Below are 72,089 nucleotides of genomic sequence, written 5' to 3' on the forward strand. Positions count from 1 at the left end.
GAGCTTTGTATCTTGTCCTCCCCGGGTCAAGCTGATTGCGGCGTTGCCTTTTCTTTGACTTGGTCCAGACAAAAACCAAGAGATGTAAAATGGACTATGCAGTGATACTAACTTTCCATTGTATGTTTATTCAGAGTGTTGGACCTTTTCAGCAAGAAGTAGAAATGAAAAACGAGATGCAACATGGTTTTGTACTTTTTACATGTCTTTTTCATTTCTTTTTTTTTTTTTAACACATTTTTATTGAAAGATAAAATAATTCATATTACATCTCATTTTCTATCCCATCCCATACATCCTCCCATTCCTCCCTCCCTCCCACTTTCACCCCAATCCCCCTTCCCTATGACTGTGACCAAGGGGGACCTCCTCCCCCTGAATATGGTGCTAGGGTATCAAGTCTCTTCTTGGTAGTCTGCTATACTTCCTCCGAGTGCCATTGGGCCTCCCCAACAAAGGGACATGGCTCAAATATGGGCACCAGAGATCCTGTGAAAGTCAGTCCCAGTCTCCACTAACTGGTGGAGAATGTTCTGTCCCCTTGGTTAGATCTGGGTAGGGGTTTGATGATGGTTGCATGTTTTTTGTCCTTGGTTGGTACCTTTGATCAAGCAGAACCCCTGGGCTCAGATCCACCCATCATAATGTTCCTCTGTAGGTTTTAGGACCCTCTGGATCCTACTTACTTTTACTTCCATATCCCCTATATTTTATCACCTAGAGTTCTCAATAGGGATGTTCTCACCTCTATCCCACTTTCCTGGTAAGTGCAGATTTTGATGGGACCTGCCCCTTGGGCTAGTGTCCAGTTATAAGTGAGTATATACCATTTGAGTCTTGCATTTCTTTTTTTAAATTTTGCTATATGACAAGCAATTATTTAGCTTAGACAAGTAGACATTCATTAAGGAGGGAAAAACAAAAACAATGAGGCCAAAAAAAAAAAAAAAAAAAAAAAAAAAGGAATTTTTACAAAGAGAGGAACATGGCGTTTTCAGAGCAAGTGAGTAAAATCCATTATTAAACAGAACAATATGAAAACGTTGGTGGATGAGACACTTAAGAAACGATGGAGATCTATCGTTAGCAGAAGCTATCTCATATGCTGCTTTCCCTAGGGCCTGGCATGCACACTAGGCCCTGGAGTATTTCCAGGAGGACACTGTTGCTCACCACCTGGATGTAAGGGACTCATTTATCCATGGCTGAACTTTTTTTTTTTAATTTTTATTATTAATTTATTCTTGTTACATCTCAATGGTTATCCCATCCCTTGTGTCCTCCCATTCTTCCCTCCCTCCCCTTTTCCCCTTATTCCCCTCCCCTATGACTGTTCCTGAGGGGGATTACCTCCCCCTGTATATGCTCATAGGGTATCAAGTCTCTTCTCGGTAACCTGCTGTCCTTCCTCTGAGTGCCACCAGGTCTCCCCCTCCAGGGGACATGGTCAAATATGAGGCACCAGAGTACGTGAGAAAGTCATATCCCACTCTCCACTCAAGTGTGGAGACTGTTCTGACCATTGTCTAGATCTGGGTAGGGGTTTAACGTTTACTGCCTGTATTGTCCTTGGCTGGTGACTTAGTTTGAGTGGGACCCCTGGGCCCAAATCCTACAAGTAGAACATTATGCATGGCTGAACTTTTCACAGACTACACAGACAGATACATAGACCAACGGATAACAAGCATTCATATGAAGACAGGTTCTTACTTTAATGTGGAACAGTTCTTCTCTTAGAAAAGTTGTCAACCAAAGCATACAAATTGAGGCTTGTTTACTTTATTGCAATTAAGTCCTAAGTGGACATTTTCCACACTATTCCTTAAGAAATAAACAGTAAGGTAAGTTACTTTTTACACTATTTATTTTCTCAATATGAAACTAATTAGTGAGCTCATTCTTTTCACATCTGTCCTTGTTCTTCAGCGTTTTTTTTTTTTTTAACTGAAATTAAGGTTGTTGTACAGAAAATAGAACTTAAGAATATTATAATAATAATAATAACAAACCCACAAATCATTTCTGAGGAATTAAGTAAAAGTAATAAATAAGTCGTGTTACAAGAGTGCAGTCATCTTGAACTTCCCACTTATCCACATGGAGGTTGTATTGGTTAGTGTCAGTGGGAAATCTTACCCTAAAATGGAAATATATTAGCAATGAGTCAACCTCAAAGGGGTCACGATGAGTTTGAATAAGTATTCTGAGTTCAAAAGTCTTTTGGGATCTTAGTTAAACCTCCACGATCTACTAGTGCAGACCAAAGTCTCCGGACTGGCTCGTGTCCAGTATTGCATCAGCATTTTTGGTTCCTATCAGGATGTGAGTTTCCAAGTTCCCCATATCACTTAGGTTTAATATCTTTTCCATGCACACTCACTGTGTGTTCCTTCTTCACAGACTCAGTCAAGCTGAAAATAAATTTACATACACAGAAGACATGCAGCAGCTAACAATCTCATGCCAAGAGTCAAAACCACATGAATTTAACCCTGTCCTTGTAAGTGTACATGAAAAACAAACTGGAGCAGAAAAAGATTGATTTTTATGACACCTTACAAAAATAGATGACAAGAAGTAACAACAGCACCCAGTTAGCTTGTTGTATGTACTGAATGACATTTGACAAAGTTCTTAAAAAAAATAACTTATTAGCTTTTTGGTTTGCATTTGCCAAGAAAAATTAATCCATTATTTATTCTTCATTTTATCATAATCCTAAATAATTTTTTAAAAATGACAAGGGAGTTCAGGCTTCTAGACATTGATAATCCTATTACTAATCTTTAAGAATTCCTTATCCTATACCAGACAACTCTGGAAGCAGTTTCTCTTCATTCCAGAGTAATTAATTCTCCGGTCTTGACAACTCCAAATTCCATGCTAGTCTGTTAGCAATTGAACAGATGAGAAAAAATGGAGACTAGAACAGGCTTAAGAAAAACCCTACAATAAACTAATAATGGATGTTATAATTTTTTGTGTGTGAATAAAATAATTGACCAGAGAATAATTATTAGTGGATGATAAAAATTATTTGAAAATTTCCTATAATAGTCACAGGACGTCAAAATAGCACCACCAATGTTATTTACTGAGTACAAAGAGAAGTGTGTGGCTTGGCCAAGAAGGTGTCTGCTTATCACTCTTTGAAGAAAGTTCAATGCTAGTGCCATCTTACTGTAACATAGGATTATTAATTGGGTTGTTTTAACAAGGCCTTTTTGGCATTGTTCAAGATGTGGCATGTATAAAATGGTACAAAGTACTATTAAGTTTGTTGAACGCAAAAATAATACTAAAAATAATACTTTCCTCCTTTCATTTCACAGGTGTCTGACAGGATTGTACTACATAGTTCAGGTTGGTTTGGAACTCACAAGCTTCTTGAGTGCTGGCATCAACACGGGTGTTCTAATATGCGGGAAATATCATTCAGAGATCATAAGTAGGTGGTCAGTGATGAGATATATCTTTACTCTGAATTATGACACTGAAAATAATTTAGTAATTTACAGATTTTGCATGTGTAACACACACACACACAGACATAACCAGACACATAGATACACAGACACAGACACAGACACAGACACACACACACACACACACACACACACACACACCGGGGGGGGGGGGAGAAAAGAACTGGCTTTCATGATTATGGAGGCTGGTAAATTCCAAATTAGGTGGGGGGGGGGCTGAATATAGTGAAAGAGGAAGGAGGGAAGGAGGGGGAATGGGAAGATACAAGTGGGGAATTACAATTGAGATGTAATCTGAATAAATTATTTAATAAAATAAAAAATTTCTGAATTATGCAGACATACAGGTAGAACCATGGGCAGGCCAATGTTGCAGCTACACTCTAACATATCTACAGCCAGTACTCCTAGAATTACCTATGTTTAGCTCAGGTGAGGTTTCTGTTCGTCCACTTAATGATGAGGGCTACTGATACCTTGGAGAGTGATCTGCTTTCTCAAAGTTTTTTTTATTTGTTAATCTCATTCCTAAACCACTTCACAGAAACTTCTAGAACAATGTTTGACTACAATCTGGTTATTGTGGCCCAGATAAATTGACATACAAAGTTAACCAACATGGTGGGCATATTGGAGCTTAGTAAGTTATTTTTCTCCTTTTTTAAAATAGAAGAATCTATTCCTTTTATGAAATAATAGAGAGCTAAAAATATTTTGTTTCACTAGTTGTGTGAGAAACTAAAAGAAAAATTTAGGAGAGAATAAAATGTTAACCATACTTACTTTATCAATCCTAGTAAATGGCACACAAAGCTCTTTACAGCATTGTTCAGAGAACAGGAAGAACAAAAGAAAGAAAGAAAAAAAAAACCAAAAGATTTTGATGCATAAGTAGGAAAAACAGATGTGAACAGTCCACTGGTGTAGGTTTCTGCTACACTGGGTGCTGCATCCACAAAAAAAGAAAAAAGAGTGCTAACCCCATAGAAGCTCTTAGGAGAATCTTTTTTGAAAATTACAATTTTGAATTAATTACTTCATTAGGAAATATTTTATTTGGACCTCTTTAAGCATGGCTGGAAATAGTATCACATGCTTCATAGCTTGTGTTGAGAAAAAATTATTTTAATTATTTGAGTACTCTTCAGTAATCATAAAAAACTTACCCAATCTATTTAGAGTTCTTGGGTGAGAGCTAAGAGATAGTCTGATGGCTCTTGAGATTTCTGACAGAGTTCAAGCTAGAGAGAAAGAAGAAAGCTGTTGCTATTAGCCAAAATACTTAGTAAATAAGTCTGAAAAATAATCATTCTTGGATTGTAGGTCTGGTCAGAAAACCTATCTAGTTGTTGCTGGAGACACTGAGACAAGACAGCTAGCTGAAAAAGAGCATGAGTCTTTTCTTTTGTGCTTTTCCAGGTCCTTCTACTGGCGTTATCCAACAGGGACCAAGCAGGGCGGGGCTCAAATACAGACTTCTAGGCCCATGTCACAAAGAGTAGTAGAAAACTTTTACTATGTAACACGTGTTACTGGCATCAGAGCACTTAATGAAGGGTTAATTTGACCTCAATTGAAATCATGTCCTATAGAAAATAGAAACAACCGTGCATATTGTTAAGAGCTGGCTTTATTTCCTTTATGTTTTCTCCTTAGGTTTCTGTTGCCTTTTATAGTTACTAGTCCTTACCTTGAAATGGAGGAAAACGTAGGTATAACAATACATAGAAGCCACACTGTGGGCCTGATATGGTGATAAATGTTGGCATACTCAACACATTCAAGAGTCAGAGGCAGGAGAAGTAGTGTGAGCTTGAAGCCAGACTGGGCTACACAATGTATATCTGTCTAAGAACAGCTTACAGGATAAACAAAAGCTGAGAGACCAAGCCGAGTGTCAACCGCTATTGGTACTTCTCTGGACAATACAACTGCCTTGATGGTAATTGCTTAGCACACCTTCCTCTCAGTACATTAAACGTAGCTGAAAATCTGACTACATATACTACATTATGACCTAGGACTTCTGCGGTGCCATTATATTGAGACCCAGAAGGTATGCTTCATAGTATCTTGTTCCTTATTTCTGTGCAAATTATCGGGCCTTCCTCATCTATAAAATTCTCTGTTTTGTCTATGATTTTCAGGGACAATAGCACACAACTTCACTCTGTGCTCACATAATTGTATAAGAATGCCCCTAATTTATATATGTATATCTCTCTCTTTCATACACACATAGTTGTAGAAGAATGCTACATATCATTTGTACATATATCTCATATGCACATATATAATGCTGGTGGCTTTGATAAATATGAGCATAATGTTCTTATAGATTATCATGGGCATGCAGGTAGATCAATATATTCTTGTTAAAACTATGTATATTGAATGGAAAAAATAATAAGGCGGTGGGTATAGATGCTCCATGCATACACCTTAATTTTAAAGTCTTTGGCAAATGACTTGTATTTTCTGGGTTGTGTCTTTTAAGCAGCGGCAATGCCCACCTCTGTGGAGGTAAGTAATGCTTGAGTTCTAGCTTTGTGACAGGCATACTATTTTAATAAATATTTAGAACTTCTCTGTGAGATATTGATTTTATACATTAGAAAGGTAAGCTCAACTTTGAACAAAATGGGAAAAGGAACGATGAATGTCATCAAGTAATGAGGTTAATGCAGGAGCCGGTTATCTACTTTTTGATGGAGGATAAAATATGTGATATATACAATTGCATGCCGAGTCAATGTAATTTCTCAATCTTTTTTCATTACTTCAAAACTTGAAAGAGGTTTTATTGTAGCAAATCTTCACATCAAGTCGAAATCTCTCAGAGAAGGAACTGTCCTTTACCTCGCTTAGTTCGGTATGAGTTATCTTATTTTTTCCACTTGGATGACTATCACCTGATTAATCATTCAGTTCTTGCTTTGTAAAAGTTTGTAGGAAAGAAATGATACTCATTAAGACAATGCCAAAGTATGCGCCTCGACCAGACAAATGTTTCTATGGCTGCATCATCTGTAGAGTAGACTCAGTCATGTGCATTATTCTTCAACTCTATTTTGAAAAGCTGTTTTTAACCAGCATGGTGGCGTATGCCTTTAATCCCAGCACTTGGGAGACAGAGGCAGGTGGACCACTGTGAGTTTGAGGGCAGCCTGGTCTATAATGTGAGTCCAGGATAGCCAAGGCTAACACAGAGAAACTCTGTCTCGAAAAACCAAAACCCAAAACCCAAAAAAAAAAAAAAAAAAAAGGAAAAAAAAAGACATTTTAAAACTAAATTTATATACTTTGTGTTTCATGATCCTTTTTTAAAAATTGGAATTCCAGCAGCATTGACTCTTTTCATGTGCATATCAGAAGATTCATTTTGAAGAGATCAATTTTCAAAATAATGGTTAATAATGAATACAAACACTGCTGTATGTTTAGCTTTTGAATTTTCAGTTACATACCAAACCACTTAAAACAGGTTTTGCTTTCATTATTATTGCAATAGAATTGTCTTTATGGTGGTCACTGCACAAATCCAATAACATCACTCCACAAACATTTATTATTGTAATGGTTCTTCAAACATTTCTACTGCTACTGACAGAGACCATTTCATAGACTATGAGTGACTTCCTTTCAAAGAGTACTCATAATATTTCAAAGAGTGAAGCAAAGGATGTATAATAAAGAATGAGTGTGATCTTAATCCATTCTTTTTTTTTTTTTTTTTTTTTACTGAGATTCTACAATCTTTTCAGTGAGAATCCCTAAATGCTGCAAAGTAGTTACCTATAAGAAGGGTTAACTAGGAAAGACAGGACTTCAGAGAGAATGACTCAGATTTCAACTTTACTGTAAAGTAGCCTCAGGAAGCCACTTTTGTCCACATAATAGTGTTTAGAAGAACACAACCTTTAAAAAGATTGCACAATTATCTCTCAGTGGCCAAGAATTATCTATTTCCTGGGTCTTTGTGCCAGCCATAGTGCCATGTGTCTGCAAAAGCAGAAAGTTATCCGTGTCAGTGTAAACTTTCCCAAAGCTTCCTCTAATCTGGCAAAATTTAAGTCAATCAATCTGAACCATAGCTGAGATTGGGCCAATAACACAGTCATTGTTGGGGCCAAATCCAAAACCGCTTTAGCCTTCAGTAAGTTGCTGACCTGAATAAATTCAATCAGAAGGTTTATTCAAGTCCAATTGAAAAAAAAACCAACAACCTCTTAAAATAAAAAAAAAAAATACCCCCTTTATTGTACCTATTCTCACCCTTATTGAGGCTATCAGGAAAAAAGAAATTGTCCGAGCAGATCATGATACTGATACCATGTTTTGAGAATCAGCTTATTCAGGTAGGAGCCAAGGCATCTCACAGGCCAAACTGTAAAAGAAATTGCAGTCATTGCCCTGCTAAACCTTGGAAGGAATGAAGAATTTCAGCCTTTGGTGCTGTCAAACCGATACAATCCATCATCTTAGAATTGGCTTTTGGCTCTAAAAATAAATAAAACAAACCAGTCCTTTCAGACCCTCATAATAAAAGCACCTCTCTACTATAGCTCATCTTGGGTTTGGATTTGAAAGCAAGGAAAGAAAGAAAGAAAGAAAGAAAGAAAGAAAGAAAAGCAAGAAAGAAAAGAAAAAAGAAAAAAAACGAAAAAAGAAGAAAGAAAGAAAGAAAGAAAGAAAGAAAGAAAGAAAGAAAGAAAGAAAGAAAAATTCAAGTGCTCCCCAGATTGCTACTCATACTGGCGTCAGGCAGTATCAAAGATTGACTGAAGCAGGTATTGATTGCAGATCTTGAGACTGTTGGGTATTTGATTTTTCAATTTTCAAGGAATGAGATGAAATTCACATCTCTCTCTCTTAAAGAGAAAACAACAACAACAACAAAAGAAAAGCATACCCTGGCTCCTGAAAACCAGAGTTTACATGCCTTGAGTTCACTTGAAGAGAATAAATTATGTTGGAATGAATAAATGATAGCAGGAACTTCAAGCCATCCAAAGAGGATATATAATACTCTTAGAAAAAATCTGGACAACAATATAATGTCTCCTGTACTTAACATTATGAGCAGTTCTAAGAGCTAAATCATTTCTAAATCACTGCTCCTTCAACTGAGATCCTTATACATTGGACTTTCCAGGCATCAGACTTGCATCATTTATGATGTAGAGACAGTTTATGCTATAATCAACTTTCTTGTCCATAAGCTTGGCTGGAAAACTTGAAAGCAAATGACTGACAATGACTTCCAGGTGATACCTTACCCTTTGATCGAGTCTTCCTTTGTGAGAAAACAATAGCTAAATAGATAAATTGTTTTTAAGAGAAGCACAAACCAACCTATTTGATGTGATAGAGAAAATTTCTGCTGTTTCAACTTAATTTGTAGATCAAAGCCACCCCAGATATTACAATTTTGGCCTTGCTTGCTGCTGGTGGTAGATAAATGTACATGACTACACTGGCAGGAATTGCTATATTTTGTTCATGCTAAGTGTTAGCTGAACCAGTTCCTTTGAATTATCCTCATAGCAAGGAAACATTGAGCACCATATTCCTTGAGTTTCTTCTTGAACAGACAAGATTTTCCTATATTTTAAAAATATTTTTTATTTATTTCTATGTATGTGAGGTTTCTTTGCCTGCATGTATGTCTATATTCCATCATTTGTGTCTGGTGACCAGAGAAGCCAGAAGAGGGTATCAGATTCCCCAGAACTGGAATTACAGATGGTTGTGAGCTGCCATGTGGGTGCTGGGAATCCAACAAGGGTCCTGTGAAAGAGCAATCAGTACTCTAAACAACTGAATCACCTCTCTAACCCACAGACCTTGCTGTCTCAGAGTTCTTTACAATGTATTTAAATCTCAGTCAATATAGTCTTCTTGCAGGGATGGAAGATACCTGGACTGTCAAGTGACTGAACTTCCTATGGTCACTGGGATCTCAGTGACCTAATTTTAAGAAACAGATTCCACATAGTTTTTATATCAAACATAATCTCAGTGTAGTAAATAAGACATCTGGTCCTCTGTTAATAACTCTGAAGAGGATTTACTGCCAAAATGTGTTCACTATTTTCGGTTGACACCAGTCTCAGGGCACCCTGCAAGCAAAAGGGCCATAAGGCTTCATAGTCAACATTACAAAACCCAAACCACCAGGGCATGCTGCTCTCACTACTTCTTGGCTTCTCCATTTATGATCTGCTACTTTCTATCTTTCAGTTTTAGAAGGAGGAAATTGAGGCTGTTCTGGTTTGAATGTTCAAGCGTCTCCTGAAAAAACATGTGTGTTGAAGGCTTCCTGTTCTGTGCCAGATGTGTTCATAGATACAGCTTTGGGGAAGTGAATGGGTCTGAGGGTTTTTACTTCATTAGTGGCTTAATCTATTGATGGACTAAAATTTTTGATAGCAGTATTGAGAGGTGATGGAAGTCTAGAAGGTAGATTCTGGTTGGAGAAAGTAGATCACTGGCGTTATGCCTGTGAAGAGTGCATCTTTCCACCTGGCCCTCTCACCTCATTCTGTCTGTTTCTCTGCTTCCAGGCAACAAAGTGCTAGCTAGGTGCTCTGGCATGTGCTCTTGCCACCATGATGCTTTGCCTCAGCTCTAATCCATCACAACCTGGCAAGATAACCAGAGAATAAACCCTCCAAAGCTTTGAGACAAAACATATCTTCATTACAGAATGCTCCATATTTTAGCAGAGCAATGAAAATCTTATCAAAACAGAGTGATAAATTGTAAGAGCTCTGACTAGAAATTGTACATCATTAGTTATACGCCATGCTGTTTTCTTTGTTGCTAGTTGGTTGTTAGTAATTTCAAAATGATTTCTTATGGGATTCTTAGGTCACTATGTTTATCCCAACATTAACAAATAAATTGCTCTGGCTTTTAGAAGAGGTAGGTACAGAGAAAAAAAAATCTCAGAATCCTGGACAGCAGATTGAGATATTGGGTCTTCTTTTGTGTGTGTGTTGCCTTCTTCTTCTTCTTCTTCTTTTTTTTTAAAACAAGCATCCTGCCCTATCTCTGAAGAAACAGCTCCACTGGGTATACAGAAACAGCCTCCTGGTTTTGTTTGAAGGTGCTTGTCATTTTATCTTCCTGTTTTTAGGTTATCTTGGAGTTAAATCAAGGGCACTGTGTCCTAAATTTTCTCAGACATTACTTGCCACCTACGCTGTTCAATTCCAGAGAGGAAGCATAGTTTGAAGCTATCAGAGAAATCCTCTTGAGACATAGCGCCTTTTTAAAGTGAAGAAATAGCCATCCTTCCATTCACATAAGTACATGTGGCTTTTTCTCAAATATATTTTTTTTATTATGCCCACACTCTGACTAGTTTTATTTGTCCATGAGTTGCTGGGGGAGATTCTATAGCCATTGCTTTGGTTTCGAGAGTAGTTGTTTGAGAAGATGTGCATATGTTCCTTATATACCTTTCCTGTATCTGCTTTCTCTGGTACATCAGTGGCTGAGGCATAAAGGGTTGCATTCTCATGACTACTAACTTGTGCTTATAAATTAGGAATGTGCATAGTACTACACAAGAGTGTTAATGTATAGATTCTTTCTGGACTACAAATCACACTTATGATGTTTCTATAATTAAGAATCCATATTTTTTTAAAGCTCAAGAGACAATTATGAAACGTAAACATTTTTAAATTAGCAGTTAGTACTCTGAGACATGAATGCTTTGGTATCAGGAAATGCATGGATACTTCAAATGATGTTCTTTATTAATCGTGCACATAATAAATTTTACATTTTTTTTTTGGACAAAAGGTCTGTAGTGCAGGATGGCTTCAAATTCACTGTCTTTGTACCTCATGCTGTCAATGGTTGTGAAAAAATGTGTGTGCCACCATACCAAGCTAGAATTGTATTATTTAAACAAATGAATTAACTTCATAACAATATATTTGTAGATAAATTATCAATATGTAAAGCTTTATACCTACAGATGTTTTGGACTTATCTTTTAATTTACCTTTAGCACCAAGACATTTATCAGATAATCAAATGTGTGGCACATATCCATAACTACTTGATATTTGTTATTGCTGAAGGTCGGGATTTTATTGGTCAAACCTTGCAAGCTCCATTTAACTACTTTTAATAAATTATATTCTTTTCCACAAACCAATCACATTGAAACATGTATTATTTACTTCTAAAGTTAGAAAAATTTTAGAAAGTCTACGTGCACATGATTAATATTAAAATGTACATTTGCAATAATATAATTGAATAGCATAATTAAGCACTTCAGGAAACCAAGTAAAACTTATTAGAAAGGAAAGCAGTTGCTCTGCTGTTTAGTTCATGCTATTGTGCACTGGACTAGCACGCAGAAGCCATCTGACATCACTCAGGTGCTCTGGGCAATGACAACACTGAACTTTCAAATCTATCTCAAGGGAGATCCAAGATGGCGGCGCCGATCACATACCACTTCTGATCAGCAGGACAATCAGAACTGCATAGTGACCTACAGACCAAATTGAGAGCTACAAAACACCAGTGCTGCTGATTCCCAGGTGAAAAAGATCCACATTGTATGGAGCACAGGTGGTCACCTAGCTAACCCACAGAAAAATGCCCGGGGACAGCTCACATTAGCCACCATCTTGAGAAAGACTGTGAGACATCTGTGGAGCTTTGGATTCTTACCGCCTGTCTGAGGCTTACCAGATCTGGCACAAAGACCAGACAGGCAGAGCTGAGTCCTGGCACTGGATACAATCCACTTTAGCTGCCACTCTGAGAAAGAGTGTGGGGCACCCAATCAGCTTTCGTCTCTGATCTCTCTCAGCCTCCCAGCTGCTTACGGGCCTAACCCAGCGGAGTCACAGAACAGATAGGCAGAGCCCTGCCATTTCAAAACGGCCTATGGAGCATCCTAGCAGTTTTGGGTTCCAAGCTCTCTCAGTCCCTCAGCCGCTTACCAGCCTGGCCCACCTGTAACACAGAGCATACAGGCAGAGCTAAATCCAGGAGCCAACCACAATCCGCATTAGCTGCCGTCTGCTAGCAGCTTTGGGCTCGGATCTCTCCTTGCCCACCTGAAGCCTACTGGTATGACACAGCTAGGACACAGAGCAGACAGACAGAACACAGACCTCTGTGGGCCACACTCCACATTAGCTGCCATTCTGTGAGCAGCTTTGGGCTCTGCTCCCTCTCCACTGGCCAGCAGCTTGCTGGCCTAGTCCAACTGGGATACAGAGAAGATAGGAAGAGCTGAGTCTGGCGTGGGACAAGACTCACATTTGTTGCCATCTCAAGAAGGTCTGTGGGGCACCCAAGCAGCGTCAGGCTTGAATCTCTAGCATCCCCCAGCTGCTTCCTGGCCTAGCCCATTTGGAACACAAAGCAGATAGGCAGAGCCCTGCCATCTCGAAAAGGACCGTAGGGCACTTGTGCAGCTTTGTGCTTAGAAATATATCAGCCCACTCCTCTCCTGCCTGACCCAACTGGGATAGAGACAGGGAGCCCAGCTGAGCTGAGCTGAATGCAGGTGCTAACACCCATTGTCTACCACCCTGAGGAGGCCTCTGTGGAGCTCTAGCAAACAACCTTCAGCTTGGAGCTCTCTTTTCTTGCTCCCAACCTGCCTGGACCATGAGGGGCAGAGAGAGAGAGACCTCATTGGAGGAACCTCTAGGCCTGCTAACACCAGAAACAACCAGGTGCCTAGAGGACAGCGCCAAAAGGCTGGCAACAAAACTAAGAGCCATATAACACCATTGGAACCAGTGATCTTACCACAGCAATCCCTGGAGATATAAACACCCATGAAGCACAAGGAGAAGACTTTAAATTTGAGGTGATGAAAATGATAGAATCCTTGAAAGAGGAATATAAATCACTCAAAGAAATACAGGAAAATACATTCAAACAGATGAAGCAATTGAATAACTTCTATAAAGAATTAGAGGAAAATACATCCAAAGAGATGAAGGAATTGAATAAACCCTATAAGGAGTTACAGGAGAATTCAATCAAATGGGAGAAATAAATGAATGAGACTATTCAGGACCTAAACAGGATTTAGAAGCATCAACTCCATCTGGTAAGTTAAAGACAAACAGGTATTTCCCTCATGGTCTTGTTTCTATATGGTTTAATCTTTGCTTACCCTCAAGTGTTTTGAAACATAAAATCAAAGCTTGAATAAAAAATTATATTTAAATATTCCAGGGGCATATGACCATTTATGCTAAAGTCACAGATAATGGACTTTATCTATGTGGAGTGACATAAAGGTGTCTGTGGGCATAGTATATTTTCTATGCACAAATATCAAAGAATGTCTCTTTGCTCCCTCTGTTCACATATAAACATTCTCTCCTCTCAGATTAATGCATGTGCTAAAATAATTTTTGAGGAATAACTTTACCATATCTATTTCGTTTTTGAATGGAAGACAGATGACAGATAAAACAATTGAGAATCTGAGAATTCAGAATTGTGAAGGAGGTTGTAGAAACCCAAAGTTACTTTCTATTTTTATTTTGTTTCTGAGATGTTCATACTTTAGTACAATGAAATACGTTTATATCTCAATCTAATTCTTCACTAAGATTCCCTTTGTAGTCATCTCAGCATGACTTCCCCAACTTTATGTCTTTAGCTTTTGTTTAAACAACTCACAAAGTCAAATTAGTGCTGATGCTACGTCCATGGGTATGGGACATTCCACTGGGGTATGGAAGGAAATTCTACCAGAGGCTATATCTTCAAAATAGTGATTCCTCCTTCCCTAGAAAATAGCTTCTAATAATTTCTCAGCCAGGAGTGCAGCCTGGGTTGATCATTTACCCCAACTATGCTGGTCTGTTAGCTGGTTTGGTCACATGTAGGATTTGTGGCAATAAACACAGATGCTGTTCATGAGTGCAATAGCCATGCCATGTACTTAGAGATAGCATTTCACAGCACTTTCCTCCACTCTCTGTCTCTTACAGCCTTTCCTCATCATACAGGATGTTTCCTGAGCCGTGATGGTGGTCGGGCTTTAATAGCAACATCCTTCTCAGCGCTGAGCACTTTTATTCTCAGCACTTTGATGACATATGCATCTCTGCCTACTTATTGACTGCTTCTCTCTTCAAATCAAAGCTTCTATGACTGAGGTTGAGAGCCACTTAGGTCTATGAGTGAAGCTATAAACATTTAGAAGATACTTGACAGCATTATCATTTAGCAAAGTCACAATAGCAGGTTCTATGTTGGGTCTATGCCTTTCCCACCCATGACCTTTAGACCAGGGTTCAGGATCTGGTGTGACATTCACTCCTGCAGAGCGAACTCAAATCTAATTAGAAAATGGTTAGTTATCCCATAACAATCACATTACTATTGAACAAAGGTGTATGTCTTGTCTGGAAGTTTGGTATTGCAGAACACAAGAGTAATTGTTGGGTAAGACCCTTGGTGTCTTTTCTCCTTCATCAGCCTGTATAGGAAATGAAGAAGTTTCCTTGTAGGTTTGAGATTTTTTTTGTGTGCTGTATCAAAAGTATGAGGTGCCTTCAGTAATAGTGTTTTACCATGTTGCCATGAAGGGTAACCAGGGGCAATGAAAATTGTCTGTGTTGTTTTGGAAAACTCTCAGGCTACCCTGATTAAAAACTTGTGTGGAGGTATCCCTTATCTTTTCTTCATTTGGTTGATTTGGCTAAATGTTTATAAACTTTATATTTTCAGAGGACAAAATCTTCATGTCATTAATTCCTTAGCTGAAGACTTGTTACATCACCAGAGATAACTTTGAACTCCTGATCCTTTTGTCTTTACTGCAAATTCTGGGATTACAGGAGTGTGTCGTTATGCCTAACCATTAGGGATCCTTAGACAAAGGGCTTCCTGTCTTTGATGGCTTTAGAGGCTTCCCTAAGATTGAGACATGTGGTATTTTCCCTCATGGGAAGATTGCTTCATCAAAGCTAGCAAAGGCAGGAGTCTACCAGTAAGGTGGAAGTCACAATATTTCTAAACTAATTTAGTAGTATGGATGTTAATGTTCTTCTTCTCCAATTCTATTGTTAATATAGCCATAGCCTAGATATTAGGGTGTAGGGATCTGTGGGAAGTGATTAGATAATAGATGTAGAGGCTTTATCAACAGGATGAGTGCCCTTATAAAGGAAGCTTGGGAAAACCCCTTATCCTTTCCATACTAGGAAGGTACAGATCACACATCTATGAGAAATGTGGCTTTCACCAAGATGAATCTATTATTTGATTTTTGACCTTCAATTTCTCCAGAACTGAGACAAATTATTCATTGTTTATAAACCATGAGGATTTGAGTCTTTCTAAGAGCAGCCTGAATAGATTAAGAGACTGAATTGTGGAAGTGACATCACATCATATTTGCTATTTATTCTTGGTGAGGGGTCTGATCACCCTGCAGAGAAAAGGCTTACAGAAGAATGTGTATCATTACTGATTGGGGCCACCTTGGGAAACCACAATTTAAGAATGTACAAATACTTTTCTCCATGTATTTTTATAATTCTAATCTAGTTCAAGATACCAGTACAAGGATTTTCATGCTTGAAAATTGATGTCATGCTCATCTGGTCTCTATTTTCTCTTACCATCCACACCCAGTTCAACCTTAAGTCAGGTAAGCAGTTGGACCAGAGTTTTATTTGACCAATTATAATATATAGCCCTGACATAGTTCACAATTTCACATCTCTTTGCTAGTTATACTATATACACCTTCAAAATAGCTTGTTTGTGTTTATATTTCAACCTACAACTTCCTGAACATTCTACTTTGCTTGAAATGTTTACTCTCTAGGAAACACAGTTTCTTCACATCTTTGTCCAAGAAATCCCTTGTAGAAATTAGTTTAATCTTTAGGCTTGGCATAGTGGTGCACACCTTTAATTTTGGCAGTGGAGAGGCAGAGACAGGTGACTCTCTGGGAGTTCAAGGACAGTTTGTTCTACATAGAGAGTTCCAGGACAGCCAGTGCTATATTTAAAGACCCCATATTTTTTAAATTAAAGAATGAATTTATTCTTTTATAATTTTTTGTATTATGTAATAAATTCTGGTCAGACTCATTTTCCCACTCACCAACATCCCACCTTCTTCTACCAAGTATCTATCTTAATTTTACACCTTTTAGTTTTATTATTTTTTGTTTTTATCTTCATTTTTGCTTTGTGAATGACTCAGTTTACCTGGGTTACTTGTGGGAACATAGGTAGGATGCTATCCACTGAAATATGAGTAACTCACAAGGGGCTATATTACTGAAGGGTATTACTTTCTCTTTTCTAGGTGCCCTTAACTAAAATAGCTTTCCTAGACTAGGAACCAGGATGTAGGGACTAGAGTGGCTTCCCCATCTATGGCTAAATGTTTAAAGGTTCAGTTTTGTGCAGGACCTGTGCAAGCAACCGGAACTTCCCTGATTTCATGGCCATGCCATGTTCCTATAACAGCATTTCATGGTCCTGCTTCCTCCTTCTGTTCTTTAATTCTTTCCAGCCTCCATCCTATGATGTTCCCTGAACCTTGGATGAGGTGATGTTGTTGTCCTACTTAAGACTTAGTCCTCAACATTTGTGATCAGTTATGAATCTCTTCATTAACTGTCATTTGGTACTAAGTGGAGTTTCTTTAATCAGGACTGAGGACAGCACTCGTGTCTGGGTGTAGGCATAAATATTTATGAGTCAGTTTGACAATATGACCATTTAGCAAAACAAGAGTAATAAATCCCCAACTAGTATCTATAATTTATCCACTCATGGACCTTTGACTAGGTCCACAATACTGGGCATGATCATCCTGTGAAGCAGGGCTCAATTCTCATCAGAAGCCATACCATTTTATCCATAACAGGATCTTGCTATGTAGCACTGTGTACCCTAGACCTTGTGGTTTTTTTGCCTCAGTTTCCCAGGTGCTGAGATTACAATAAGATGCCACCATGCTCAGTCTTATCTCTTAATTTAGCCACAGTGTATCTAACCTGCAACATAAACTTTGCAAGAGTGGCACATTTGAACCATAGCACATATTAAGGATTTTACTTCCCCTGCCTCTTATTAATTAGATTTAGGAAAACATTTTAGTGTGTTATGACTTTTTCTTTTCACAAAATTGCCTACTATATATTTGACAGTGGTAGAAATGTTACTGGTTCTCTGTTCTTGTCTCTTGAAGAAAATAATTTAGTTGAGAAACAGAAATTATAACCAAAATTTTAGTTAGCAAACATATACTCCATGGAGAGCTAGAGTCGCCTCCCCAAACCAGAGGCAGCGATACAGCAGGAAGAGCTCATTTGTAGACTTAAGGAGGTTCGTCCATAAAGGGTCACTCTGAGCATTGAGAGGCCCATGCATATAGTTTTCTTGCTTTTCTCCTATTGAACTCATTCTTAAGACTTCTCAATATCTCTTGATTGCTGTCATAGCTCTTTGTCATTTAAGATATTTGGGAGTTTATCACCAAAGCTAGGGTCAGGACAATGGTTTGTCTGGTTGTACAAATAGGAGCAGGACATAGCCTGTCTGTAAGACCTTGTCTCTCAGCACCATGGTTCATCTATATATTTTGCCTAAAAGAGGTTGTTGTAAGATCAATATGAAAGAGTAGGGAAATATAAAGACATTATCAAAGCATATTTCTACAGACCTTTTTTGGTATGAGTTTTCTTTTCCTTTCAGTACCCTTGTTATCTTAGTCATTTTGGTGATCTATTATAATTTTAGTTGATAGTAGGCATCAAGGTTCTCTATTGGGATTTGATGAGGTGACAAAAGGACATTGTATAAAAGAAAATCTTTTTCATGTAACCAATAAGACATTTATTTGGAAATCAAGAAACACCACTATTTTATATCCTGGATCACTCATAGTTATAATTTATCAAAGGTTTGGATATTTAGTTGCTTTGTGCCATAATTGAAAACATGCTTTTCACATTCACCCTGGTAATTTGATGATAAATATGAATTTTACATGAAGGATCAATACAAGTTTATCAAGGGAGATCAATAACCCTGTGAAGTTATTGCTGTACTATTCTGGCATTTCCAGATTGCTTTACATTCACTTAGTGTATGTATGTATTGACTGCCTATTCAGAAAAAGATTCTAGCAGCAAAGATGCATGCTACACAATTTGTAATAATATTACTCAATGGGTCAAGGGGTGTCCCAATACATAAGTGAAAGGCTCTAAATGAGAAATGATCAGCTATTTTATTGGAAACTTACCTGCCAGCTATCCTGAGAGTCTACAGACAGGATATGAATAGCAAGCTGCAGCTGGATGTACCCTCACAAGGCCCATCTGTCCCAACTTATATCACTCTTTATTAAAGAACGAATGCTTAGAGTCTGAGGTGGGGTTTGAAGCCCTAGAAGAGGGCATTGGCAACAACAGAAACAGACATTTCTATAGATAGAGCCTGAAGAAATATGTCATCATATTACAAATTAAGTAACTTTTGCATGAGGTTATAAATTATTGAGCTAAAATGTATTGATATTGTGAACCAGATGAGAGAATTAATTTTTCCTCAATGAAATGCCTGGGATCTAATTTAAACTTTGTGGCAGTGATGGAACACTTCCTGGAAGTTTCACATACTCTAGGGATTGTCACTGTGATAGATAGGTTTTTTTTTTTTGGTCTGCTTGCCATAAACTAGAGTCACCTACGGAAGGTGAACCATAATTGAAGAATAGCTCTATTGGTTGACCTTTGAGCAAGTCTATGAGCATTTTTGCCTGGTGTGAGAGTGTGTGAGTGCCCTTGTGGTCTTAACATCTGCTGTGTTTCTACCTGAAAGTGTTTTTAATGTACTACATTAAGTGGTTGTTATAAATGAGGCTTATCCTACCCTCCTGTTTAAACTAATGTACAGATGAAAGCTAAATGAGGACTTTCAAATCAGATGGCAAGTATATTTCAGCAACATTATTATCTAGGATAATATTATATTAATTACTCAAATTCTATTAGCATTCAAAGAAAGCTGGTGATTAAGTAGTTCTGAAAAGTTTAATTCCCACAATTTTATTTTATTTTAATTTTTACACGCACACACACATATTTATATTGTTACACATGTATACAATAAGCTACCTCCAGCAAGAAGAACCACAAAACAATCAGGAATTATATAAATGTTACATCCGTAGTGTTTTTGGCTATTTGTATTTGGCAACCTTGAAGAAGATATCTTTCCTATCTTGGTGCATCTAAAATTCAGAATGTAAATCAATAATTCACACAACTTAAAACTCTTTAATTTGAGGTGATCTAAGATGGCAGCACCATTCTCACTGCAGAACAGCAGTGAATGCAGAGTGACTTACAGACCAAACTGTGGGCCCAGAAACACTAGCATCTGTGTTTTTCAGGTTAGGGGAAAGGCCATGGTGTGGAAAATTAGCAAGTTCAACATCAGGACAATTGACTAATCCCCAGAAAGTATCCTGGGTTCCTGCAGACATGAGCTCTCAGCATTTAGCTACCCATTTATGTGCTGTTCTTACCCTCTGGCTTAAATACTTCCTGGGTACCAGAGGTACACAGCTCCAACCTTGGGCTTCTTGAAGTCCAGGAGTCATGGGAAGGGACCCAGATGTCACTCTAAAGTTCAACTTATCTCCCTAGGGAGACCGACCAGTCCTCTGGGATAGCAGGTTCTTCAAGATGGCTAAGACAAGCACAGTGTCTGAGCATAGTGTCTGGGCTGTGGGCAGCTCATTAACCTCAGATCAAGAAAACCAGTGGAGGGGCAGCTGCTGTCTTGCAGACTTGCCCTGGTGAAAGAAAGCCCATGGGGCTTCTGAGAAGAGCAGCACTGTTCCAAAGCTCAGTCTCCTCAGTGAAACTGACCAGAGCTCTGGGCTCTCAGGCTCTCCAAGAAGGTTGCACCCAGCAGACACAGTGTCTGAGCAGCTGTAGCTCATTTACTTCAGAGCAAGAAAGGCAATGGCAGGGCACCTGTACCCAGGACTTCCTCTGGTGAGAGGAGAGCCTCTGGGCTCCTGATAGGTCCAGTTAGCCCACAGGGTCATAAATAAAATGAAAGTCACAGACATTTCCCTGAGAAACACCAGTCAGTTTGAGACCATACCCAGCAATCTGAGGAAAGCTCCTGCAGGAACATCTAGCTTCCTGTCCAGGGGACTTTCCCCTTTTCTCCCAGAACTCAGGTGGGCATCAGAAACTACCAGCCAATCCCAGAGACAACCAGATGGCTAAAGGCCAGTGTAAAAACACAATCAACAAAATCCAGAGCAACATGGTACCTCCAGAACCCAGTTATCCCATAGAAAGCAGTCCTGGATACTCTAATACAACTTAAACACAATAAAATGACCTTAAATCTATGCTTGTGAAGATAATGGGGGAAACAAATAAAATTCTTAAAGAAATACAAGAAGACACATTCAACCATATTGAGGTTTTTAGAGAGGAAATTAACAAATCATTCAAAAAAAATACAGGAAAACAGAAACAGGTGAAAGAATTTAAAGAAATGCAGGAAAACACAAGCAACAGGTAAAGGAAATCAATAAATCTGATGATGGAAATAGAAACAATAAAGAAAGCACAAACTGAGGAAATTCTGGATGGAGAACTTAGGAACAAAACAGGAACTACAGAGGTAAGCATCACCAACAAAATACAAGAGACGAAGGAAATAATTTCAGGTGTAGAAGATACAATTAAAAATTGGTGCATCTGTCAAAGAAACTATTACATTTAAAAATTAATGACACAAAATATCCAAGAAATCAGGACACCACAAAAAGATGAAATCTAGGAATAATAGGACTAAAAGAAAGAGAAGATTCACAGCTCCAGTGCCTAGAAAATATTTTCAACAAAATCATTGAAGAAAATTTCCCTGATCTAATGAAAGAGAGGCCTATAAACATAAAAGAGGCCCACAACATCAAATAGACAGATAAGAAAAGAAAATCCTCCCATCACATAATAATCAAAACACTAAATGTACAGAACAAAGAAAAATATTAAAAACCGCAAGAGGAAAAGGCCATGTAATGTATAAAATAATAAACCTATGAGAATCATACTTGCCCTTTCAGCAGAGAAAATAAAAGCCAGAATGGTTGGAGCAGACATCTTATAAACCCTAAGAGAGCACAGATTCAATTCCAGACTACTATACCCAGCAAAAATTTCAATCACCATAGATGGAGAAAATAATATGTTCTATTACAGAACCAAATTTAAATAATATCTATGTACAAACTGAGATCTACAGAAGATACTAGAAGGAAAATCCTACCTGAAGAAGTTAATTAAGCCCACCCCCACAAAAAACACCACAGGATGTAATTTTACTACAGCACAACCAAAAGCAGACAAGCACACAAACACACTACCACAACCAATATCAAAATAAAAGGAATTAATAGTTACCAGTCTTTAATCTCCCTCAATATTAGTGCGGTTCAACTTTCCAATAAAAAGACACAGACTAACAGAGTGGATGCTCAAACAGGATCATCATTCTGCTGCACAAGAAACATGCTTCAGTCACAAAGATAGACATTACCCAAGAAGAAAGAGCTTGAAAAAGATTTCCAAACAAATGGAGGCAAGAAGCAAGCTGGAGTAGTCATTCTAATATCTAACAAAATAGACTTTCAACCAAAATTAGCCAAAAGAGATGAAGAATGACCCTTCATACTGATCAAAGGAAAAATACACCAAGATAACATCTCAATTCTGAACATCTATGCCCCAAATCAAAACCACCCACATTTGTAAAAGAAACATTAATAAAGCTTAAACCACACATCAATCCCCACACACTAAAAGTGGGAGACTTCAACATCTCACTCTTGCCAAAGGACAGGTCAACAAAACAGAAACTAAACCTATAAATAATGACACTAACAGATATCACGAATCAAATGGGAATAACAGACATCTACAGAACTTTTCACCCAAGCAAAAAGGAATATACCTTCTTCTCAATACCTTACAGAACCTTCTTCAAAATTGATCATATAGTCAGTAGGTCACAAAAACATAACCCCACACTCTTTTAAAAGACCCCCATGTGCTGTGCCCAAAGTTTCTGTTTTTGATCCCAAGTGTGGGATGTGAAACTGCCTCATGTGAGGGCGTATGATATTTATCTGCTGGAAACAGACTCATGAAAGGGCATGTGATCTTTGTCAGTTGGAAAACATCCTGGTATGGACTCTGAGAGGAGAGACATAGGAGTCCAGAAAACAGAGAGGAGTTGGTTCGCATACTTTGCATCACTTCACATCGCTTGGCTATGCATAGCTTGGCTGTATATTGCTTCACTTCCAGGTACTCCTAGAGAAAAACACTCTAGAAAAAACTTTGAACAGGCTGCTTTTTGTCGCTGCTGTTGCTCCTGCTGCCGCTTGTTCCTGCTGCTATGTTTGCTGTTGAAATACTAATGATACAGAGTAGAATCACCCCAAGGAACTGAGTCTAAAAAGTTCTATTTCCACTGTCCTACTAACTTTCTTTCTCTCCTATCTAGGGTTGGTGGAGGGAGGGAGGTAGATGCATAAAGAACCCCAAATAAAGTACATTAAAAAAAATCAGAGCCTATGAGATTGGGTTAACTGAGGAGGATAGACCTCTCCTAAATGTTTTTGGTACTATCTTATAGACTGTGTACTAGACCAAATAATCTCTTTCTGCTTATTGTATGTAGATGCAATGTGGGCAGCCATCTCAGACCCCTGTTCACTTTACTTTCCCCTCCTCGATGGACTCTACCTTCAAAGTGTAAGGTAAAAGAAACATTTCCTTCCTTAATTTGCCTTTGTCAGAAATTTCTGTAGCTACAATACAACTAAGCAATATACATAACATTGGCAGTCTTTTTGCCGGTCAGATCTATATATCCAAATTTATCCAACTGTCCTTGCTTCTGGCTATACAGCTAATGCTTTTTTATGTGCTTACCCTTTGGTTGGCCTGTGTTGAGTGACATGCTGTGCTGAGAATATGCTTCACACTTATCTGATTTCTAAGGGTGTTTACATAGTCTCTTCAAAATGATTTTCTCTTGAAGTGCTTTAAATCCACTTCACTTAAAATGATGTCTTCTTTTTGTTCTAGAAGTCTTTTTAGATACTACAAGCAGATACACCTCAATCCTACTTTTCATATGTTCCCATTATTACTCTGCCCTTAAGATATTGAGTCTTTAGAAGAAGAAAAAAATGCTTGAACAGGTACTACTTGTGCCCCTTCCCTTTTCTGGAGGCTTTCTTTGTAAATGGTTTCAGAAATAGATGAGTCTGCTTTCTTTTGTCCATATAATCTTTGCAGAAAATTTTTGGTTAATATGGATTATTAAAATTAGTATCTCTGTGTCTGCCCTTTTATTTTGCTATTGCTTTCACCTTTTCTTCAGTTCATGCTCTGAATTTGTACATTAGTATCTGACCTCTGGTAGCTAAGGCCATTTAGAGGATACCAGTTTCCCTGCTTATTCCAAATAAAGACTAAATTTCTCCTAACTCTTATAATCAATAACGGAAGGATTTCTGTGCTTGACTGAGCATGGGCCTATTCTGAGACCCATTTCTAATACCTAAAGCATAACTACATAGTTCTAATAACAGTATGCGACATTCCAAATTTATTGATGACAGAACTTTTTATCTTTGGCTTTGCATCTATTTTGCTGACTACAAGCACAACTCTTGAGATGACACATTTCCAGTATAATTTTATTTCTAATTATTTTTCCTACTGTGCATATATAATTAACTATTTTTCTTTGATGTCTCACACTTTGTATCTGACATCTGCTGGATTGTTTGATGGAGGTTCGGTGTCACAATTACATAACAGTATAATCCAAGCAGTCTAGTGTGTTCCAATGTGATACCCTTTTATAGTACTATGAGTGACATTAGAGTTACAGAAATATTTCACATCATGCACCCCAGTCTCACTCATCTTCCAATTCCTTTGTATCTACCTTCTGCCCTTGAAGTTGCCCCCTCCAAATAAAATAAAATAAGATAGAGTAAAAAATATATTGTCATAGAAGTTGTAGTGTATCTCACAGTATACCCTTTTGTCTACACATATTTACTTGCAAATGCTAGTTACAATGAGTCATTGGTCTGTTTCAAGGCCCATGGCATCTGCTACATTATCAATACTGGATCTTCACGGGGAATACTCTTGGATATCCTCTTGTTGCCCCATGTCATAGAGATCCTGCAACTTTGGATCTGTATGACTGGCCCTTTCATATGCTCCATCAGATCATAGATGGAGTAGATATTGGGGTGGGCCAAGTCCAAGCCCTATACCTAGGCTTGGTAGGTAGCTGAGTTGGTCATTCTACCAGCTTTCCTGAGCCTACCACCAGGGTGAGCTCTCCAGTGATGCCCCAGATTCCTTATCCAAAGCTTCAGCCTGCAATGGGCAGGATCTGATTTCTTGCTTTCACTTTCTTGGATCAGCTCTACTGTGCTGCCCAGGGTAGGGGCAGGGCCTGCTCTCCTGAGTGCTGCAGCCAGCCAGTGAGGGACAGGGATAGATCTCTGTTCTCATGATATGGGTCCTAGATCTCCTGCCTGCCACAGATGGTGAGGGCAGGGACACATCTTTCTTTCACCTTTGCCATCCCATGGCAGATGAGAGGCTGGGCCTGCTAGAGATTGAGCTGTCTACCAGCCAGGAAGAGGATATACCACTCATGAAACCAGAGGAGGTAGAATATCTGCGATATAAACAAAATCTAAGGGAGATTCCATGGAAGATGAGGAGACGGCAGCAGCTTTTATATTTCAGGTCCCTCATCTGCCATTGGATCCTGACTCTGTCATGGTAAAGGATGAAAGGACATCCTGGGAAGCAGTAAATATGGATGCTGCCATGCCTGTCATCCATGGTTTGGAAAGAAGATACATACTTATGATAGAGACCTTCATAGTCCTCATACAACTCCCCCACTTCCCAAGGAGAGGCCTCATTTATGGACAGCATAGAAGAAGAATGCCTATCCTGTAGAACCAGTCAGTCATCTGACTGGCCAAAACCAAAGGGCTAGACTCAGTTTGGGTGAAGTGAACGCAAGAAGAGTTTTCTTTATAAATCTCAGTTTATCATCCACCAGAGGTCACATATGTGAGAGACCGTTTAAATGCAGTTTATAAAACAAGAGGTATATGTATTCCTCAAACCTGAGAATCCGCCATTCTATTCACATGAGCAGAAGCCTTAATAGCACAGTCTGAAGCAGTGTTTACCAATGAGTCTACCCTGATGGGTCACAGGAGGGGCCACACAAAGTTGAAGCCACATGAGTATGAGTAATTCTTTCTTTTTTTCTTTACTTTTTTTTTTGTTGTTGTTGTTGATGTTGCTATTTCCAGTTTCTAACATTGAATAACAAAATGGTAGTGATATTATTCTTGTAACTCCATAACTTTGTTATAAAATGGAATTATCCTTGCAATAAATTACATGGTCAAAAACAACAACAACAACAAAAATATATTGAAAACCAATAAGAAAAATAGAAATCTTCAGTTTTTCACAAACCCTGTTACCAAGACTAAGTTTATATTTCATACATTAGTTCCCAGTGTCTAACATAGGCAATAAAACAAAAAACTAGAAATACTCCTCTTGCCTAAAAGACTGCAACACATTCCCACATTTTGAGAGCCAAAAGAGCTGTTCATTTAGGCTCTTCAGAAATGGAGCAGAACACACTTCCTACTTGGCGTGACAGCTTGGATCTGCTTATAATGATTATTTCCTCCTTTACATAAACCAAGCAGTACAAAGTGGAGTACTTTAAAATTTGTTTATTGGAACATATGAACAAAAAGTAATAAGTGACCCAGAATGCAGTATGGGTTCATATGAAGTACTTGTAATAAATATTTGTCAGATTAAAATGACCTTGGGGGCAATAACGAGAACTCTTCAGATAGTGATGATGGCTGCTGACCTTTTATCGTCATTGCTTCCCAGTCAGGCAGAGAGCCTGTGCACAGCTGGGAGAAGCTATTATCCTTACAGGCTTTGTTTGCAAAATACATTATCTGTAAAAACAAGAAACTCTGTCAGAAAGACACCGAGGGCTTACCAGCACTTATTAAACTGTTTTATACTGCTGTGAAAAGTGAAACCATGCATGCCTCATCTTCCCACATAACATACTGCAAGGCAACACACATTTTTTAGATATTAAAAATGCTAATAAATAAGCTTGGGGAATGCTACCATCTTTAAAAATTCATATGTGTATTCTCAGCAGAAAATTCTGCATTTGAGCCTTGTGGTAAAAAACAATGAGTCTTAGTTATATTAGTAAAGAACAAATTTTGCATATTTTATCTGATAGATTCAAGGTTTCATATATATATATATATATGTATATATATATATACACACACACACACACACACACACACACACACACACACACACATACACACACATATACACATACACTTTTTTCCAACATATTTTTACTGATTCGTAGAGAATTTCACATCATGAACTTCCATCACGCTCACTTTCCAGTCCTTTCATGTCAATCCCCCTACTCTTGTGACCTTTCTCCTTCAAAAACAACAACAACAACAACAGAACCCCAAACCCCAACCCCAAACCTAACAAAATAAAAAATAAAAACCAATTGCAGTTTGTGTTATCTATATACTCCCTGGAGCATGGTCAGACTCAGTGGCCTGCCCCCTAAAGAGAACTGAGTCCTTACCCTAGAACACCTACACTAGAAGCCATCACTTGTGGAGAGCTACCCTCCAGCATCCTTACTACACTTTTTTAAGAGTTCTCTTCAATGGCTTCCTGCTTAGGTTGTTATTATTTTTTTGTTAGTGGGCAGGGGTTGGAGAGGTAGAGCTTGTCACAGAAACCTTCCATGTCCCTCGTTCTCTGTGTTGGAAGGGCCCTGATGTTTGAAGTTGCAGTCCTCCCAGCCCAGATAGCAATTCTCAGCTATTCTTCAGGATTCCCTCTAACCAGGAGGGCCTCATACTCTCTGCTGATCTCATCTAGAAAGCATCTTTAGACACAAATGCCCCTAGCCACAATTTGTTATATGGTCTTTGATACAGTTTTCTGCTAGCTCTCCCTTCTCTGCACCTATAGGATAATTCAGTAGTGTGTTCCAGTTTGTATGATAGGAGCATACTACAAAATGCAAATCAAACATCCTGGGAGCCCCCACCCACTCCCTTAGAAGTATATAGCCTTTGTTCTCCCCGAATATTGAAATATCTCCCTGAAATGGTTCCCAAAGTGTCATTCTCTGTTGTGTTCATGGCCTTCAGAGCCCTGCACCTTGCCTTCTGCCTTCATGGACTGGTGGCCAACAGCCCCCCCCCCCCCCGGGAAGAGGAGGTCCACATTCTGTGCATATGCAATCATCGAGATCAATGCTAAAGTTGCTTCCTTGCTCTTTACAGTAAGCAGGAACACAATCATGGGCTTCTACATGGTTTCTAATGACAGACTAAGAGTACTTCTGGCCACAGTAGGACCTTAGACCCAGAAAAGGCCCTCAGAGGCATCTGGGACCATAGACATGGCCTTGTGTGACAGCAGGGCACTCACCACAATATATACCCTGGTGGCAGCACACCCATGAACATCAGACACACCCATGGCTGCAGCATAGACCATGGAGATCCTCATGAACTTTAGTGGTAACACAGGCCACTGGACATCAACACAGACCCTGGCTGCGGTAAGACTTCAGTCGGAGACATGTCCCTTGGCAGCAGCATGGCCCCTGGTATCAACATAGCCTCTGGTAGCAGTGGAGGCCACTCACATTAATTAACTCACAGTGTCAACACAGCTTTACAAAACAGTATAAACAGTAGCTATCCACATGGCTTTAGGTAGTATTACTGACGATGAACATCAACGCCCTCCCTTTTTTGTTATCCTGCTTAGTATGTGATTTGTATATACTTTCCCTTAAGTTTATGAGCACTGCATGTGTACATTCCACCTGTGACTTGAATTTCAGAAAGTAGGTAAGTCCTCTGGACTTTTTGCAGACTGGGTTTTAGTAACTATGAACTGTTATAGTGGGAATATCATTCAGCTTGAAGGGACAGGAGACTACACCATTATTTTTTGTTTGTTTGTTTAAGTTAGGACAGTTTGGTTTGGCTCAGAGTATTGGAGGTTTTACTCCATTATTTACTAGACCCCTTGCTTTTAGAGTTCAAATGTTGGAAAGCAGATGAAAGAATGAAAAGCAGAGCAAAGACATTCATATCATGGCCAAAGGAGGAAGAACAGTAACACCCCATCTTAAGCATTATTTCTTAAACCTTCTCCCTTATCCCAATAGCCCCAAGATGGGGATGAAGTCTTACACCTCTGAGCCTTTGCAGAAGCTTCTAGATTGAAATTATAGCACTCCATTTGGACAAGTGTGTTGGAGGTTGCCTGATGTATTCTCATGCTAATTACTGCTTGCTGCCTCTGTGCCCCAAATTGTATCCTGCCTAAGATCCTAATCTGTTTGACCAATGAAAGGCCATCACTCCTGGGCAGGGCAAATGAGATAGGTGTGGCTAAGGTTCCAGGGCTTTGGTAGACAGAGAGAATCTGGAGAGGAGAAGAGACCAAGGGAGAAGACCAGGAAGGAAGGAGGCCAGCACTATAGCTTATGTGGAGAAGTACGTGGTCAGTGTGCATGGAAATTTGGCCCAGATGATGATAATTAGAAAGTATTTGGTATTATGGACAGGATGTAGCTTGATAAAAATTATTAGAAGCAGATGACATGGGACCATGGCAGAGAGATATGGGAGGCAGTTTAGGGGGTTAATATCTGCCTTGCCCCAGGTTAACTAAGGCTATTTTAAAATATAACAGGTGTCTGTGTGTTGATAGGTTGCTAGCAGGTTAGAAAATACCACTGTAATACTAATTATAGGCCTGATAATAAACATTATTAGGCCATACTGATAAAATAACCACAACACACATGTCTGCAGCGTAGTAGACATGAGTACAGTAGCACTTATGTCTGACTCACTTACGAGATGTGGCCTCCGGTATTACATGGGGGAAAGCACAGTTTGCCTTATGAAAGTTTTCTGTCAAGATCTCTCCCATCAAGGCAAGTTAGTTGACACTTCATTATAGTGGTTTTGTCTGAGAGAATCAAACCTTTTTAGTTCTTACAGTATAAAAATGGCAGTGAACACCAGTCTGTCTGCTGGAGAGAGAACAAATAGCCTCATGCATGTACCCTGACTTGTGCAGGAAAACCTTCTGAACAGAAAGAGAATTAGTTAAAATATCAGGTCTTTCTATATTGGTTATTCTTTTCCTTAAGGGAAGGAAACGGATGTAAGGACATCTGGAAAGCTCTCAGAAAGTGAGATTTTACTTATCTACCTCTGGGCAGATAGTTTTAATTCACAACTTTTTAACTGTAGGGGGAATACATTTGTTTCTTGCTCTATGCAACATTGTAGGAGAGAGGGCGGACAAGACCTGTTACACATACTATCCTTAAATGACTGAGTAATCCACATGCTGAAATGTCCTAAACTGGAGAATGCAATGGTACCTGAGAGACTTATTTATGAAATAGAGGATATTAAACTTGAGCCCTTTTGTCCACTCTGCAGTGTGAACTGGAGAACAATTTCCCTTTGTTCTCTCTGGGTCTGTTGTGATAGATCATCAATATGGTTTTACTATGACACAAGAACAGATTTTATATGCAGCAAGACAAAATAGATGATTTCAGTGGGACCTGCAGTTATGACATGAGGAGAAAGCCTTCCTTCACATTGCAACTCTTGCCCTTACTGCAGATATGAAGGCTTTATTTTTGTGCAGATTTGTGTGTTTGTCTTGCTTCCCTGTGACCATTCTTTGAGTTGGTGTAAGTTGTAGAGTTTTAAAAAAGGGAATTAAAGGCTCAGATGCAGAGATTTGGATAATGAGAACTATGTGGCTCAGAGCAGAGACTATTTCAAAACACAGCTGAAGAAGTTGAAAAGCAGAACGTATGAGGAAAAGGGTGTCTTTTCTGAACCAACCTGATTGGCACCACCCAATTTCCAAGGCAGGAGGTCAGTTGTTGAGATCCATACATTTTGTATTGGTCTTTTGTTCAGGCAATGGGTTTTTTTTTTTTTTTTGGCAATTCTTTAGGAAAACTTAAAATATGTACACACATGCACACAAGTGTTAGGTGACAGATATATATGTATATATATATCATGCTTAAATTATATGTACAAATTATGTTTTTTAAACAATATGTATAATTTTAGTACAATATATTTTTAAATACTTTTAAATGATTAAATCAAGTATTTTTATTTTGATGACTGCCCTGAATATAACCTTAGTGGATAATTTAGATGATTTTTAATAATCTGTTCAAAGACTTAAATTTACTTTAAGCATGTTTTATTGCTTATTATTAATTCATCTTTTCTTTTAGCTGCTAACATTTTTATAATTAGGACTCAAGATAATGTTAAATGTGCTTTCTGAATATGAGCTAGATTTAGAAAGATCATAGCAAAAAATTAACAGATAAATCTGTTTTCTAGAAATGTACATATATGAGGGCTGAAGTGACAGCTCAGAAGTTAAATGTGCCTACTACTATAGCGGAGAATATGGGTTCAGTTTCCAGCACATAAAATATATAACCATAAAATAAATAAATAGATATGTAAGAAAATAAATCTCTAAGAGCAAAAACAAACATCACACATTCCATCTTGACTTAACACTGCAAATCCAGGTTATTTTATTACACGAGGAAGATTAGGATAGGAGTTCCAAACTGAAAAGCTCTGTAGATTCTTACTACCATGTTGTATTGTTTGAGTAGAATACTCAAAGAAACAGAGGCTTTAACTTTTGAACAGATTCCTCTATTCATCAAGAAAACATCTCTGTCCCTTCTCAGTTTTCTTTGGCTGTCATACTTTTCAGTTGTGGAGAAGATATAGAAGATTCAGGTACAAAAATGAAATCACTAAATTCTCAGGTAAGCTGATGGAACTAGAAAAAAAATCATCTTGAGTGAGGTCACACAGAACGACAAATATGGTATATATTCACTTATAAATGGATATTAGCTGTTAAGTTCTTTGTAATCAAGCTAGAATCCATAGAACCACAGAGGTTAGATATAGAATGAGGGAGATCTCCCTAAGAAAGGGAAATAGAATAGTTAGTTATGGGTGGATGTGAGGGTCAGGAACAGGAGGATCAAGAGAAGAGAAGGAGGGGAAAGGAGGATGAGGAAGGGAACAGGATAAGAGACAGCTAAAACTAAGGGCCATTTAGGAATAGTACAGAAACCTGATACAGTGGATACTTCCTAAAATATATACATACACGAAGGCAATCTAAATAAAATCACACACACACACACCAAAACAAAACAACAACAACAAAAAACCCACCACCACCACCACCACCACCACCACCACCACCACCAACAAAACCGGAGGAGAAAGAATTCCCCACAACTACCTTTTGTAACCAAATGATTCTTCCAGGACTGTAATTGGGTTACATCTAGTATTGTGGACCTGTTTAGATGTAGTTCTTTGGGCCAATTCCACTCTGCATTGTCAGGATACCATCAGTCCAGTCCAATATCCAACACCAAACAGCAAGAGGAATCCGTAGTGGAAGCACGATCCAGCAAAAACAGTAAAGCTCTGCCAAATCGGCACTAGTCAGTGGAAGCAGCCAGAACCAGCCGAGTACCACAAGACATTCTCTGTAACATTTCTCTCTGCAAAGCGAAGACCAGCGAAGACCAACAAAGACCTGCTGAGAGTTGCACGGCATAGCAGCGTAGCAATGGAGAAAGCGACATCTCCTGTCAGTGGGCTTCTATTTAAACTCCTTCCAAACATCATGCGTCCTCTCACGTGTCTGCTCCCAGCAAAAAACGTCACATGCATGGCCTCTGACAAGATACCTTTTAGCAAAACACCACGTGATACAACTTGAGTGTTCATAGAAACCAGAAACTTCTACTTGAGAATCTCAATGGGGGTAAACTACTTTTTAAAAAAAATATTTTATTAATGTATTCATATTACATCTCAATTCTTTAAATTAATTTATTCTTGTTACATCTCAATGTTTATCCCATCTCTTGTATCCTCCCATTCTTCCTTCCCCCCATTTTCCCATTATTTCCCTCCCCTATGACTGTTCCTGAGGGGGATTACCCCTCCCCCCCGTATATGCTCATAGGGTAGCTGTCCCAAAGAAAAAATGCAACTGGAGGGTAAACTACTCTTAAGGGTAAGCTGCATGCCCAGTAGGAAATGACCAACAGAAAATGAGCTTAGCATCATCTTTGGATGTTTATTGTTTCATAATGTGTCAGAGATTTTCATTTAAAAATGATCTTATTTAAAGATTTTTCTTCTCTCTTTTTACTCTATAGGTCCACTGTATATCTATATTATTATGGCTTCCACTTCATGGGATTCCTGAGTGTGTAAATGGGTTCATTCCTCTTTCTTGTGTCTTCTATTGGGCTATTTTTCTTCTTTTTGCTTTGTCCTATTCTCATGTTTTAGCTTTTGTTTTATCTAGTTATATTTTATTATTAGGCTTGTTTGTTTTCTAATGAGAGAAAGAAATGGAGTGGATATGGATGGGAAGGAGGGTATGAAGGAATTTGGAAGGTGAAACAGTAAGCAGGATATATAATGTGAGAAAATAACTTATTTTAAATAAAGGAAAATAAAAACAGAAAACATTCAGGTACATTTCTCTGTTGGAGCAGCGACAGCTTTTAGAAGTTATTCAGCTCTATCTCAGAATCTCAGACTCACCAAGATAGGAAAATGTTTTCTTCAAGGTTACCAAATACAAAAAGCCAAAACACTATGAATGTAACATTAATATAATTCCTGATTGTTTTGTGATTCTTTTCACTGTATGTAGTTTATTTTATATGTATAATAATATAAATGTATGAATAAAAAATAAAATTTAATAAATAAAAAAGTCATTATTCATTAAGGACTGGCTTTTAGAAATTGAAATTCATAGAGCTCTTTCAGGACAGGTCTTGGAATCTAGGATGGACATACTTATATCATTGCCATTTTTTGAGTTAATTATCATTGGTATGAATTTTATACCCTTTACTATTGACAGAGCCTTCAGTGAGGGGGTACATGAAGATGAATTTTCTGCATATGTTATGATGAGGTTATTTTGTATTTTCCTGTTCATGTGAATGGGGAAATAACCACTTTAAAAATAGATGGGAGCACTCAAGGATGATTTCTCAGCATGACTGTGTTGAGAGACCATGGTTTCCTCACAAGGGATTATTATACTTCTCTACTAGAAGGGAAAAGAAGGTGGAAGATGCAAATAATTCTCTTCCACAAACAAAGAGGTAAAGGATATGTAACATGCAATAATGTTTTCAATTTCCTCCCAGGAAGTCAAGAAAAAAATATAAAAAGCTAACATCTGGCAAAAAGTAAAAGGTCACACGAAACCCCTCACTTGGACATTGTGGGTGACTTTTGTTTTCCAACTCCTAGATTATATCTTTTATGGTAAGTATTAGCACAGGAGGATAGACCATTTGTCTCTGTTTGTCTATGTTTGAAACTATTATTTTTCTGAGTTTCATGTTTCTTTCACCATAAATGTGATTTTAACTTTGGCATGAAGTTGCTATATCATTATAAAAAGATCACACTGTATATGATATAATACATATTATTATTATACATATTATTCATTTTATCTGGCTTTCTCAATTTATTTTGAATTGTTATTTAGTCACCATGGCAATAGTCTAACTTTTTTACATTTTATTGGTAAGAATCTTAAAAATTACTTGTATACAGTCTCTCAAAATCAATGACCAGATTACTTTGTAGCTTGCCAAATTTATTGAAATAAAAATTGAAAATGGAAAAAATATGCTGGAAACAAATGTGAAGACATAAATTACTAAACCATGTATAAAGATTTTAAAAAATATATTTTTAGAGATTCACAGACTGGTAACAACAATAGTAGCATCATAGGATATTATGTCTCTGGTCCTTTAATGGAGAACATCTCATTGGCTGTAGATTTTCTCCTTGTTAATTGCTTATAATTCACTATAAGTTCACTAGGCTGTGTTTGTAGTGGATTTTAGAGAAAAATGTATTTCATCTAGAAGGCCTTTGTTTACAAAAACATTTGACATTGCAGTTTGAAGAAAGTAATTACTTAGCCAAAAGCAGTCTCCTGACTGTTGTCCTTTCAACAACTAGTTTATACCACTAGGGGTCAGTTTACATGAACAAATGTCCATGCACATCATTTATATGTCCAGTTTTCAGGGCAATATTGTTTCATTGTGTGCATTGGTTTTTCTCCCCAAACAGAGGACAGGAGAATACCTCTAGGCACTTATATTGACACATATGGCACCCCATAGCTCAAAAGTTCAAACTACACTCTTGACAGGGCATTTCTCTGAGGATTCTGTGTGTCACTAAAGTGTTCTATTCTCATTGTTGCCTTGTTTTTCTCTGTCTGATGTGACCTCTGAGCCTCCATTGAGAACAAGAGAATAACTGACAACAACAACAACATAACAGTGGATCAAGCTATTCCAAACATTTTAAGTATATTCAGAGAATGACAATTACTTTGGGATGTCTGAATTTGGGCTATGCCTGACAGATGGGAAAGCTTTATGAGGGTGCTATTATAAGTAGGACAACTTACTTTCTGTCTCCCCTGGTTCTTGGGAGACATTGAAGTTTGTCTTCGCCACTTCACGCTAACTTCTTAGAAGGTGTTGCATATTAACTACTTACTTTTCCAATACTTAGAATAACATTTTCCATACAGACAACATTAATCATATTTTCTTGATTTAGCTGAATTCAATTCAGTGAATGCTGCCACACTAAAATGACCTATATCATAACTACTTTTACTGGTAGAGAAAAATTACACGTTTATGGAAATACAATGGACAAAGGCCAATGACCTCCACTACTCATTTATGTAAAAGGAAGATACTGTAAATGACATATAAGTAAATCTAGTAGTTTTGAACTCTTATTAATCACACAGTTGTTTCAGTGCCTTCTAATTGTCTAGAAAAACCCAGAGAAATAAAGGAAAGGTAGATTTAGAAATCATGCATAGTTTCCCAAATAAACATATTAGGATTCACCTTTCTCCATGTTAAGCTTAATGCCATATTTTTATAATGAACCTAAAAAATGAACATTAATTCCTATGTTCATTTATATGCGTCACTGTGTTTTAAAGACATATTGTTTAGTAGAACTATCACTGGGGTTTGTTGAAAGGTGATAGATTTAATTATTATACCAAATGATATATTATATATGTGAATTGCTTTATATGTGTATATATACATAAACTATATATATATATATATATAATTTGTATATATTTGCTATTCTAACTACACATTGTAGTATGCCGAGATCAAAGGTGAGGTTCATTGTTTTAACACTAGGAGGCACTGCATAGCCATGTCATCACCGATTTGCTGGGCTATTGAAAAAATAACACACTCATCTCTTTCTCCCAGTAACTGGCATTGATCTATTTTCCACTAGCAGTTATTAAGTGACCGTGGAGACCACAGAGATACTGGTGCTGTGTTAAGTTAAGAAAAACGGTGAAAAATTGGTTGCTTATGTAGTGAGCCACATACTTCTTCTCCCAAGTATTTCGGATGTCCTTTATGATCTATCAGTTTTAACAATCTGATAAATTGACCACCAAAACTTTTCTCTCCTCCTAGATAAGTTTAAGACAGACATCTAACCTTTTACCTAATAATGTTTATTGCACTGGTTTGGATACAGTACATCCTTGCTACATGTTTGTTGAATGTGTGTGCTATTTTAGTTTTCCTCTTGTCCTGCTGTTTGTTATTATTTCATCTTCACTGAGCTGTTTTCTAGGCATTGTCCCTATCCTGAATCATTGTCCACCCACTGTCCTCTAACCCTTGCACAATAGTGAAGTGGTTGTCACTAAGAACTTTTATTTCCTCTTCTCTGGCATGATAGTGTAAAGGTCATATTTACATCACATCAAAATGAGTGAGGCCAGCTATCAACTGCAGCATCAACAGAAGCTATGAACTTCACTGTCTTGATGGTACACATGAAAAGCATACAGTGTTTAAACAGATCAGGTCCTGAGGAAAGCATCTCACTTATAAGAGGTAAATTTGAAGTTCCACATTTTTTTTTTGCCAAAAAACAATTTCATTATCAAGAAGAGTGTATTTCCCATAGTCTGATTTTCTCCACTAACTTAACTTCTACTCACTTCCAAGTAGACCCTAAAGTGGGGATTAGGTGTTGAAAGAGCACAAAGATTTGAAATTAGTAAAGCTGTGTAGTGGGGAAAATTTGAAATATCTTAAGAGGTTGAATGCCTGAAGAGGCTGTCAGTGGTAGAAACTTGAAACCTATTAACACGATGAATTTTTAAGGCAGCACTTACAAGTCACATATATGGGCAAAGCCATGAAAAGTTAAGATATGTGACTGATTCATTGAGCTTGTATGCATCAGAAAGGCATTTTTGGGTTTGACTTTGTAATGTCAATGTCCTCCCTTCCCTGGATTGGAGAGCAGAGGGGAAGAATGCTCGATATATCTTGCCAATATTAAGGCAATCTTACACCCAAAGATGAGAACATCCACAAAGGAAAATAGCAAAACTATTAAGGATATAGTTGACTTAATAAAAACATGTGTTCGTATTTGTATTATTCAATTCAGGGATATGAAATGATTCTGTGCAGAACTGAGCACCGAGGGTTAATCTGCATTCTGTGTCTCTGTTGCGGCAGCGTTCACAGTTACTGTATCCAGCAGTTCTTCCTGACCATGCTGATGCTATGGCACAAGTCTACATTCTGCCAGCGGCTCTCAGACTCACTGCAGCAGCTTCTCATCTCATCCGAAGAATCTCTTCTTTCTCTAATGGCAACGGCTGTCTCATAAGAAGCCTCAGGGCGATCGAATTTCCATCCTTGATTATTACAAAGAGAGAAAGGAGCTCCAAGGCTTATTCTGACTTCTGTTTTTTCTTTTGAAATGTCTTCCAGAAAAAAATTTTCTTCCAGGACAGTAGCCCTAAATGCTGACTTTGTGTGATAAACTTAAGGCCTGTGAGCATGAATTAATGATGGGAAAAGCTGCCTTTGAATTAATTAAAACAAATTCATATATTTACATTTTCTAATCATTTGGGTAAGCAGAAATGTGCGCTCTGGTAAAAGCTCACTCTGCTCCTGTTCCCGTTGCTCTTTCCCACCTTCCTTTCTCCACACCGTGTTTAGGGACTGCTGCTAATTCAGGGAGCTACTCTATTCCCATAACTGAGAATCAGCCCTTATTCCCATAACCACATAAAGACTTCTGTTACTGTTAATGGCAATAGATTTTTAGTCCCATTAAGGGAATCGGATCACCTCCACCCCCTCCCTACCACAACTGTTGTAGAGTGAAAGGCTGCAGATGTCACAGGTAAAAAAGACCATGTTAAATGGCTAAAAGAAGAAAAACAGTTGATTTATGATAGAAATTAATTTTCCCCAACAATTAATGTCTTAATTTTTTTCTTCTGTGGAAGCAATACCAGAAGAAAATGTGATGCTTGATTTTAGACTTTGGGTTTTATTCTTTTTTTTTTAAATGAATATGGAATTTATTTTTTTAATTTTATTAATTTATTCATATTACATCTCGATTGCTAGCCCTTCCCTTGTTTCCTCCCATTCTTCCCTCCCTCCCACTTCCCCCCTTCTCCCCTCCCCTATGTCTGTGATTGAGGGAGACCTCCTCCCCCTATATATGCTCTTAGAATATCGAGTCTCTTCTTGGTAACTTGCTATCCTTCCTCTGAGTGCTGCCAGGCCTCCGCATACAGGGGACTTGGTCTGAAAAGGGGCACCAGAGTTCGTGTGAGAGTCAGATCTCACTCTCCACTCAACGGTGGAGAATATCATGTTCGTTGGCTAGGTCTTGGTAGGGGTTCGAAGCTTACTGCCTATATTCTCCTTGGCTGGTGCCTTAGTTTGAGGAGGACCCCAGGATCCAGATCTGCCTGTCATAAAGTTCTTCTTGTAGGTTTCCAGGACCCTGTGGGTCCTACTACATCCCCATTCTTCCATGCTACTCTCACCTAAAGTCTCAACAGGATGTCCTCTCCTCTGACCCACTTTTTTGGTAAGTAAAGTTTTTCATGGTACGTATCCCTTGGACTAGTGTTTTGATATAAGTGAGTATATACCGTTTGTCTCTTTTTGCTTCTGGGTGAACTCACTCATTATGATAATTTCTAGATCAATCCATTTGTCCACAAATTTCGGGTTTTATTCTACAGGGCTGCCTTGGATATCCCGAATGATTGCTTTTTAGGTAAGGACAATGCTAAGCTGACAAAATGATATCAGCTACAGTCTCTAAGTCAACATCTTGGAAAGGTCAACACCATGCACTCAAATATCTCTTTCCATGAGTAGTAAGAGGCTGTTAATCCCTCTTATTCCATAGAATTGTGGTATAATTCGGGGGGGGGGGAGGAATTCAATAGTTATATAAACTAATGTTTCATTGATATTCATATAGATTTTGAAATAATCTCCTCATTTCAGATAAAAATACTATAATCATAAGTTGGTTCACAGGTAATTGCGTAAAATTTGTTTTTTTAAAATTAATCCTTATCTAAGTATACAAAATATTAAAATTTTCTATTTAAAGTGGTAGCACTTTGTTACCAACCTTTTCAATATTGCACGTAACCTTAACACATATAAAATGTAACTGTTTTTTTAAGTCTACATTTCTCATGAATCAGAGTTTATTAAACTTGGATAAATCCACAACTTCCTTCTCTTTAGAATAAATAAGAGAGAGACCTATAGTCTTTGCAGCGGTTTGAGTAAGAATGGCCCCCAGAGGCTCACATATTTGAATGCTTGTTCTGTAGCTAGTGGAACTGATTGGGAGGACTAGGAGTTGTGGCCTTGTTGTAGAAGGTATGCCACTGATGGTGGCATTTGAGGTTTAAAATGTCCACACTAATGTCACGTTAACTCTCTCTCTCTGACTGACACTAGAGGAGCATAATGTAAGCTCTCAGCTACTGGTCCAGTGCTATGCCTGCCTGCTTGCTTCCAAGGTCCCTGCCGTGATAGCCGTGGATTCTACTACCTTTAAACATGAGCCCTGATGAAAGATTTTCTTTTATAAGTTGTCTTGCTCATGGTGTTTTGTCACGGCTTTAGAAAAGTAACTAAGGCATCTTTCTGCCAAGTGACTCCAGGACTACACATTTGATAAGAATCACCAATGGAAACAAGAGAAAAGAGTGGTACTACAGGCTTGTCAAACAATGAAGTTCAAGGAAATAGCTTGGCTGGTCAGAGTGCTGGATAACAAAAGTGTAAACACTCAGCACTTTCACAGGATTTAATTTCCAGTGGTGTATAGCTGAAACTTTATGAAACACAAACATTCCCAATGTAAAACGTGGAGGCATACAAAATGACTCAGAACATGAAAAGTCAAAAGGACCACTGTGAAAAACCCAGTCAGCTACTGGGCTACATTTCAGAAAAAGTGATGGTAATAGCATTTAAGGGATTTTAATTTCTATTTTTTCAAAACCTCTTGTTTCGACATGGTGGTGATTTATATTTGTGCTATTTACCTCTGTCACAAGCCTGTCCCTTGACACTGGAGATTAGATGGTGAGTATTATATGAAAGAAAAAAGGAATGTATAAGATGTTGGCAAGTGCAGACTGATATGATGGATTGCCATTTGATCTTAGAGCAGAAGAAAATGTATTTTATAGCACGTTTATTTGTACCTAGTCTCGAGATATAGAATGACACTTTCCAGGTTCTGTCTCCTAGAACCCATGAAGAATTGCTTTCAAAAATATGTACATTGTTTTTTTTTTTTTTATGGAACAGCAAAATATCTACAATTTTATTGATTTGAAAAAGAAACTAGGATGTAGGGAATTAAAAATCATTTAAAGACCTGTACATCCTTCTTTTCCATCAAATATATGGGGAAATAGTCAAAAAGAGAATCAATCTTTGCCAGCTTTTCCTTATTTTATTCTGGAAGGCATTTTTAGCACACATCAAAACAGTGTACAGCAGAGGCCCCTAGTTCCAGCACCACCAGTGACTAACAGGTTCAGGTCACCTTAAATGTGCCTAGTGGCATTTTGAAATGATAATATCTTGCATCTATCAAGTTAAGTGAACAAAAAGAACAGGTTTTATTTTACTTTAAAAACTATTGCTGCTAGAATATTTGAAGTTACATAAATATCCCACTTGGATTTTACATAGTGTTGGCATGAAACCCATATAAAGGCCTGTCTTGGCTTTAACAGTCATCAGCTCATAGTCCATCTTGTTTCATTTATACCTCAGGCACTCTAGAACTGCCTTGACACATAGATAATCGGTCCCAGAATTGGCACGAACACCTGCTTGTCAATTATCTGGCTTTTTCTACTACCAGACTTTAAAAACTGAAGTCTCTCTCTCTCTCTCTCTCTCTCTCTCTCTCTCTCTCTCTCTCTCTCTCTCTCTCTCTCTCTCTCTCTCTCTCTCCATGTACATGTGTTTGTACGTGTGTGCATGTGTAAGCTTTATTCAGCACTACATTTCTAAACTATGCTGAATTTGAGAGGTTAATAATGCATTTGTTTATTTCCTTGTTGGATTACTATTTTTATTTAGCTAAGATTCTTGTACCAAGTTCTCCATTTAGTTTAGTAAGTACAGTGGATTTATTTGTAAATTATTGTTCATACTTGCACCTAAACTTACTTCGCTACTATATAAGAATCATGTTATCTATTTTTTTTGCTGGAAGTTATAAATTATAATTAATATAATTATGGGTTTCAAAAATGTTTATATTTATTTTATTTTATGTATATGAGTGTTTCGCCCTCATGTACATATGTGAACCATATATATATGATGTGAGCACAGAGGTCGGAAAAAGGCTTCAGACTCTCCCCAACGGCTGTTATGGATGGTCGAAGTCACCATGTGGGTGTTGAGAACTGAACTTGAGTCTTCTGCAAAAGCGAAAAGGCTCTTAAGCACTGAACCGTTCTCCAGCTCCATTTTTCTTCTTTCATACAGTACACTAGCATCATTGTATAATTGTCAGAATTTTTAATGGCTTAAAAAATAAGTGTTTGTCCTAGCCAATCATCCACTCCTTGAACAAGTGAGTAAAAAAGGGACTGCTCTATATAACAGAGGGCTTTAATAAAGAAGCATACACAATCATAAATTTGGAAGAATATTTTTATGTAATAAAATACAGATTATTAATAGTAAAATTTTAGCTTTCAATTTGAGATTGTTTCTGATTCATTAGCCCATACACATGGGGAGAATTTATAGTTTATGGCTTAAACCAATCTCAATGCTCTATTGTCATTGGACCAAAAATCAGCTCATGCAATCACTCTTTCTTATGTCTTTAAATGTCCATAATGCAGATCAGGAATCTTCAGTCAAAAAAATCCATTCTGAAAATAATCTCTTGATCGTCCCTCCAGGCTTGGCACTTGGCCCTTCTTAATCAGCGCCCATAAATCTGGTCTTTGACACCACGGACAAGTACAACTTTATTAGTTGCAAATCTATTTGGCAGCCACGAAATGGCTTTCTCAAATTGCACAGCTCTCACAAAGCAACATGTTCTTTCATGTTGATTAAAATATCTGAGGGATACAAACAACAACAAAAGAGTAACAGGAAACCCACTTGTCCCTTTCATCTTCTCAGAGGGTTGCTGGTCAGCACAACCCGCTTGACTTTCTTCAAACGAAACTTCTCCTTTTGTGGCTGAAGAAAGGCTTTGGCAAACACTTATCCTTTGATATGATACGCACTTGACGAAAATCACAGGCCAAATCAAGCCACTGCTTTGAAGAAAATTCTTATTAAAAACCCGAAGCTCTTAAGTGCACTGGGACTTAGTGTGTAGCTAGCGACATGAGGCTGGGGTGTCTGTGGTGTAGATTTAAAGTCAAGTCCAAATCGGTGGACTTCAAGGCCACAGCTGCTGCCTTGTTCCTTTGTTTGATTACAAATATACCTTGAAAAATTGTTTGGTCTTAGAGTATAGTATGGAATGTTACATCTATATTTTATTCCCACAAAGCAAGCATTGTGTTATATAGGTAGAAAAGAATATGAGAAAATCCTTCTTCTATAGACTTTGTCTCATGTCCCCAATCTCTTTCAACATGCCAAACTGCTTTTGAAGAAAGAATATGCTGATATACCCAAGGTCAAATTAGATTTCTAGCATGAGGAGCCAAGTTTGAAATCCTCAAACACTTTCACAATCCCACGGGAAATAAATGACACATTCAAATTAGTATTGCCTGAGAGGAATTGAATAGAAAGATTGGACAGAGCTGGGAAACCACTGGGGATCAGGCAATGCTTCGGGCATTTTAATGGGTGGAGCATTAGCAGGCTCCCTCAGCAACCCTGATGGAAGGAGACAAGACAAAGGATTCAGAAACTCAGGTTTTCCTTTCCATCTCCCCCTGGCACTCACTCGTGTTCTCGCCTAACCAAGGGACATAGGAAAGAGAGCCATTTGGCATAGTCCTTATAACTCAGCCTACCAGCACCAGAGAAAGATAGATGTGGCTTGGTAGATCTAATGGCCAACCCCACTTGCGCATAAATATCAGTAGACGATTAAACTTATTGACTTGATGTGATTTAGAGTCTCATAGGAAACAAACCTCTGAGATTCTCTGAGGACGTTTCCAAAGGCATTATGTGAGGTAGGAAGAACCATTGTGAATGTGGGCAGTGTCATTTCAAAGGTGACTTCACGTTGCAGCTTGTAACGGAAGAGAGTGACAAGAGCACCCGCAGTCATCTTTTGTGTTTAAGACTCAGTGTGACCAACTGCCTCACATTCCTACAACCATGGGAGTAGATCCCCAAACCCTGAGCCAAAACAAATCCTTCATTCCTCAGTTGCCTTTGCCAAATCTTTTGTTAGAGCAATGAGAAAAGTATCTAAAACCACTACCCCTAAAGTTAAATGCCATGTGTCCAGAAACCAGCCTCACAGTAGATTGCTGCTCTCAACATCCATTTCAGGTCCAAGAAAAACCACAGAAGTTTCAGGTTTTCTAAGAAAGGTCTTCTAGTCTCCAAGATGGAAATATGGAGGCTGAGCCATGTGTATAGTTGAGTTAAAAATATTAAATGCATGCTGTTCATTACATATGGCTTGCAAATGAACAGCTCTGTTATCATTTAGACAATTATAACTAGGGTACCTGGTAACACTTGTGGAGGTTTACTTGGGAATGCTACCTGTCTTAGCATATGCTATAGCAGTTTAAAAAAATCTCAGATTCAAGAAGTCTTCGTGGAAGGTAAACTGCTGGGAGTAAATATTTCCACATGAAGCTTACTTCCTCCTAATCTCTAAACTTTTCTGCTATGTTCATTCCACAAATCTTTTTTTTTTATTAATTTATTCTTGTTACATCTCAATGTTTATCCCATCCCTTGTATCCTCCCATTCCTCCCCCCCCCCATTTTCCCATTATTCCCCTCCCCTATGACTGTTCCTGAGGGGGATTATGTCCCCCTATATATTCTCATAGGGTATCAAGTCTCTTCTTGGCTACTTGCTGTCCTTCCTCTGAGTGCCACCAGGTCTCCCCCTCCAGGGGACATGGTCAAATGTGAGGCACCAGAGTACGTGAGAAAGTCGTATCACACTCTCCACTCAACTGTGGAGAATATTCTGACCATTGGCTAGATCTGGGAAGGGGTTTAAAGTTTACCTCCTGTATTGTCCTTGGCTGGTGCCTTAGTTTGAGCGGGACCCCTGGGCCCAAATCTGCCTATCATATTGTTCTACTTGTAGATTTCTAGGACCCTCTGGATCCTTTTATTTTGCTGTTCTCCCATGCGTCTCTCATTTAGAGTCCCAATAGGATGCCTTCCCCTCTGTCCCAGTTTCCTGGTAAGTGAAGGCTTTTGTGGGACATGCCCCTTGGGCTAGTATGCAGATATAAGTGAGTATATACCATTTGATTCTTTCTGCTTCTGGGTTAACTCACTCATTATGATCATTTCTAGCTCAATCCATTTATCCACAAATTTCGGGAATTCCTTGTTTTTAATAGCTGAGTAGTATTCCATAGTGTATATGTACCACAGTTTCTTTATCCATTCTTCTACTGAGGGACACTTAGGCTGTTTCCATGTTCTGGCTATTATGAATAAGGCTGCTATGAACATGGTTGAGCAAATTTTCTTGTTGTGTGCTGGAGCATCTTCTGGGTATATTCCAAGGAGCATTCCACAAATCTTAATATTCTCTCTTTGCCTCCTCCAAAAATCATAACTTCCTCAATGGTGTGTGTGTGTATGTGTGTGTGTGTGTGTGTGTGTGTGTGTGTGTAATACAAGGAGTTTTCTATATAATATATATTCAATGGATATGGTTGTTTATTAGTGGGTGATTATATATTCTAAACATTTATTTCAAATAATTAATGAAATTTTGTGTAGACACTGTAAATAAGCAGTAAAACCAGGAAGGTTTGGATTCATTTACTATCCTTAAATGATTGACCTTTGCAAGTGGGAGTCCGTGTGTGAGGTAGATATAATTATGGCATCACTCTGACATCAGAGACAGAACCCTGAATATCTTTCTGAGAGCAACCATGTAGAGAATGTCACTTATATTCTGAAATTTTTGGTTTATTATCATTTTCCATGTTACTTAACTTTTTTTTTTCTGCCTGCACATCTGATAGGCAGGGTAAATTTTGGGTTAAAGTTTTTGTGGGTGGGTGGCTATTCTTCTTCCTCCACTGGGAGTCCTGTCTAGTTAGAGGATGTCTTCTTCATTCTCCATAAACCCTGCTACTAGGAGTCTCAGCTAGAGTCACCCCCAATATCCTCTCAGAATCCTACCCTGTTTTATGTCTATAGCTTGTCATAGAGATACCTTCCTCGAAGGTTTCTCTTCTCTTCTCTTCTCTTCTCTTCTCTTCTCTTCTCTTCTCTTCTCTTCTCGTCTTCTCTTCCCAGTTACCTCTCAAACCTTGTTCCTTCTCTTCAACCACTTCTGCTGTATATTCTATTTCCCCTTCTGAGAGAGATTTAATAATCCACCCTTGGGTTCTCCATGCTACTTATATCTTCTTTGGGTTTGTGCATTGTATTATATTTATCCTGTACTATATGTCTAAAATTTGCTTATAAGTGAATACATATCATATGTGTCTTTCTGGATCTGGCTTACCTCACTCAGGATGATCTTTTCTAGTTCCATCAATTTGTCTGTAAATTTCAAGATTTTCTTGATTTTAATAGCCGAGTAGTATTCCATTGCATAAATGTACTACAATTTCTTTATCGATTCTTTGGTTGAGGGACATCTGAGTTGTTTCCAATTTCTGGTTATTAAGAATAAAGCTGCTATGTACTAGGATAAAGATAGAGCTGAGATTGAGGAAATGTCTAACCAATGCCTGTCCCAACCAGAGATCCACCCCATGGGAGAAACTATGAATGATATTCCACTATGCTTGTGGACAGGAGCCTAGCATAGCTGTTCTCTTTAGGCTATACTCAGCAGCATATCCAAACAGATGCTGAGACTAATGGGCAAACATTGGGTGAAGTGTAGGGAGTCTTGCGGAAAAGTGGGGAGATAGATAGAAAGACTCAAAGTGGACAGGAGCTCAACAAGAAGATGAACAGAGCCAGAGTCAGGGTCCAGAGAGGCTTGCAGAGACTGAAGCACTAACCAAAGGCCATGCATAGATGACCTATGCCCCCTACACAGATGCAGTTGATGGGGAGATCAGGCTTCATGTGGGTCCTCTAGTAAGGGAAGTGACAGCTGTCCCTGACATAGATTCAGATCACTGCCCCCTATTAGGGATGCCTCAGGAGGCCACAGGGGAAGAGTATGAATTGCTGTGAGTTGAGTGGTGGGTGGGTAGGGGGTGCTCCTTTTATCTGAGGAATAGGGGAGGGGGGAAAGGGAGAGATAGTGGGACTTGGAGGAAAGGAGGGAGGGAGCTTAGATCAGGATGTAAAGTCAATAAGTCAATAAGTAAATAAGTAAATAAAAAATATTTTCTCCCATAAATTCTTTTCTTGTTATATTTTTTAGATAAAAGTTTCGATAACATCCTCATCTGGTGGTATATAACTATAATCCCAATGCCAGTTTCATATACATAGCAAGTTCCAGGCCAGTCGAAGCTGTGTAATGAAACCCTGTTTACACAAGCAAGCAAACAAGCAAATACCCGCCGAGAAAACAAATACATCAAATATATCAATCATATTTCTCATTTACCAGCCCCAACAGTTTTGACCTAGATAATTCTGGTGTAATTTTTATTGACCTGTTTATACATTGATCACCCTTCTTCTGCACAGAAGACACCCTAATAGAGATCCTTCTGTTCCTGTGCTCTGATGAAATGTGTATAATTAATTCACAAAGTGAATCAGTCTTTAATTCATGGAAACGGCATTGTGATGCATTTTATCAATACCATTTTGACTCATAAAAATGTTTTCAGTACTTTTTCCTCTGCTTACAAGGTTTAACACTCATTAATTCTAGCTAATGCTTAATACATTGTGGTGCACCTGGCTCTTGTGCTATCTATCCACTTCCCCGAGGGTCACTCCGATGTCTACAGCTTCATGTCCCATATCAATGCTACCCGATCACCAAGAAGCACTGTGAAGATGTCTTTGTGGTATATAAAAGGAGAGTTGTTTAGGTTCTCCTGGCTCATTGCGGTTGATGATGAATTTTTCCCAGTCTGTAGGTTGTCCTTTTGTTCTGTTGACAGTGTCTTTTGCCTTACGAGATCTTGTCCATTTCACGAGGTCCCAATTAATTAACTGTTGATCTTAGAGTCCAAGCGATTGGTGTTCTGCACAGGAAGTTGTCTTCTGTGCCAATTAGCTCAAGGCTCTTCCCCATTTTTTTCTTGAACACATTTAGTGTGTCTGGTTTTATATAGAGGTCTTTAATCTACTTAGACTTTAGTTTTGTGCAGGTGATAAATATGAATCTATTTGCATTTTTCTACATGTAGACATACAGTTAGACTAGCACCATTTGTTGAAGATGCTGTCTTTTTTCCATTGTATGGATTTGGCTTCTTTGTCAAAAATCAAGTATCCATAGGTGTGTGCATTTATTTCTGGGTCTTTGATTTGATTCCATTGATCAACCAGCCTATCTCTACGCAAGTACCATGCTGTTTTTATTATTGTTTCTCTATAGTACAGTTTGAGATCAGGGATGGAGACTCCTCCAGAAGATCTTTTATTGTACAGGATCATTTTAGCTTTTCTGCTTTTTTTTTTCATATTAAGTTGAGAATTGATCTTTCAAGGACTAAAGAATTGTGTAGGTATTTTCATAGGGATTGCATTGAATCTGTAGATTGCTTTGGTAAGGTGGACATTTTTACTATGTTGATCCTCCCAATCCACAAGGATGTGAGATCTTTCCATCTTCTGATATCTTATTCAGTTTATTTCTTCAGAGACCTGAAGTTTTCTTTCATATAAGGATTTAACTTTCTTTGTTAGAGTTACATCAGGATATCACAACATGAGGAACTGTATTAAAGGGTCACAGTGTTAGGAAGGTTGAGAACCACTGCTTTAACGTTTTGGAGGGAAGAAGCTTCCATAAGTCAAAATGAAACAGCTGCTAAGAAATCCCAGTGGTCTTCCAGTAAAAGAAGCCCATAATTTCTTTTTTATTTTTTTTCCTGATTCCGTTGTTATTAAGTAGAGAGTTGCTCAGTTTCTATGTGGTTGTAGGCTTTTTGATGTTTCTGTTGTTGGTGAGGTCCTGTTTTAGTCCGTGGTGGTCTGATAGGATACAAGGTATTACTTCAACCTTCTTATATTTCTTGAGGCTTCCTTTGTGATCCATTGTATGGTCAACTTTGGAGAAGGTTCCATGACATGCCAAGAAGAAGGTATACTCTTTTGTGTTTGGGTGCAAAATTCCATTTGAGTTGTGACATCTGTTAGTGTCATTATTTCTTGGATTAGCTTCTGTTTCATTGACCTATCTTTTGGTGACAGGGGGGTGTTCAAGTCTCCCACTATTAATGTGTGGGACTATATGTATGGTTTAAGCTTTACTAATGTTCATTTTACAAATGTACGTGCCCTTGTACTTGAGGCATAGATGTTCAGAACTGTGATGTTATCTTGGTTGAGTTTTCCTTTGATGAGTATAAAGTGTCCTTCCTCATCTCTTTTGATTAATTTTGGCTGAAATTCTATTTTATTAGATATTGCAATGGCTACTCCAGCTTGCTTCTTATGTCCATTTGTGTGGAAGGCCTTCTTTCAGCCCATTGACTCTCAGGTAATGTGTATCTTTGTGGTTGAGGTTCTTCTCATATGCAGCAGAATGTTTATGCATCTATTCTGTTAGTCTCTGTGTCTTTATTGGAGAATTGAGCCCACTAATGTTGAGAGATATTAATGACCAGTGACTGTTAGGTCCTCTAATTTTGATGTTGGCTGTGGTAATGTGTTTGTGTGCTTGTCTAATTTTTGTTTTGCTAAGTAAAGGTATATATTCCCTGTGTTTTCCTGGGTATAGTTAGCCTCCTTGGGCAAGGCTGGATTTGTGGCTAGATATTGTTTAAATTTGTTTTTATCATGGAATATCTTATTTTCTCCATCTATGGTGATTGAAAGTTTTGCTGGGTATAGTGGTCTAGACTGGCATCTGTGGTCTCTTAAGGTTTTCAAGAAATCACCATTCTGGCTTATATAGTCTCTGCCGAAAAGTTGGGTGTGATTCTGATAGATATGTTACTTGGCCTTTTTCTCTTGCCTCCTTTAATATTTTCTCTTTGTTCTTTGCGTTTAGTGTTTTGATTACTATGTGGTGGGAAATTATTCTTTTCTGATCTACCTATTTGGTGTTCTGTAGGCCTCTTTTATGTTTATAGGCATCTTTTTCTTTAAATTGGAGAATTTTTTTATGATTTTGTTTAAACTATTTTCTGGGCTTTGGAGCCCTGCAGTCTCTCTTTCCTCAGTTCTTATTATCCTTAGGTTTTGCCTTTTAGTGGTGTCCTTGATTTCTTGGATGTTTTATGCCAGGAATTTTTAGATTTAACATTTTCTTTGATGGTTACATCAATTTCTTCCATTTAATCTTCACCCGAGATTCTTTCCTCCGTTTCTTATATTCTGTTGGTGATGCTTACCTCTGTAGTTCCTGTTTTCTTCTCTAAGTTCTCTCTTTCCAGGACTTCCTCAATATGTGCTTTTATTATTATTTCAATTTTCATATTCAGATCTTCAACTACTTTATTGATTTCATTCACCTGATTATTTGCATTTTATTGGAAAATTTCCAGTAATTTCTTCATGTCCTCTCTATAGGTCTGTCATGGCCTCTTTAAGGGCCTCAATCTGTTTGGCTGTATATTCCTGAATTAGTTTACAGATTTTATTTGTTTCTTCCAATATAATTTTCTTTAAGAAGGATTTGAGGTCGTGTGTGTGTGTGTGTGTGTGTGTGTGTGTGTGTGTGTGTGTGTGTGTGTGTGTTTCAGTTGTGGTAGGGTTTCCAGAGCTGATTCCTTTACCATAACTTGGTTCTGGAGATGCTATATCATTTTGGCTTTTGTTGTTCGTGTTTTTATGCTGGCCCTTAGCTATCTTGCTGTATCTGGCATTGTGTAGTAGTTTCTAGTGTCCTTCACTTGCCCTTGAGAGCAGCTTGTAGTGGAGCGGCTATAGATTGAGACCCCTCACCCCTCAGAACTGGGAACTTTCTGTGAACCAGCTGGGTGACCTGAGGCCAGATCTACCTGCATCCCACACTGTAGTATCTCCTTTCACCAGGGAGACTCATACACTGGAGCTTTGTAGCCCACAGTTCTTCTGAGATACAGAGTGCATGTACTTCACACCCTTCCTGGCTTGTGGCTAGACCTTGGAGCCCATGCCCATGACTGCATGGACCTGGGAACTTTCAGTGGATTGCCTGGGTGACCTGAAGTCAGATCCACCTATGTTCCAGACTATGTGATGTCATCTATAAAACCCAGACACTGGGGTTTTGTAGTCTCCAGTTCAGTCTGATACCCAGAGCACAGGTGTCTCAAACATGCAGGTGAATGGCTAGACTTTGGAGACTGAGCACATGCCTGCGGGGATGCGATGACTTTTCTGTGGATTTGCTGGGTGGCTTGAGGCCTGACCCAGTTGTTCCCCACACAGTGTGGACCTCTCTTACATGGGAATCACCAGCACTGGTGCTTTGTAGTTCTCAAAGTTAGGTCCTTAAGTTGCTATATAGTCATTACTGCCCTTCTGATCAGAGTGTTTGTTCTGTGCCATCATCTTGGATCTCTTTTCAAACAGCAAGTGCACTATAAAGTCTGGTTCTTCTCAAATGTAGAATATCCTGCCAGATCTTCTACCTCTAGTTGGGAAACCTCCACTCTCACAGCTGTCACCTCTTTTTACCTTCCTTCCATTTCAGAGTCTTTTAAATATTTATTTTCATTTATTTACATGAGGTGCCCAGGGGATTGATTTTAAAGCTTTCCTTATGCATGCTAGGCAAGAACTCTAAACTACATCCACATCCTTACAAGTCTTATGTGAAAATCACTTATTTTAAATACATAGACAGTTTATTGGAGAAATTCTAAGATCATTGATTCCTATTGTTTTGAAAATGATTGCCTTGTCTTTTCTCTCAGTAAATATTTAGACCTTTATTATTTGTTTTAAGATAAGAAGTCCTTGTTTAGGAAGACTGTCTTCTGACTTGCGTTAAAATATGTGAGTACTTGTTGAATTTACCTTTGATGAGTATGAAATGTCCTTCCTCTTCTCTTTTGATTAAATTTTGTAGAAAGTCTATTTTATTAGATGTTAAAATGGCTACACCAGCTTGATTCATGTGTCCATTTGCTTGGAATACCTTTTTCCAGCCTTTTACCCTGAGATAATGTCTATGCTTGTGGCTGAGATGTGTTTCTTGAATGCAGAAGACTGGTGCTTTCTCAGAAAATTGGGAATAGCACTATCTCAAGATCCAGCTCTTCCACTCCTCGGAATATACCCAAAAGATACCCCACCACATAACAAGGACATATGCTCAACCATGTTCATAGCAGACTTATTCATAATAGCCAGAACCTGGAAACAGCCTAAATGTCTCTCAGTTGAAGAATGGGCAAATAAACAGTGGTACATTTACACTATGGAATACTACTCAGCTATTAAAAAGATGGAAACCTTGAAATTTGCAGACAAATGGATAGAACTAGAAATGATCATCTTGAGTGAGTTAATCCAGACCCAGAAAGATATACATGGTATATACTCACTTATAATTGGACCCTAGCCCAACAGAGATGTCCCCTGAAAGTTTTCACTTAGCTGGAGATTGGAATAGATACTGGGACTTCCTATTGGGACTTTAGGTGAAAGAGGTAAAGAAGAATGGGGAAATAGAAGGATCCAGAGGGTCCTAGAAACCTATAAGAAGACCATTAAGGCTGGTGGATCTGGATCCAGGCAAGTCAGCTCAAACTACTACATGAACCAAGGACAATGCACACAGTAAAAATAGAACCCCTATCCAGATCTAGCCAATGGACATCACATTCTCCACAACTGTAGAGAGAGCAGGAACTGACTTGGACAAGAACTCTGGTGCTCCCTATTTGACCAATTCCCCTTGGTGGGGAGACCTGTTGACACTCAAAGGAAGAATAAGCAGGCTTGATAGTCTCTTGATCTTATAGTGGGGGACAAAGTTCCCTTCTGTCACAGACCTAGGAGAGGGGATGAAAGAGCAAGGGAGGGAGAATGGGAAGATACAAGCAAGGGAATAACAATTGAGATGTAATCTGAATAAATTACTTAAATAAATTTTTTTAAAAAGAAGAAGAATATGTGAGTGCTGACATTATAGGTGTGGGTGTTTATGCCTAGCTTATTGCTTTTGTCTTCTCAAATATCACAATAATGTTTCTGGAAATAAAGATATTTTGTTATTATCTCATTTCCTCGACACCTAATCCTTCATTTCATTTTGCCTGCCTCCCTTCCTCCCTCCTTCTCTATCTCCCTCCCATTCTTCTTCCTTCCTCCTGCCTGCCTTTCCTCTTCTTCTACTATTTCAGATATTTCTAATCTTTGTCTATTGTCTCCAGAATGCTCCATGTCTCTCTCTATTTGCATTGTATTAAATACAGCTTTCGTTTTCTTTCTGTCTTATGCAATATGGCTAAATATGATTTCCTGCTCTATAATTTTATTTCCAGCTGGGTTCATCATGTGGTTTATCAATATCTTTTTTTCTTTCTTTTAGATATTATCCTTTTTATACCTAATAATTGTTATTTAAACTCTTATACCTATTTGGTACTATTATCAATTTCTTCACACATTTAAATATATACTCCGTGTATATTATGTGCTATAATTAACATCTGCTCAATTCATTGTCTTTTAGTGACTATTAGACTGTTTTGGTTTTTTTTTGTCCTGTGACCACAACCCCTTTTGTCTTATCAGTTATCTGCCCTGTATCATGCATTGGAAAACCCTAAGTTCCCAGTGTTAATTTTGTCTCTTTTGGTAAAGTCTGGAAAATTGAAAAGTGATAAGTGTCGAGTACTTTAGTAACAAATGTGTTTGAATTTTTCCTCTCATGAGGACCATGGCTGATAGAAACACCTATGAATTATCAAACCAAACCTTTGGTCAGCGAATCAATTTTAAATTATTGGAAACACAGAGTCTATTCCACTAGATTATAATACACTAACTATTGGAGAAAGGCATTAGGAGAGCTCAAGCGTTGAAAGTCAATAATTATGAATCTATTTCTTGCCATATTGATCTTTTCAACTGAGAATATTTTGTTAATATTTGTGGCTAAGTTTCAATCAGCTCTAGAAGAATTTTAATCCAGCAACATGGCTGCTTTAACAAGGGATCGCATACAAAGGACTTCTAGGTCTATGTGATCTGGCAGGATTGCAGACATGCTCTGAATTATAGTATGATCTGGCTGGAATACAGACATACCCTTAATTTATGCCCTTAATCCCACCAAAATGAAGGTAAGTTAGTTTATAGAAAGAAGCAGCCATGTTTGAATGTAATCTTTAGTAGAGGGCCAGACAAAGCGACAAATCAGAGAAATATTTGACAGAATGAGTCAGAGATAGGATATACCCAACTTACACAAGAGCTGGACAGGAAAGAGAGTCTACTTAAGAACAGTGAAGGGAAAATGGAGGTGTTCTTTTTAACTAAGAGGTTAAAAAAAAAAAAAAACCAGGACAGTTTTACAGAGACAGTTTGCAGAGAGAACAAGCTAGACACAGTGAAGACAGAATGATTCAGGGAATGAGAATGAGAAAAAAAGATTAAAACATAATGCCAGAATTAGTTTGAGGCCAGGCAGAGCAATTCAATCAGAAGCTAAAAGAAGCCAGTTTGAATCACTCAGCTTGGAGTGGAGTTTTATCCAAAACAGCTGAGTTGAACCACTGAGGGAGAGTTCAGAAAGAGCTAGAAAGGCTCTGGAGTGGCTCTTATCTCATTCCCTCATCTGAGGAAATAAAAACAACATTTACAATCAGCATATACTTTTTTTTTTTTTACTGTCAAGTGGTAAATGATCATGTTTTGAAAAATGAAAGGGCATAATATGAAAATTCTTTCACAATAAATAGGTGAGGACAATCTATGTGTCTCTAGTGTTACTGTTCATTTTGAGTTTTATTTCTGTAGGTTTTCATTGTAGGTATTTTTCTGATCATTGGTATAATATTTCTTTCCCTACAATGTAGATTTGGCTTAGGAGTGATCCAATGTTTTCTTTCTGATCATTTATTGGTCCACTGTGGATTTATCTACTCTACTCATCACATGGACTTCTTTCCTCTTTGTTCTTTAGTTTTAATCACATACACTACTGTTTCTTTTTTTCTCTCTTACAAAAACCCTCATCTAGGGAAACTGTGGAGTGAGAGTTAAAGACCAGAGTTAGCAACAGCAAACTTTTCCTGCCCTTCACTCACTCCATTACATCCCTATTCTACAGTTTTCTAAGCTATGAAATATCTTGGATCAAGATTTGAAATGTGTCCAAGCAAATATCGTTTTCTTCTTCTTAAGGCATTATTCAAAAAACTTATTTGAAAATTCACTTTTAAATTCCTTCTTGTAAGTCTCTGAGTCTTCTTATATTTTGTTGTTACTGTACTGTCACCTTCTTAACCATTCCCTTGGTTTAATTATTCCTGTAACCCATGGTACTCATAGGCCGACAGACCTCTCAGACTCCTAGCATTCTTTAAAATTGTAGTTGGTTAGAGTAAAATTATTTAAAGAAGTGTCCAAGAATTGAGAGAAATTCAGTCTTGTCTGTTTTTTTTCCATAAAAATCCAGAATTATACAGGAGAAGTTGGTATTCATTATGTTTCTGTGACAACTTACATCCTTTTCATAAAAGCAAACTGCTTATTTCTGGAAGGAAGTGGAGATAAACTTTCTCCCAGTTCTATTGATTTTCTGTATTTTAAAAAATCCCCAGTGAGCTAGTGTAATAATAAAACATACAGAAAAAGGTGTTTAAATGAGTAAGGATTAAAGAGTAATAATAATACAATATAAAGGGAAATACCTAAAGATTTAGGACTCTTGAGCCATCATTCTGTATTTCTGCACATTCACCAGGATGAGCATGTGGACATCTGGAAGTAAAATCTCTTTTTAAGTGATTCCATAGATAAAATATATATGAATTTATCTCTAAGATTTCACACCTTACAGAACTTATATTAAATCCTCTTAAGTTATAAAGCAGATATTGTTATAATATCTGAATATTGGGACAGTTCTAATTGCACTGAGGTAATGGCAGAGCTCTTGATTCTCTACATTTACATAAACATGTAGTTTTGTACCATCATTTGTCCAATCCCAGGTAGTTTTCCTCAAATAAAGTAACTGAAGTAAATAAGAAGATATTTTCCATAGACCTTACATTGAGAAGGAGGATAATATTCCCCTAAGACCTACAGAGTCAGCTTTGCTATGTGAGGTACTAAGGATTTAATCTGTTGAGAATAGTTTTGTGCTTTGGTTTTGGTTTTGGGTTTTCATTTTGTTGGCTAATACAAAAGTTAACTCTTGAGTTCTCAAACTAAATGGAGTAAGCCTTCTTCATAGAACCCAGATGACTCTGTGATTAGGAAAAGAAACAGCAACTATTTAAAGCACATGCTTGCTTTGGTATAGACACGTATAACATTAATTTGCACATACATTGCTACTGTTTTACCCTGAAACCTTGTATTTCTTCACACATTTGCTTAACCATATGCCTTTGATGACAGTCCAATCTCAAAGCAAATCTTCTTATAGAAAACGAGAAGTATAATTAAGCTAAAAATTTAGACTAAGTCTGCAATGCATTTTGATTTCTCATGAGGGTCTAATCCAGTTTATGAAATAGTTCCAGATGTGCAATCTAGTTCCAGATCTGTTTTTATGTATGTATAGAAATTCTAATGTGAAATTAAAAATATAATATTTATATTCTTTGTTATAGAAGTTCCATTTGGAACATCATCTTGAAATTATTAAGTTCATGGGCAATTTTACAGAGAAATTTCAGTTTTTAGTTTTCTATTAGTGTTCAAATGAGTAACAATGATTTTTAAAACTTTAGGATGCATATATCAATCTCAGAAATGCAATTCAGATTTACTTTATTTTTTTAATTTACAGAGAGGTATAACAATATTAGGGGCAGCATATAGTTGTTTTAATTATCAGAATGTTAATGTTTTCTAAATCCATTTGTTCATTTATTTAACATTGTGCCATATATAATGATGGAGATTAACAGACATAAAGATGAATAGGGGTGTGTCCTGAAAGAGCTTACAGTAAAGCAGAGTAGTTGAAAATATGAATCTATATTAAGAGTTGAGTAAAATGCAGCAAGATGAATATCCATGACTATCCAGGGAAATGGCCCCCTAAGATAATGATTTCTGTTAGCCAGAATATAAGTTTGATGATGACAGAGGGAGTTTCAAACACTTCATATCTCCAGAGGGGGAAATATTAGTAGGGGCAATAGATTAAGCTGGAAAAATCATTAGCAGAAAACACAGTAAAAGCTTTTCTGAAGTTTTTGTTAGGGATTTGTAACTTTCTGGAAACTGGAATGAAATCAAATGGTTTTAAAAACACAATGATTTGGATCAAACAAAATTACTTACACTATAAAGAAACTTGTTTCAAAAAAACCTAAGCATATCTTTATGTCTCCTAGAAAATAGAATGTGTCTGGTCATCAATATGAGTATCTATCAAACAGTGCTTGTTACTCCTATGCCCACAAATACTTCAAATGGAAACAAGTTAATATCTACAAATGGACAGATGCATAAATGTATTTTGACACATTCACACAGTGGAACACATTGTAGAAAAGACAGACAGAATCGTGTAGCTGTAGTTACCTGGATTAACCTCAGAGATAGAACTTTGTGAGATGAGCCAGATATAAGAGACAACATGTAATTAATACCATCCCTACAAGGTTCATAGTCAAAATGGTCATATTTTTGTTCATCATTACTATTGCATATATATTTTTTTTCCATGAATTGGGCTAAGGTCAGAGGATAACTTTTTTCTCTCCACTAATATCTGCATGGGTCCCATGGAACAAACACAAGTTGCCACATTTCATTGCAAGCACCTTTACCTTCTGAACCATCCTGCCAGCCCCAAACTGGATGTCTTTTAAAATAAATGTTAAAGATATGTACATTTAGTTTATAGAAGTGGTGCAATAGAGGTGCAGAGTTTAGAAGCTCCCACAAAAGTTGTTGGAAGAAATAGGATTAAATCACAACAAAGGCTGGTACTTAGAGTACCAGAGAGCAAGTTTCTTTGGATTTGAGTGCCTGAGCTCACCAATAATGCATTTATTATAAACCCCTATCACACTCAGAATCAAGTTTGAGATGCTCCATGATATATAAATATTTTACTTTCCTTGACCTTGGAACCCCAACTGCCTAGAAAAAGAAGCTCACTTGCTAACAACTTTATCTAAAGAGCTTGAAGTAGTTTTTGTCCATTGTTATCAATTTTTAGGGCCAATAATAAACTGTGTTTCTTCAATGAGTGCATTTTGATATTAGAGAAAGGCCAAAATGTGATGTATCAAGAAAGATACATGCTTAGTTAAAAATCATTACATTTCTAAGTTTAACTTTGTGTTTTTCTATTTTTGTTTTCAATCTGTTATCTATTATTTTATTCTTTTATAATTCCATTTCATTAGTGTGACTAAAATAGGAATATGATGTATTTCACTTGAAGAGGATTACCAAGGATTCAAGAAAAATGAACAAAGGGATTAAACAAGTCTTCACTAAGGAAGGAAAAAGGTAAATTTCCAGAGAGAATGTCTGAAAAAATAATAAGGAATCATCCATTAACTGCCTATTTAAAATACTCATAAAATGTATGAGTCATTCTGTAAATATACATATAAATTTTAAATGAAAAATTTCCATCTAGAGTAACATTTCCCCCAAGAGCCAAAATCATCTAACATTAACCCTAATACCATATATCAGAATCCCTCTTTGGAATTGTTTGTCGGCGTTGTTTAAGAGACTCCCAAAATATTATAGACAAATGCTAGTATCCTTGCTGGCTGCTCCCCACACACCCAGGGTAGAATGTGTTCCTATTGCTGAAGACACCATGTTCTTTAGACATAGAGCCCAGAGATCTCTAAGCCCTTGAAAAGAAGCAGCTTCTTTTCTAAGCAGTTGGGGCTCCAGGGTGAAGGAAAGCAAAATATTTATATCAGACACACGCGCGTGCGCGCGCACACACACACACACACACACACACACACACACACATACATGAGGGAGAGACATGCAAGCTTCCAAAGGAGGGAACGTACCAAAAGTTCTAAGCATCTGTAATGACTCTGAACAACAATGACCAACATGGCACCACAACCCTAAGCGTGCAGTTATGCACAAGCATTTCTTGGTGGTAACCAACAGCTATCTAATCAGAATTAAGGTTTGCTTAACAAGAAGGAAACATGCTTGGTACTCGAAATCTAGCCAACACAGGAGAATGAAATTATGATTTTGGAGAAAAACATACAACTTGTACTTTGCTAAATCAGTATCATCCCTAAGCATGTTCTACACATTTGTCCCTATGCCCAGTAATAAGTGTCATTCTTACCCCTCATCCAGGAAACTTTTCCTTGCAACTGAGAGAGACCACTGAGGAAACCACACCCATTCAAAATGTAAAGTCATGGAGTCCATTACCAAAAGAGACACCTACAATACAACTTCTGCACATAAGGCTCAGGGAGGTCACTGGGGAAGAGGGGTCAGGAAGACTGTGAGAGCCAGAAAGACAGAATTTTCTGTGAGATTGTGTCTCCTCGGAGTGTCAGAAGCTATACCTATGAATCTTACCACCATGTCTGTGTATCATGGCCCTAAAAACAATAGACATGGTAAGATAGACTGAGTAAAGTCCAAAAGGCATCCACCCATTGTAATGAAGTTTAGGCAGCTAAGGAATGCTGAGAGAGGGAGTGTTGTTAAAAAAAAGTCTACCTATATTATTAAACCACATAATTATTTCAGCAGTTATTATTAAACCACTACCATATCAATGAAAGACTCAGATACCTGATAGAGTTTTAATAAACCTTATTTTACCCGGGGCTGGGCAGATATTAAGCCTCTAATCTATCTCATTACCTCCCACCCCTACATCCCATGGCAATGCTGTAATCATTCCTATCTGAACTACACTCACCCCAAATCATATACTTGCTCATGCTTTCCATCTGGGCTCACCGATCCTCAGATCACATGGCTCTTCTTTGCTAACCCATTGCAGTCTCCCCTTCCTTCTTCTGTCTCTCGTCCCTGTCTCTCCCTGTCCTGGGATAATTCTGTCCTCCAAGTCCATGGACCTTAGCTCCGCCCACCTCACTTCTGCCCTGCGCATGTATGTAGGCCTTTTATTTAGCCAATCAGGGATAATTTTAGAGGAAAGGTCACACAGCATTATTTAGGGGACATGATAGTCTGTTTATAAAAGACAGAAAGCAGACCTCAGGGAGCAAAAGAATTAACAATTAATATGAAGTACCAGACCATGTGACAAGGGAGAAATGGTCTTCTCTAGGGATGAGCACAGCATTCAGTGAACATATCTATCTATCTATCTATCTATCTATCTATCTATCTATCTATCTATCTGTCTATCTATCTAGATTTTTGTATAAACACAACAATTAATGAGAAAGAAGGATTTGGAGTGAGGAAATGGAGGGAGGAAATAATTTAACTTTATATCATAATTTCAAAAAATAAAATAATAATTAAAAACAAGAACAAAAATCTTTCACTGATCCATTTGGAGTTTGTATTGGCTATCAAACTAGAGGTTTTCTGTTTTGTTTTGTTGTTAAGCAAAAAAACAAAAACAAAAACAAAACAAAACAAAACAAAAAAAACCCTCACTTTGCATTATTTCCTCTCCTCCAGGTTCCCATCCTTGCAGTGTGCTGTATACTTTCTTTGGTCTTATCTATGTAAATTGACCACCTGGCCTCTCATGCAAATAGCCATGCTTTTAAAAAAGGATAAGAATAGACAGAATGTAATGTTGTCCTAATGCCAAACCCAACTGACTTTTTAGAGCATTTTAAAATAACTAACAATTCCCATGGTTTATTTTTAAATGTTGCCTCAGTAAGGCCCACATCATAATCTAATATTGTTAAGTAGGAATAGAAAACTGTGAGACAAGCAGCCCAGGCTGCAGACCCATAGGTCTCTGTACCAAAGGATGGTGTGAGAAGTAAATGAGACAGGATATTTGAAAGGCCTTTGTTAAAGGAAAAAAAAAAAAATGCCACAAATGTGATGTGCTATTGTCACTGTTGTGTTTATGAATTTTAACTTCCATTAAATCCATTTCCTGCCCTGGCTGGAATTTTCATGCTTACATATGTAGTTACTTTCATTTAATACATTTCTTTCCTAAAAAGGAGGCTAATCATTGATTCTTATTAAAATCATATAAATGTCAACATAAGATTCAGAAGAGGAAATTAGTCCTAATATCTGGAGGTTTCAGCACTCAATCAATTTACATATATTGAGTTAATTTCTCTAAAATATACTGTCCTTACAAGTTCCATATGCACCTGAGTGATGTATTTTACAATTATACTAATTCTGTAGAGCTATTTATTCCTTGAATAAATCATAAGCCAGTCTCTCAGTTCTTCAAGCCTGAAAATTTTCTGCTTTTTTTAAAAAAAACTGTGAATGCTTGAGAATGAAAATCTAGCCAGCTTGTAGAGTATAATATGATGCCCTTCTTTATCAGCAGAACGGTCCGAACTTTTGTGTGTGTGCATGAGTGTATGTGTCTGTATGTGTTCACTAAAGGTCAAAATACAAGAACAAATATAAATAACTCCATGTAAAACCCTACCATGTTGTAGGTGTCATATGAATTTATTCTGCCTGGAGTTTTAATTAATCATATCAAGTAGATTGGGCTTTCAAGCTTGTTTCTGGTAGGGAAACATGCTTCCTTTCAAATTATAAACTATTTCCAGTCCCCAAACCACTGCTAGTTAAATTACTAGAGTAAGATACATTAAAAAAATTGTGATAATTTTTTATTTTTTAATAAATAGAGATAGTGGCTACCAACTATGATTTTTTTCTTTAGGTGTGGCTGAAAGAATACAGGGCCTGAAAAGTTCTTAAGGGAAACTTTGGAGTTGTATGTTCACTTTTAGAAAATGTGGACAGGAAAAGTCTGCTTAAAAAGAAGGAAACAGAATATCCTATAGTCTATATGCCTTAGTGTGTATGTGATTGTGTGTGTGTGTGTGTGTTTGTGTGTGTGTGTGTGTGTGCACGCATATGTGTGTGTGATTATCAAGTATATTCTTTAGACAGTTTCTCTTCTTCATTTAGTGGAGAGAAGTCAATGAGTGCTTCACAGATTTGTGTGCTTGATACTGAAATTACAAAATAATGATGATGACAATGTTTGCCCAACTTTTCATGTTTTAGACAATGATGGTAAAAGCAAAAGATAGAAACTGGTTGGCAGTTTAGGAACATAGGCCTTGAAAATTAGCAATTCAAATTTTTAAAATTTATTTTATTTTTTTATACATTTATACATACATTTATATTATTACACATGTGTAAAATAAACTACATATAGCAGGAAGAACCTATCTTGTTGGATCGAAATTTCTGAATGAATATCTATCATATCTCATCTCTATTAACTTAAAACATCTATAGTTATTTAAAAACATCTTAACCCCTAACCAACTAAGCTTAATTGTAAGACTAAACTATGTGGTCTTCAACCCCATCAGAGACTTGAGAAGTGATAAAACTTAATTACCTGAGTGAACTGGAAGTGCAGTTTAGCAGCTTCCAAAATGAAAAAATGACAGAGACAGTTTGCTGCCTGAACAGTCACCCAACACTCTCTATAATTTTGGAGCATCATCTTCAACCTTCTAGCCCAATATCTATGACAGACATATTTGCAAGACAGGAACTATTGAGGACTTGCTTACCCTGTCTTGGCAGAGTTTGGCTGTCGACTCTGCCTGCATCTAAGCTTGCCCATATTAGGCAGATTTCTGTCTGTGGCAGAAATGAGGACATTTTGCCCAGTGGCTTGTTTGCCATACTTGAAGCCAACTCCATAAGGAGGTTCTTTGATGTTGATCATCTTCTTTGAGGTAGGCTGGGTGTTTCCATGTGTTAACTTGTCTTGTTGTCAAAGAATCTTTAGAATAATAAAGACATCTTTAAATGGCATATTCTGTAGTTCTCTGAGGTTTTTGAAGATGTTATTTAACTACTTTACCTTATATATCTATACAATCATATATATCTGTTCGATCTAGAATATATGTTCTTGTGGCAAAATTAGACTACTTTTTGACATGACCACGATTTGCATCAATATGCAAAATTCTATACCAATGATTTAAAAAAATAACCTTATTTGTGAGTAACAATTAAGGCCTTGAGTTGAGGAGTAGAATCAATAATCTACATTTTGTTCTATCCTCTCTTAATATTTCTATATCCCTCTTTCTTTCTTTTCAGCCCCTATCTTATTACCTATGAAAGTAAGATAAAGGAAAAGAGAGACGTCCCTGTGTCCAACATAGTTTTCTCTTTGTCTAAGACCAATAATAAATTATAACCACCTCCTGATGAAAATAAGTGTCTGTAGCCCAAGACAGCAAACAGAAACCAACCCAACCCCCCCTTAGAGGAACTGGGATATCATTCTCTTAAGGTTTCTTCAGGCTGATTAAGGGAGAATAATACCTTTGAAGCCACCCTGCCCCCAGTAAGGGAAAATGGTTAAGTAAGACAGGGATAGCATTGTGGTTCATTCTCAACATTTTCTAAGTGTTGAGAAATTCCAGGCTTAATAGGAGTCCTGTGTGGGGCAGTCTGAAATGCTGGACCAATTGGGATCAGATGCTTTCTACAACACTGTCCTAGGAGCTGTCCAATTGTGATGGGTGACAGCAACTGAGGCGACTGGGGCTGGAACCTGGAAAATGCAGGACATTATCATGCATCATGCTGAGAGAAATGAATCCTGACAGGTCTGATCCAGAGTCAGTGTTCGATTCTTTTGTTTTGAAACGATTTCTCACAAGCATTATACAGCTCTAACATTATAATTGTATGAGGTGTGTGGGATGCACAGAGAAATTAAGGCTGGTTCTCTGCTCATTGTATGAGCAGAAGTAAGACATCTGCAAATCTTCCTTCATGCCATGTGAAGAATGGCCTCTAATGATAAGTCATAGAGAATAGGTGACCAACATGAGGCCTTGTATATGCATAGACGTTCATGTCTCAGCCATTCTCAGAGCTGTTTCCATGTAGTGGGATTAGCAATATAAATTGCCTGCTTGTTCTGTAGTTTGAATTCTTTACATCCCAATTGCAGCCCCCTTACTCATCATCCCCTGGTCCCATCCCCTCCTTCATCACTTCCTGATCCTATCCCCTCTCTCATCTCTTTTCCTTCCATCCCCTAGTCCTTAGAAAGGGGAGCCCTCCTCCCCTAACCTGACCTCAGTTTATTTAGTATTACATGCAACCCCTTCCTCTGCAAGGCCACCCTACAACTCTCAGCACTGTGCCCAGTATCCAGCTTCGAGTCTCAGTAACTGTCCCTATCCTGAAAACAACCTAGATGTTTTCCTCAACCAAAGAATGGATAAAGAAACTGTGGTACATCTATACAATGGACTACTACTCAGCTATTAAAAACTAGGAAATCTTGAAATTTGCAGGCAAATGGATGGAACTAGAAATGATCATCCTAAGTGAGATATCCCAGACCCAAAAATCAGCTCAAAATTTTGCTGTTGGTCAGAAGTAGGATATATTTTTTATTCTGTCCTAGCTGGAGGCAAGAAATATCAGCAGCATTTGGGGGCTTTGGTTCACAATCTGGATTCTTGTTATCTTTCTCCTTTTATCCCTTTATGTAGCATAGAGCAGTTACCTTGAAATTGCATGTGGCTGAGACCTTAACTTGCAGAAACTTTATTAACATGGACATGGGGCCCCTCAATGTCAACCTTTTCCTTGGGACCTTGCATAGGGACATTGCTTATTTACTAACTCCTTAGCTCTCACCAGTGAGCCCCTTTCTAAAACTCTACTTTCTCTGTTTTCTATGCAATCCATTCTCTTTATTTATTGTCACAGTTTTTGCTAAAATATGTTACTGTAGCAGTTTTAACCAAAGGACCAGCGAATTACTGGCTGGGATGGCTTTAGTGTCCATGAAATTTCTGGAACCCTCATCTCACATTTATGGCCCGCATAAAGTATTAGGGCCTCAATTGCTCTAAAGAAGCCCATTTTTTCCTTTATCTACAGCCCAAATGTCTTATGTACATTAGCTCTTTGAAATCTCAGAATTTGAGGGTGAGTCCAAGATGTTGGCACTGATCACACTCTGATCAGCAGGATAGCAGTGAGTGCACAGAGACAGAAGGACCAAACTGGGTTCCAAAACAGCAGTGCTGGTGTTTCCCAGGTCAGGGGGAAACACAAAGTGTGGAACACAGGTGGACCTGGGCTTGGGTCACTAGCTAATCCACAGAAAAGTCCCTGGGTCCCTGCAGGTGTGCAGATGATCTCCAGAGTCTATCTACAAGCCAGTGCACAATGCACTACACTCAGTGTTTCATTCAGACTGAATTGTGGGACACAAAATGCCGGTGTCTGGGTTTTGCCCAAAGCAGACCTAATTGTTTGGAAAACAAGTAGATCTGTTCTCAGGTTGCCTAGCCAATGTACAAAAAGTTCCTGGGTCCATGCAGGCACAGTTGTGGTCTCCAGTATCTAGCCATACACCTGCCTATGCACAACACACAGTACTCAGTCTCTCAGACTGAGCTGCAGACGACAAAACAATAGTGGCCGAGTCCTCCTGTCGAGAGGAGATGCCACAGTGTGGAACACAGGTAGATCTGACATCAGATCACCAACTTGTTCATTGAAAGTTTCTGGGCCTGATCACTGGTCATTCAGCTGATCTACAGAAGGGTTCCCTGGTCTCCACAGGCACTGGGTTTCAGCCTATAACCACTCACCTACAAGCTGCTCTCAATGGCCAGTGAAGGGCACCAGAAGCTAACACCCAACACCAGAGACAGGCAGCTAGCTAAAGGCTAGCATATAAACACAAACAACAAAAGCCAAAGGAATATGGCAACTCTGGATCTCAATTATCCAAAAGCAATCAGCCATGGACAGTCTAATGCAACTGAAACACAAGAAAATGACCTCAAGTCTATCCTTATGAAGGTGATAATGGAGGACATTAATAAAATACATAAAGAAACACAGCTGAATGACCTGTGAGGTGGGCAGGGCTCCATTCCTAAAATGCCTGCCACATAAACATGATAACTTAAGTATGATCCTCAGAGCCCATGAAAAATAGCTATGTGTGGTTAAACTTGTAATTCCTGCATCCATGAAGCCAAGGCAGGGCCAATGGGATCCCCCAGGGTTACTGGAGAGTCATCCTTCATTACTAGATGAGCTTAAGGACAATGAAAGACTCTTGTCTTGAGAGAGAGAGAGAGAGAGAGAGAGAGAGAGAGAGAGAGAGAGAGAGAGAGAGAGAGAGAGAACACCCAAGACTGATTTCCAGCTTCCAAATGTGCAAGCTTGCAGAGAATAACTGAATCACATTGATGTTGTCATAAGTACTAATTAACCATGTGAAATTGAGTTTTATTTTACAAGCCTATTTTAGTCTATACACTAATACTTATGGATATATATATATATATATATATATATATATATATATATATATATCAAGGTTTATGAATCATATTGAAAGCATTGATATGTAAGTGCTGTTATGGCAAAGTAGTATTTCAGAAACATAACTGATACCACACCTAATAATCCTTAATTTAAATGTTATCCATTGTGATAACATATATATGCGTGTATTTGGCAGGCAAATAAGAAATAAAATATTCTTACAGTGTTGAAGTTAAATTAACATGAGCATTTTCATGGGAATATATGTAAGGATACTTACTTTTGTCATCATACTATTTCAAATTTATAAAGCATTTCAATCATAACCATAAAATTAGTATTATAAAAGTTGCCTGATATAAAACAAAAGTCAGCTGAATAGTCTTATGTGGATGCTTGTCCACAGCAACACTGGAAGTTGGAATTCTTATGCTTATGATTTTCCCACTATAAACTTTAAATAACTCCATATAAGTTAATCATACAATATTTAAAAAATATATCACCATTAGTTTTATGCTTATATGCAATTTGCTGTAACTTGAAAAATAGATTTTATGCTTATGAGATTAGTCCTCCAAACAACAGTTCCTAAGTCTATTGTTCTTTTGGAGATTCACACTAAAAAGTTGTTAAACTCAAAAAGGACAGTGAACATCTAAACAGGCTACTATCGTGGGAAGAATTAAAAATATCGTGTATTATAAATGATTTATGGCTTATGTTAAAGCATACTGGGATTTAATTACTCATTTTATATTACTTCATATCTTTAACATAGGTATATAGAGAGAACAATTTAAATGATCATATATTTGTGGAACCATATCCTGCCTGTAAATACAACCCCTTGTACTTTTGAAGATTTACAGATGATTTGTTATAGACACATATTTTGCACAGCTCATTTGGCAAACTGACAAATACCAAGAGTGACAATATTAGCTCTGCAAATATTTTCCTAAACAATTGATACTGTTATTTTGTATTCTCATATTTTAATTGAAAATATTTATATCCCAAATAACAGTCATGAAATGAGGGCATGCCTATTTCAATCAAGTTACAAATTAACTAAATATGCATATAATTTTTTTCTCAGCTGAAGGGTAGATAATGAGAGCCATGCCCTTGAATATTGTTTCTGTTTAGTCAAGAGGAAATTTGTTTCTTGGAAAATAAATACATAAATGAGCAATAAAAACCAGAAGTCACTTTAATGACTTTTTTTCTATTCTGGATTTACCCTTAACCCCAAGCTTGTTATCTGAAATATCTTTAGTTAAAAAATTCTGAGAACCACTTCTCATAACTGGATATGGGGGAGGGAGGAAAGGTGGGCCTGGGAGTTGAGGTGGGATGGGGCTAAGACCAGGGTGTAAAGTGAATAAATAAATAAATGAAAATGTTGACACCTACCAAGTATCACCAAATGCCCTAAGACTTTGATTATATTTGTAAGTTAATATTTACCCTGACACCATTTTATAAATTCTATTAGAAAAAAATATTAGTACTATTCCAGGCACAGGAGATATTTCAGTCATACCATAGTGAGTAACACGTGTTTTGTGTGATTGTATTGGCCTCCATTATCTTTATGTATTCTTGTATAGAGATGAACTAAGGTTTAAGGAGGCACTTATCAGGTAACAGGTTCATGGTTGTCAAAGCAGAGGACGTAGCTGAAGATTCCCAAGCTTAGGGAAACCTAGCATATTACATGGATCTGATTTTTATCCGGTAGAAAATATTATATTATATAGAGGGTTCGTTTATGTCAGGGAAGACTCAGTATTGATGTTTACCCAGGCTGCTCACACATATCCTTGAATAGTACCTCAAACAAAATGTGAGGTGTCCATGGACAGTTACCTCTGAAAAATTTAATATTTTCTTACTTTCAAGAACAAAACAGTCTGGACAATTTGATGGATAGAAGCTAAAACAAAACATTGCAGTCTCTTGCTCTCTCAGACAGCTCTTATTTAGTTACAGCTGCTTTAGCAAAGAGTCCAAATAGAAGTGTCTACATGGTCTGCTTACCTCAAACTTGACCCAGTGAATTATTGGGGCACGTCTCAGGAAGCTAGATTGCTTCTCTTTAAGTTTTGTATTGGATCTTCTAATTTCTTGAGTTCTTTATATATTTTGGATATTAGCTCTTTGTCAGATGTAGGGTTGGTGAAGATCTTTTTGCAGTCTGTAAGCTGTCACTTTGTTCTGTTGACAGTGTCTCCTGCCTTATAGAAGCTTCTTAGCCTCATGAGGTCCCATTTATTAATTGTTGACCTTAGAGCCTGGGCTGTTGGTGTTCTGTTCAGGAAGTTGTTTCCTGTGCCAATGAGTTCAAGGCTCTTCCCCACTTTTTTTCCTAACAGAATTAGTGTATCTCGTTTTATGTTGAGGTCTTTAATCCACTTGGATTTGAGTTTTGTGCATGGTGATAAATTTGGGTCTGCTTGCATTTTTCTACATGTAGACATCCAGTTCCACCAGCACCATTTTTTGAAGATGCTATCCCTTTTCTATTGTATGGATTTGGCTTCTTTGTCAAAAATCAAGTATCCATAGGTGTGTGCATTTTTTTCTGGGTCTTCGATTCAATTCCATTTATCAACCAGCTTATTTCTATGGCAGTAGCATGCTGCTTTAATTACTGTTGCTCTATAGTACAACTTGAGGTCAGGGATGGAGAGGCCCTTAAAGATCTTTTATTGTGCTGGATTGTTTTAACTATTATGTTTTTTTCCATATGAAGTTTAGAATTGATCTTTCAAAGTCTGTAAAAATTGTGTAGGTATTTTGATAGGAATTGCACTGAGTCAGTAAATTACTTTTGGTAAGATGGCCACTTTTACTTTGTTGTTTCTCCCGATCCATGAACAAGGTTTTCTAATTTGCTTGCAATATTAAACCAGGGCAGAGGCTATGTCAGAGACTTTCCAGTATCCACTCTGTTCTATGAAGAAGTCAGGGGAAGTTTTCTTCCTCATATCAACCATGGCCAGTGATTTTGGCCTGATCTGAATGCCATCCTGGGTTAAGATAAATCATTAAACACTAGACAATTTCTTATGATGGCTACTAAGACCTCATGCTTTTTTGGAGGAAGCTATGTTGATGCCTACTTCCCACCCAAGGGAGACCTGATAGTGCTCTCTTTAAAGGAAGACTGACCACACTATCCATTCCAGAGAAGTGGCTGAAAGAAATGGTCCCAACCACTGATCAAATGACTTTTCTAAGGTGTACAGAGAATAAAAGGTAGAATAAAGAGGCAAGCTTGAAAGAACATGTATTGAGTTAATTTTTGAGTAAAAAAGAAAAGAAGTAAAGTCAGAGACTTAGGAGTAGTAAGAAGTTTAGAATTCCCATTTCATATCTTAAGTATCAACCAATTGTTGCATAATTTTAAGGATAAATTATCAAAATTGTCCAAACTCATGTGGTCTTAACAAGGAGGTTTGGCTTTTTCTCTCGGTGTCTGAGAAGAACTTCTCAAACCCTTGGTATGCCAAGCCTAACAAAAATATATTTATTTACTTGGGGGCTTTGAGATACAGTAAAATTATTATAGTCCTGGCGGATCATGCAGTGTGAGTATTGATGAGTGGCTGGTGACAAGGTCTGCTAATGGGTGGCTGTATTAATTAGACTTTTATCACTATGACTGAAATATGTAATGTAAATACTTTAAAGGAGGAAACTTTATTTTCACTCATGGATTAAGTTCAATCAATGTGAGTGAGGCACAAAGGCAGAAGAGGTCCTTAGCTGATGGGAGGGTGCCACCTACACTTGGTGTGACTTTCCTCACTTCTCGTTGTTGACTATACAAGTCCCTTCCAATGTAGTCAGGTGCATGTCAAATCATGCACAAGCATAAGTAGGAAACTCTCCCCCAAACTTAACTTTGAACATTTGGTCTGTTGTGCATACAGCCAAAACGATTTGAGGCCAAATCATCCTTTTGGTATCGTGCACAGACATAAGGAGAGCATTGTTGAATAGATTCCATCTTATGGTTAATCTTCTCTGGAGGTATTCTGACAGATGCAATCAGAGATATACCTTATGATTTTCTAGGAGATTCTAAATACGGTCAAATTGATAACTGAATTAACTCTAACAGTGATCAATTATATTTATGAAATCAAGTCATAATAAAATTTGAACAATCAAAAAACATTGAGCTTTCTTGGTTGATAGTATATCATATACATTATAACATAACTCTAGGAAAACTATGTCATCCATTAACCTGTGGGGGAAAGACTAAGACAAGTTCCATTTGTTGGCCTTTGCCCCATCCAATATTTCCTTGCTTAATTTAATAATTATTTGTATTAACTATTAAGTCTTTTATTATCTATATATTAAATTCATAAGGAAAGCAGAAACAACATTAATTTATTATTTTATACATGTTGTAATGTTTAAATTATGAAAACCAGTATGCTAACCTGCTGATTTTACATATTATTAAATTGTCTGTAACCTAAAAATGTGGAAGACACTGTTAACTCATGGGTGAAGTTGGGTATAGAATGCAGTCTGAGGAGTTAACTGAAGCAGCACTTTGTGCCTTTCTCACATGAAACTTGATCTTAAGCCAAATGTAGTAGTACATGCCGGAAATCCCAGCACTTTGAAGACTGAAGCAGGAAGAACACTTTGAGTTCAAGAGTAGCTTGAGCTGCAGAGGCCAGTTTTGGCTGTGCTGTGAGGACCTTTCTTTTTTCTTTTTTCTTTAAATAATTTATTCAGATTACATCTTAATTGTTATCCCCTCACTTGTATCTTCCCATTGTCCCTCCCTCCCTCTTTCACTCTATTCCCTTCCCCTAGGCCTGTGACAAGCCCCACCATATGATTACAGCCTATCGGATCTCATCTGGGTAGCCTGCTTACCATTACTCTGAGTGCCACCAGGCCTCTCCACCAAGGGGAAATGGTCAAATAGGGGGCACTAGAGTTCATGTCAGAGTCAGTCCGCACTCTCCACACAACTGTGGAGAATGCACTGTCCATTGGGTAGATATGAATAGGGGGTCTAGGTTTGCTGCATTCATTGTCTTTGGTTGGTACAGTAGTTTGTGCAGGCCCCCTTGAGTCCAGATCCACTAGCCTTGATGGTTTTCTTTAGGGTTCTAAGACGCTCTGGGTCCTTCTATTTCTTCATTCTCTTTTATCTCTCTCACTTGGAGTCCCAATAGGAAGTCCTAGCATCTGTCCCAATCCACTGCTGAGTGAAGACTCTTAGAGGACATCCATGTTGGCCTAGTGTCCAATTATAAGTGAGTATATACCATGTGTATCTATTTAAGTCTGGGTTAATTCACTCAGGACAAGGACCTTTCTTAAACAAACAAACATAGTTGAGCTTTGGTCAGAGTGAGCGAGATACCTGACGTGCATCAGTAACTTTTGCACAGGAAATAGTCTTTGACATTGTATAAAATATCTGAGGAATAATACATATTTATCATGTTGAACTTTATGGAACAGGAAAGAAATTGTGGCAATTGGGTAGTATACTCTCATTCAGTCGTGTCAGAGAATGGACCTTTACTATGGGAATCTCTTTGAGAGACCAAGAAATCTTATAAACAGCTAAGACAGGCAAGAAGAGGGACTAATAGCAAGTAACCTGGGATTCCATTTGGTTTGGGCTATTCTCACACCCCTCTCCAAACACTTAGCAGAAATATAAGACTCCCATTTCCAAAGAACACTCCTCTCTGAACAATGATATTTCACCAGTCCTTGGCAACCGTAACATGAAATCTACTCAACAACTCTTTATGTCCATGCATATAAGATCAAAACAGATGATTTGGCTTCAATTGGTTTTGGCTGTATGCATAATAAACCAAACATTGTCTTCAAAATAAAGTTTTAGGGTGAATATCCTACATA

The sequence above is a fragment of the Acomys russatus genome, chromosome 8, assembly GCF_903995435.1.
Source record: "Acomys russatus chromosome 8, mAcoRus1.1, whole genome shotgun sequence".
NCBI lineage: Eukaryota > Metazoa > Chordata > Mammalia > Rodentia > Muridae > Acomys > Acomys russatus.